Source organism: Fopius arisanus, unplaced genomic scaffold (assembly GCF_000806365.1).
Source record: "Fopius arisanus strain USDA-PBARC FA_bdor unplaced genomic scaffold, ASM80636v1 scaffold00053, whole genome shotgun sequence".
Classification (NCBI taxonomy): domain Eukaryota; kingdom Metazoa; phylum Arthropoda; class Insecta; order Hymenoptera; family Braconidae; genus Fopius; species Fopius arisanus.
The window spans coordinates 614,659-686,747 of record NW_011887792.1 but is presented as its reverse complement, the minus strand read 5'-3'; the positions used below and the strand labels follow the sequence as shown (position 1 = coordinate 686,747).

Here is a 72,089-nt window from a genome sequence, read left to right as displayed (position 1 = left end):
ACAGCGAGGAAATAATTATTGTGAGTCGACTGAAGTGATTAATTTTTCTCATATTTATGCGTGGGAAATGTCTTGAGACAATTCAAACGATTGGATATATTTTGTTCATAATTTTTCGACAATTATTTGCGTTTTTACGCTGATTTTTTTTTTCTCTCAACTGTTGCAGGTCTTATCGACCTAGGGATTATTTCCATGACAGCACAGCATCGCCTGGTGGTTCTCGTGGCACTAGTTATATCTACGATCGGCCAGAATCCTCGACCAAGCCAGACTCAACAGAACGCGACAAGCCAACGAGCTCACCGCAGACACAAGATAATAAAGTGTACAAGGATTAAAGAACACTTCAGTCAATTCAATAGACTCAGTGCATTTTTCGTGACTATTTTAAAGAAATCTCAATTTATTTTCTAGTTGTAATACCTATTTAAGATTTAGTGTTTTGTCGAATTTCTACGGTGCAATGACCTCAAGGAAACTAATGAGATTAAAAATAAAGTCTTGATAATTGAAATAATAGCGAGTGATTTTTCATCGAATGTTAAAAAATCGAGTGAAAACTTGACATTCGATCGAAATAAATTTCCACACGAATGAAAGGAATGGGGCTTTAACTCTGTACTGTGATTATCATGAATGAATGACCCAGTGGATAATTGAATAAATTCGGCAATTCAATATTTCAACAATTTCCAGCTGTTGTTATTTACTCCGGACTTTCGTGGGCATTTAATTAGCTCCCGGCATTTTCACAGAAGCAGAAAATGCGATAAACTCCGGTACCAAATTTACACAGCTCTCTCGGTACTTACTACTTTAATTTCAAAGTCCGACAGAGTTTTGTTCGGGTTTGGGAGCAGCTTGCCCCTGTCCCGCATTTACCACCCTCCGAGACATTGGAAATTAATCCCAACCCCTCCAACTCCTCGGCAATATGTCCCAGTGTTCGGCAGAGGCGTTTACCAAGTTTCTGCTCTTGTATAAAGTTCCGAGGAGATGAAACTAAATTCACACCGAAATTTATGTATCTAGCTGACTAGCTGAACAGCTATACTTATCATATACTTATCGAATCCCAACTCATGAGTTGCATTTCAAAATCATGTCAATGTCTCATGACTTGTTTATTTAATAGTTTACTTCAGGATTATTTATCGATGTATTTCCCTCCTTATTGATTCTCTCTCTTGTTTCGTTTTGTTGTTGAGGAGTGAGAGGATAAGAATGGTTTTTATCCAAAGAAATTGGATAATTGGAAGACATTTCAATGATTTTTGTTTTTTGGTGGACCTTAATCACACATTTATCTTAAAATTAAATAATGCAATTAATCGTCGATGAAATGACATTTAGACTTGACAATTCAACTTGAAAGTTCCATCGAATCCCGCCCCTCCAATAACTGCGATGCAATCAGAGTGGAAACTAGGAACCGATGGAAGAACTGGGAGTCTAAGTCGAGCAGTTGCGGAGTAGGCGAGGGTGTCTTCAAGAATCAAGATTTAAATTGAGTTTGGGTTTGATTGAGGCGTCCCAACGATCTACCTCTCTGCCCTGCATCCATCGTGGAACGAAATTAGCATTTAGATCGCCCAATTCTGAGGGAATACGGAGTTGTTTTATGATTCTGAGGAAAACCCCGGGCTTTTCGAGGCGAGAGAATGGAGAGAGTGGAATATATTGCATACGGGCCTTTGTCGCACTGCATTCCTCTGATTTCTATTGAGTTGCCAAGTTGGGATTTTTTTTGAAGAGCATTTCGATGGTGGAACTCATGGTTTACGATTCTCTTGGTCTTTCCCTGGCGTCTGACAATAATGGAATTGTACTACTTAACTTGAGGGTTTCAATGCGTTTTGTGAGGGAAAATAATAATAATACTCATAACAATAATAAATTGATACCACGGGTAAAAAAAATGATATTTTTCTGAAAAATTTTTCGGGAAATTTTTCTTTTTTAACAAATAAAAATTGGGAAATAAAACAATTGTTTTTTTGGGAAATGTTTTGAAAAATTTTGTAAAAATTTATTTCGGAATTTTTTTTAAATAATTTTCTAGAAATTCTTGCGAATATAATTTTTTCTTTTAATTATACTTCTGTTTTCTTACTTTCTTGATTTTTCAATATTCTCAAAAAAAACGCCATCTAAAATATAAAAAAAATTTCCTATTCAAAAATTTTTGAAAAATTTTTCAAAACCTTTCCCAAAAATAAAATTGTTTTGCTTTCAGATTTTTTTCATTTCATAAAAAAGAATTTCTGAAAAGTTTTCCCAAATTTTTTTAAAAATTTGGAAAAAAATATTCCAATTACAATTTTTTTTTACCCGGGACTGTTAAGAGTTGAGAGCGACTCCAGCCCCTAATTCATATGAATTATCATTTCAGTGAGAAAAATAAATAATTCAAAACTTCTAAAATCAATAAGACACACCCAAGACTCCCCCACGAAATGTGCAACGGAAACTTCATATTTCTCGTTCGAGTTCTCCAGAACGTGAAGTTTCATTCTCTCTCGCCTCGTATTCAGCCAGATGAACGAGTTTCACGGCTGAGGTACATGCGAGAGGGTATTGCAGTGAGAAAGGTACAAAGGAGGTGAGAGGAAGAGGGCTGATATTTCCCGAGGGTATTCCACTACCACCTTTTCCACCCCTCCCCCTACCACGGGGCAAAATGTTATCGGGGACGAATGTATGAGCTGTATGGCAGGTAAACGTTACGCCTTTTACTCCGGCCATTTCCCTTTGAGCCCACAGATTTCACCCGTCGACGTGTGCCTCAACATTTCCCCAATGTTTTCCCTAAAATTCCGTCTATTTCACCGATTCCTGCGCTTTTCCATGAAAATTCATAAATGAAAATTATTGATTCAGCTGATTATTTTCCCAATTCATTTTATCCGTGGGACAAATTAAAATTTTACTACTGTATTTATTTTTTTTTTATTAAAAATCGGTGTAAAATGAGTGAACGTTAGCCATTTGAATGATCTTCAGACAAATAGGAATTGAATGCTTTGTGTGTTGTGTAGATCGCAGACAATTTCCTTATCGTTTGGCTGTGGGGTGGCTCGGAGTGTATTTACCTTTACGACACAATGGCGACAGTAAAGGTGGTATTATATTCGTATTCGTGGTACAGTGGTTTTGGACGTGCCAAACTCCGTCGACCTACACCTCTTTAGCCACCCTGGTGAGCTCATCGTCGTAAAGTGTCATCCAATATCTGTACCGATAAACCTCGAACGCTTTAACTACATCCTCGGAATTATCGACAAACCCATTACGGTTTAATTACAAGTGTAATTACAACTTTCATAATTTTTACGTTAATAATTAAATATCTCATGGAAAATTCCTCATCACTCATGAATGAATAGAATAACATAAAGTCAAAATAGTTATTTATCCTCGTGATTCCTACGTTTCGAGAAATACCGACAACTGACGAAGCGAAAAGCATTTCTCTTGGTAAAAAGAAAATGGAAATTCCGTATTTTCCAATAACCTATCGATCACTGACAGCGTGTAGCACTCAATTCACGAGTGAAAATACGTCGAATGCTCATTGAATTGTAGTTCACCTCGAGGAAATAATCGTAACGACGAACCTTCAGGTAAATTATCCTCAGGAAGGGCAGTTAAAGAGTCGGCGACGACAGAAGCCAGTGAATTAGTTCAACTGTGGCCTGAGTTCAATGTCCTTTATTTTCCTGGAGGTATTCCGGTAACTCGGGCACGTATCGGCAGCAGTGCGACGCTATCGTCTCTAAAATGTATAAAACGGGGACCACTGGTCCAGGGAAATGCATTCAACGTTCTCACAATGAATCTTCCATGGAATGACACGAGGGGCAAACTATTACCGCGATTATTTTCACCGGTAAATTTTAAATCTACCGTCAATTTTCCACCGACTGAAAAATTCACCCCTGACGAAAAATATCTGGGAAAAAAAACTGTAATCGGAATATTTTTTTACAAATTGTACAAAAATTTCGGGAAAACTTTTCAGGGAATTTTTTTTATGAAACAAAAAAACCGGAAAACAAAACAATTTTTTTTTTGAGAAAGGATTTGAAAAATTTTTCAAAAATTTGAATAGGAAAATTTTTCTATAATTAGATGGCGTTTTTTCGAGAATATTGAAAAATTTTTAAAGTAAGGAAACAACAGTATAATTAAAAGAAAAAATGATAGTCGCAAAAATTTCTAGAAAATTATTTAAAAATTTTCCGAAACAAATTTTGGAAAAATTTTTCAAAACATTTTCCAGAAATCTTTTGAAAATTATAAAAAAATATTCCGATTACAATTTTTTTTTACCCGGATACTTTCTCCATCCAATAGTGTTGATACGATTGATATTAATATATTAGATTAACAGAGTGAAGAGAATATGAAGGGAATCGGCAAGTGCATCTGTATTTATCTACCTACCCTGGCTCTCGTTCCATCTACTTTATTCCTCAGAACGCAATAACATCTGCTTTTGAAAGGTTTCGAGATAAGACTGACGACGAGAGCTGAAGATATTGCGCTCAGGATCTTACTCAAAAGCCTTTCACTCCAGTTCATTCTATATGTCTATCCCAGTCTGTTACATCCCCTCTGTACTCTACCTTTCACTTCACCGCGGTAAATAGACAAAATGCTCCATGTCGCTATAAATTTTTCATGAATTACCCCTTCACCGCATTAACTCGAGCTCCAACTTACATTCGTCGAATCGTGGATTTTACCCAGTGACAACAATAATTTTAATTATATCATTATCATTCAAATAAATTTAATATGATAAAACTTTAAAATTACCTTTCAAATTTTCCCGGGTCATCTTCATGTAGGATTATTATGCCCAAACAAAAAAAATTAACACAGCACTAATTCTTAATTTTTACCAAACCCACATTAATTTTAATTGTAGTTCAATTAAATAATAAAGTAAATAGTTTATAAATGTAAAGGGGAAATGAAAAAATCTGGATCGTATCTCTTGAATGAAAATTCATAACACTGATTATTTCTTGTTGGAAAATTATTAATCGGCGATTGGAATTGCTCTTAACTATCGTTTTAATGATTCATTATATCTCGTGAACTATTCGAGAACCCCATTGCAGTCATTCCAGGAGGAAGTAGCACCTGCGTTTCGGCTTGACCGCAAAAGCCCCAGTACTGGTCTGAGTGCCCTCCCCCGTACAATAAACTGCTAAGGCAACTCCAACTACCCAAGCAACTCCAACCTTACCACCACCCATACCACTGAGGTATATCCGCGTCTTCTTGTTGTGCAACTATCGTTCCACCAAGTTTATACCCGTATGTCCCACCACCAAACCACCACGCGAGACTTACCAGTACCATTCCTCGCATAATTACGTGCAATTACGTACAAGTAAATCCATTCTATCACAAAAATAATTCGCTACCAATTTTTCTCCGCGAGTTTGGAATAAAATCTACAGACAGAAATGGAAACAAATGAAAAAACTCCTTGCTCTTTTAATATAGAGGCCCGGGTAAGGAAAATTGTAATCGGAATATTTTTTTCGAATTTTCCAAAAATTTCTGGAAAACTTTTTTTTCTGGAAAATTTTTTTATGAAACAAAAAAATCGGAGTACAAAACAATTTTTTTTTTTGGAAAGGTTTTGAAAAATTTATCAAAAATTTAAATAGGAAATTTCTTTATAATTTAGATGGTGTCTTTTTTGAGAATATTGAAAAGTTAAAAAGTAAGAAAACAACAGTATAATTTAAAAAAAAATTAAATTCTCAAATCTTTCTAGAAAATTATTTTAAAAAAATTCCGCAACAAATTTAAACAAATTTTAGAAATACAATTGTTTTGTTTTTTTCCCGTTTTTTTTTTGTTTCAAAAGAAAAATTCTTTGAAAAGTTTTCCAAAAATTTTTTGAAAATTAAAAAAAATATTCCGATTACAATTGTTTTTTACCCAGAGGGATAAGTTCTTTTTTTATCTGGAAATTTTGCTTGAGTTTGTCCACGAACTCGAAAGAAAATTGAACAAATTCTATTTCCGAAGATAGGAAAATGTCTGGTTATCCTGACAGACAGTTAAATGAGTGGAAAAAGGAAATGACACTGGAGGTGAGCGGCCCGTTGAATTTTGCAACGAGGTTGATACGTGTCACTTGTCTTCTGCGGGATTTACGGTAGGATGAGTGTGCTCGAGAAATTGGCTGGATTCTGGATATTGGAGTATCGGAGATGGTGCTATAGAGGTGGGCGTCACTCAGTTGAAACACGAGAGAAGTACCCGCCGGCGAACGATGAATCCAACAATCCTGAAATACCGCAAATAGAGAACAGTTTGTAGGAGTGAAGATTATCGGTGGCACTCTCTCGTCAATTACATGCCATCCGCTTGTCAAGTCCCTGAGGAAAATTCATCCCTAAATACTCTTCCCCACTATTTCCGTTGCACTATTTGTACGGAAAATGTATTATTGTTTTTCCATTGCCACCTTATCAGAAATGAGAAAATATATTCTGTTCCTGATTTGATGAGAATCGCGAAGCCATTGGAAACTAAATTGAAATCATACTCCAGAATCCGTTGAAGTACATCGACAATATTCATCATCGAGTATAATTGATATTCTGGGTATTCCACCAAGTGCAGTCGCCCCCAAAGAGATGTGAATTACTCGTTGAACTTTTGAGTGCAGTCAATTCTACCGAGAGCTATGAAAATTATGTATGAATGGTCACGGTGGGTACAGAAGCACCTGGGCTTCCTCCACCTTCACCCCTCGAGGAAAACGAATATCCACTGCTGTCACTGGGGATTCACCTCTGCCATCATCTCTTACAGGTGGAGACCAAGAAAACGAGGTTGTCTGAGGCAGTGGGCACCCGAGAGGATTCTCCAATAATTAAAAGGAGTTGCGAGAAAATATCAGCCGCGAGAAAATTTCAAGAGCCAGCGAAAGAGAATTTTTTATTTCTCAGTTGTGTAATTTTAGATCTTGAAGACGATGAAAGCTTGACAAATCGTATGTTTATGTCACAGTTGCGAGTTATTGCCATCAAATCGACGTACCGGAAACGATAGACTATTCTCTCATCATCCCCAATCCATAGGCAACAGGTATTTTGAATTTCAAGGGATGAGGGGTGGAAGCGCCCTCGTGAATTCCAGAGTTTCATCTGCTTGACTCGAATGGAAATTGACTAAACCAAAATGGAATACATGAGCATCCTTCAACGTATCAATGCTGCATTCCGATTCGCGGGTAATTGGGAGGGGGTGGGATGAGGAGGGGAATAAAAACCGATAATTGACCGTTCAATGGCTCATTTAAATTCGCGATTACTGGGGCTGTGGCGACATCAAAGGCTCGACTCACCGGAGGTAATGATTGGCTTCTGGTAATCAAGTATGAATATTTATGAGCTCGATTTTAGCCATTTTATTTTTGATTTACGTTTGATGGTGAACATTTCATCACATTGATGAACTCTTTTTTATTCAAAGGGAAATTTCCGAGGGAAATGACGGTGAATGATGATGAATAAAATGCATCAGTTTTTCGAATGAATCGGTATTGTGGCTGGAGTAATTGCGGTAAATGTTTATTTACGTTCGGCAGAGGAATTTCAAGAGTACGTAATGAATGTTTAGTTAATTTGTTATTAAAATTTACAGATATATCTCAATCGTGTAGTTTAATCGGAACCAGTGAAATCTTAATATTGAAATCTTAAACTCCTAGTGTGTGTCACCCTCGAACGGTAACAGTGATACATCCTCGACAAGTTGTCAAGAAGTTGTGAGTTTGTCCAGTGGACGTATATTTCCACCAATCAACGTCCGCAGGTTCGTCGAGTTTTCGCTTGCCACCCCCGCCAAGTCAACTTGGGCAATTTCCGGTGTGGAGTTTCAAAATGACGTAGTCACTTGAATGGAGTTTCGTCAGTTCTCGGGCTGAAATGGATGACGTGAGTCGCAGGTGAGAGACACAATGAATCCTGAAATTGACAGATAATATCCGACGGAAAGTTCAATTCCAGTTGACAAAAGTGGAATTTAGTGGAGAACACTGAGATATTCTAGATTATGAAAATTGATACTCACAAAAAAAATCGTTAATTATCATTTTAATTACTGCCTTTTTAATCTTCAATAAAAAAAAAATCTTCTGGTTTCGATGAATTACGGTCTCCACTAAATTCCACTTTTACTGAGAAATGGAAGGTGATGGAAAATGCTATTTGCCATTTTTTCGTGGAAACGGAGTAAATTCATGAATTTTTATGGGAAAACTCTGATGCATTCCCATCGATCGTGCAATAAACATTCCGTTGTACCCCAGAGGGCTGGATATATGACTGGGAATTTTTTATTCCCCGACACTGGACCAATTCCACTTTACGCATTTCGTCACTGGTGTTGTCATAAAATGAGAGCATCGCTTTACGATGCCATTAAATCCTCCAGAATGGGCGTTTTACACCATCGCGAATCCACCCACCGTCACCTAGCGAGATGAGCCGAAAACGAAACCATTATTCCTGAAATATACACGTATCAAAACAATCGTTAAGAAAATTATCCTATTTTTATTTCTCCACGCGACTAACGAAAATTATTTTCCACTCGATTTTTTCATTTTTGTTTTGATGGAACGATTAATTTTATTATTTTTTTTACGGTACGCTAACAAATGTTTTCAGAAGTAAAAAAAATCTAGTGGAATTAAAAATATAAATACAGCTCGTTAAAATTTTTCATCGCCAACTCATCAATTAACTTCGTCATAATTGAAGCTCTAATTGAAGTCTGTGTCAATTTTAACGAGTCTCAAATTACCCACGAAACTCCTGTCCGTGGTGTACTGTGCAATTCATTAAACAGTTTCCGGAATTTTCAATCGGGCTGGAATAATTGATCAATTGCAGGTGAAAATTGGAGTTTCCGTTCGGAAACTGAATATTGGAATAATGCAAGGTCCAGTGCGCGTGGAAAAATCGTGGATACCAAATATTTTATTTCTCCATTCTCACCTATTCACTCTGATAACAAATAAATAAATAAATAATATACAACCAACAAAGAGCAAATAAAATAATAAATATTTCCATCGCCATTCAACCAATTAGCTTCAACAAAATGCAGTACCAAGTGTTAATAATTATCTTTCCATTTTTCCTCTGCGCACAAATTCAAACTCCGATACCAGCGCGGCGCCATGAGAGGGCGCATGCGCTGTACATATGCATGTACAATGAAAAATATTGTTGCAAAAGTATATTCGGATGGAGTAAATAACCGTTGGATAATTAGCTAAAAAATATGGATAATTCGGGAAAATGAAAAAAAAATCAAAAAGTTATTGGTCGAATCGTATTGACCAGGCTGCGAATGCGGTCCCACTCCCGGGCGCGATCCCACTACTGCCCACCACGGAGACTTTTGGCTGCTGGGTTTCCCCTCTGGCCCGGTTCGCCTCTCCTTAGCTAACCTGGCCACCCTGGACTCCTCCAGGGTGGCCATATTGATGGTGAGCTTAGTGCGGACGCCCAGTCAACGTGGATCCCGCACCCTCAGTGACCCCCGACCTCAGATCCTCCACAACAACTAGCCTCCGAGTAGCCGGATTACAGGAGCCGCCAAACTCCCAGCTGACGACATATAATTCTCATCGTCTATATCAACGCAAACCATCAATCTACCAGAAATTTTTACCTACAGCATTAATTCAATTGATAGAATAAATTGAAAATTAATGATCATGTGAGTGCCGTTGCAAATAAAAAATTAATTATAACAATATATTCGGTATAGGCTTCATTCACTTTTTTATTTTGTAATGGAAGTACCGAACATTAAATGCAATTGACGTGCAATTGATATGTATATCATATGTCATTCTACAGTTTTTGGATTTTATTTATTTATTAGAATTTAAATGAGATGAATTAACATAAACGGTTTTGTCGATAAAGTCGAGATCTACCTTGGTGCGTGGGACTTGAAATGATTTTGATTTTTTCAATTACCAAAATGAGGTAGACTCGTTATGTGATGATTTGTTTTTTGTAAAACTCATGTAAAAAAGGGGGGGGGAAATAGTAGTGAATTTATAGTTTTATTACCACATGAAGATAAGAAGAATATCGCATGTACTTTCACGCGTGAACCATCGAGTCGAATAAAATGACCCGTTCGCAGACTCTCGTCACCAACTTTTCATTATCTCCCTCGTGCTCAATTTAATCCGTTAATTAAAATATCTATGGAAAGACCATTACACCTCGAACAATGGGCTCTGGAGTTGTGCAAAGCACTGGATGACGATAAAAATTGATAAAGGCTCTATTTTCGAATTCAAACAGTGCGGTATGAAATTTATTTACAAAGTTCTCGGTTTTTCATTGTAGTGGGAGAATAAAGAGGACGTAAAAGAGGAACTGACGGACATGAAGTGCGAAGGAATTTATTTCTCCCTTTATTCGCCACACGGGAATAAAAATTCAGTCCAAAGGAACTCGATGTGTAGTTAAAAAAATAAGGTATAGACCTTTGTTTTAGTCCATCGCGGGGGATGAAAAAAATTCTGGAGACATTTTTTTTTAATGCTTTATAACAGGAACATAATTCTCGTATTTTATCACTAACGGAGAGAATGAGTAACGCGAACCTCCGTGGATCAAGAGGTTATAGAGCCATTTATATAGCTTAGGATGGAACGAGCATGTGGGGTATAGAGTGGCTGAAGTGCTGAAAGGTTTCACTGTTAATAATCCTAGGGAAAATTTATGAAGGCCTATTGAATACCCGGTAAATCTTATCACCAATCGTGTTCGCGATTCCACCTAAAATAGGATAATATATTGTAACGTATTTTCAATCTCTCAATATTGGAAATGGTATAGTTAAATTAATTAAAACAGTTAATAAATTCTAATCACTATTTCTTTATTAAAATATGAAGAATACCGTCTGAACTCTATTAATATTTCCAAGAGAGTAAAGACTAGAGACTAGCCACGAAGACTATAAGAAAATTCGTCACCAATGAAAGAATCCTACAATTGTTTCTTGTAAAACCATTGTTTATGTTTATACAAACTCTGAGGTGACTCCGTATCATAAATCAGTTCAATATATTTCTATGAATTTTAACTTGATATTCTAACACTCACCGAATAAAATAAAATCTCATTGATTATGAAAAAATGTTAATTATTTTAACAACAATTAAAAGTAATTCCAGATTACCTAGATTATTCTCTAGAAATTGCAATAATTATAGTTAAATCGTCGGGATACCACGTTAAATTGGAAAATCATGAAAATTAAATACTGCAATTGGTCCGAAGAGGATTCAATATACTCTATTAACAAACGGCATTCTTCCTAATTCGTAGCGAGTAAAAAAAATCGATGATTAAAGCCATCGTTATAGAATTAATAATCAACGAGGGCATATGTAGTGAATCGCAGTTATTTTAATTATCCCGAACTAATAGCCAGCCGAATTACCACTGAAATACCCAGTGATGCAGGTATTCATTGTGGACTGGGAATTCCGAGGGTATGGGCTGGACACTGGTGGCATAAATTAGCGGATGCTATTTGCCGACTGGAGGCACCAGGATCGTTAATGCCCTACCACCGATGGAATAACTTGTCCCATACCGAATCGTCAATAATTCATAATCGCGAAATCGTGGATTCCGTTTGTGCCACCGGTGGGACTGTCCATTGTTCCTTGAATTCGGACCATTTAATGGTCGTTTCCTCGAACGAGAAGGATCATCGAAGGGTTCATCGGTGTAATCAATCAACGATCAATGAAGCTCAATAGCCCAGAGTCTTTACGACTATTGCCGATACTCACGAGAACGATTTTTCATTCTAAAAATTGTTATGGTCCATGAGGAATAATTCGCATCCAAGGGACTTCAGTGGTTACATTTTTTTTTTATTAAAAAATATAAGTCCCTTTTGTTCACTGCGATAATGCGAGGAGGGGGTGACGTACATGGCAGATAATTGGTGGGGCATTTTCGCGGTAAAACGAACGGTAACATCAATCAATGTCACAAGCAGCAGCCAACGCATATAAACCCATCCTCTCAACGGCCTCTCACCCATCCCCCATGTGTTGTACCGGTGTCCCTTTTGCTCTGATACTATCCGAGGGTTTTGTCTGCACCATGTGCACCTCTAATTAGTGATAATGGCGAAATACCGATTGCCAAGTATTCCCGGTTCATTCGAATTTTACGGCTTTCGGCGCCCAATTTTTCCTGTTTTTTTCCCTCTTTTTTACTCCGGCTTTGATTTTCAACCCGCGTATCTCATTAGTTTAATTGGATTTGACTCGTCCCACACCGATTTCATCCGGTGAAAATCGAACATCCAATTGTGCTACCAAATTACATTGCTATGAGTGTTTTTCATTGATCGGAATAATTGTTGTTGTAAAAATTTTAATATCATTTTTATTCTCCTCATCGCATTTTTACGAAGTGGAAATTAAATTCACTCTCGCGGGGAAAAATTGGGGCATGAGTGCCGCCACTTAACGGATAATCACGGAATTATTTAATCGGTTGGAACGATGGATCAGTCGGTAATGAAGGGATTTAGCTAATGAGGCGAGTGGAGAATTTTTTTTTAAATCTTTGTAGACGGAAATGGTTTTAATAGAGAAATTCGCGGTTATTCCCCTTTTAGTCACTCCCGAATTCTATTTTATTCCCAATTCTATCTGTCATTCTCTGCTATCCCACGACGAAAATCCAATATTAAAACATTCCCTCTGAAATCCACTTACCGCTTGAATATTCCATTCCTCCAATTTCCTGACTCTCCACAAGTGAATTTTTAACTCGATCCCCCGAAATTTCAAAATTTGCATATAACCTCGAGGTGCATTCAGAATAAAAAACGCAATTTCGCTGAATTTTCGTATGTATTTTTCTCTATCCCATCGGAGGGTGGAAATTTGCTTGGTTGAGATCAACGTATACCCAGGATGGCACAAATTGAAGGGCAATTTGGTCTGCTGAAAGGACAGTAGGTTGCGAAATGCTGGGGTAACAAGATTAATCCAATTTTCCTCCTAGTACAGAATTCTACGTGGCTTTACATTCACCCGCTGATGAAAATTCGATAATTCCAATCTACCGCCGGTCCATTGATGTAATATCACTTCGGGTCAGTCATCTAGTGGCCAGAAATCCATTGTCACTGTTCTTTTGACCCCAAAAATCAGAGGTAAATAAATTTCACCGCAGAAGAAACACACCTCGTAAAACAACTTTTTTCCTCAAGACGTAAGTATCGGCAATAAAATAAAATCCATGGCTACAAAATCGTGGTTACAAAATAGCTTATTATTTCTCTCTTTACACAACAACAAAATCCACACTCAAGGACCTTTAATGCACCTTTCGGATTGGAAAAATATAATATCCTTCTGTAGAGCTCTATGAATGCCAGCCACTCTCGACGCAGATCTCCTCAACTCATTTTTGAAGATGTGTCTCAAACCTCTTCCCACTGTATACTGGAAGAAACAATAAAAATGGAAATTTTATTACGCAATAAAGTGTCAAAAAATACAATGTTAATATTCATTGTTTATGACGATATCCGCGGTTTTATGACCGCACATTCCTTTAGAGATTCTCGGAAAACGCGGGTTTCAGGAGGAATGACGTAGCGACACGTGTCACAACGACAATGATTTCCTTTCAACGACATTTATCGGGGTAACAGCTGTCGTATCATAAAGAAGAGCATTCAATAGCGTCTGCAAGGGAGGGCTCTTTGTGCGGTCAGCAAGTCGCGGGGATCAGGCCCATCTTTCAACCCAAAACATTATTAAATTTTGTCCATTAACTTGCTTCCCAATAAAAATCATTGGCGCATTAATCTCCGGTTAATGCATAATTATTTGTGGTCTTGTACATGATTTCTAGTAATATTTCTAGGGATTTTCTGATGGTCTGAGCAACTTCCGGTAGATTTTCCTTGGCATGAATTTCTCGGGGGATTATTTGAGCTATGAACTGATGTTGTAAACAAAATAAAGTGGCAAGAGCACCGTAAATCATACAAGTGGTTGCGCGTTACAATCCCCTAGCTACCGCCAGACCCCACACCACCTGGAGCCTCTCCTGGAGCCCCACCTCAAGCCCCAGATTCGTCAACAGAGAAGACTGAGAGATTCACGAAGAGGGTCTTGGGGGCTTTTGTACGACGACTCTCGCGGGGACACGTGCGGATAAGAATAGACACAAGGGTCACAGTCTTTTGGGATGGTACGTTTACCTTTGGAGAAGTAACCGTTGAGCGTACAACCCCAAGTTACAGAATAGAAATAAAAAAAAAAAAAGAAACACCGCTCGTACGTAACGGACGTGCATTTAATTTTTCCTCCGCTCGGGCAAATCTCTTTGGCTAACGTCTACGCTTTTTGCGTCGTGCATTGTTGGCAGCTACTGACGCGGGGGATTAGGCGTCTTCCAGGGGATGAATGAACGATCCGGCATTTGGGGGAGGAAAAAAAAATGAGGGAAGAAATAGACAAGCTGGATTTTTATACCCAAGTCTCACTCTACTAAACTCCAGTGATTTATTTTCGATTGTACTGATTCCTTGGGCGTCGAAAATCATAATGAAGAAAGAAGGGATATTGTTTATTATTCAGATTGTGAGAATAATTGTTCCTCGATACCCGTGGAAAAATATTAATAAAATGTACTCACGTGAAAGAGAGCAGAAGTTCGTCGGGAGTAGATTGTGACGTTGAGGATGGTCCGATCGTGATACAGATGGAAACGAATCTCCACTCGTTGTCTGATCAGCTGATCCTCGGACTCCAGTGCTAGGAACTTTGGGGGATTGTAATCCGTCACCATCAAGTGTATCTTGGCTGTTTCACCTCGGGAAGAGGAAAAAAATATAAACTGATGAAGACGGTATTGCGATCTGGATCAGAGAAACGTTCCGAGTGTTTTACCGAGTAGTGGAAGCTTCCAGAAGGCTCGATAAAATTTACCGACCCCAAGAACCCGGGAATCCGCTTCTTTCAGCCGTGAAAAACTGGGGAAAAGCTGAGCGTAAAGAGAAAGACGAAATCAAATCGAGAGATTATCTGGATAGAATAATTATCAGTGGACGAATGCATTCATTTTTATTCATTTCACTATTTCCTCCCGCCGCTTTTCCCATTTCCCATTTTTCTTCGTGGGATTCAATTAAATTTATATAATGCCCGGGTAAAAAAAAATTGTAATCGGAATATTTGTTTTTAATTTCCAAAAGATTTCTGGAAAACTTTTCGGAAACTTTTTCTTTTGAAACAAAAAAAAATCGGGAAATAAAACAATTGTATTTTTAAGAAATGTTTTGAAAAAATTTTCAAAAATTTATTTCGAAAATTTTATTTATAATTTTCTAGAAATTTTTGCGATTATAATTTTTTCCTTTTAATTATACTGTTGTTTTTTTACTTTTTCGATTGTTCAATATTCTCGAAAAAAACGCCATCTAAATTATAAAAAAATGTTCCTATTCAAATTTTTGAAAAACTTTTCAAAACCTTTCCCAAAAATAAAATAATTTTGTTTTCCGTTTTTTTCTCGTTTCATAAAAAAAAATTCTCTGAAAAGTTTTCCCGAAATTTTTTGAAAATGTGTAAAAAATATTCCGATTACAATTTTTTTCACTCGTGTTGCAAAAGACTTTTCTTAAACGTAATTACATTGACATTTATTTGAAATCGACATTGTGGGCTGTTCAGTGAATTGAAAAATTAGCGTGTGGCCGAGAAATCGAGTCGTTTGACATGGTAATCACCTCGTAAAGTGCATCGCGACGAACATTAAAGGGCTTTGGTAATTGGTAATTTCGGAAAGCTTCCGGTGATGTGAGCGATCAACCCAACGGATCATGAATGACGGCATGTACCCGTATATAGAGCATGTACCGAGTCTAAACCCGCATTGTGCCTGCGAAACACTTCGATCGCCGGTTCAATGAGACTATTGAGATATTCCCAGGATACCCACCCCCATGGTCATCCCGATAACAATTCCCCTTCGAAATGCAAAAATACACAGGAATAAATATTCAGAAAAAATTCTGAAACAATTTACATCCCCGAAATTGAAATTCGTTCCTAATGATAAATCGAACGCTGTACAATTTCGGCTCCGAATCGAATTCGAGTTTTAATCATTTTTATTCATAAATGGGGAAATGGGGATAGAAGAATGGAACGAAATATTGACAAGAGCCGTGTTCAATTTGTCAGTGGTCTCGCATCCGAAATCCCTCGTAAACCCCTGTGCAATGGATTGCCGACAGTGGATGTCGTCGATGCAATAAAATAAACGCTATAATGTTATCATTGGACATTGAGCTGAAACTGCGGACCATTTCAAACTCCAAATGTTGTATTTCACTGTTTCAACGATCGACTAATTGCCTCAAAGCCCATGAACCGTTTGTTTAAGGGAGAAAATAGCAGGTGGGATCAAAGTCTCTTTCAAATGATAACCCATTCCACTCACCCGGGTAAAAAAAAATTGTAATCGGAATATTTTTTCCAAATTTTCAAAAAATTTCTGGGAAACTTGTCAGAAAATGTTTCCTTTGAAACAAAAAAAAAAAATTGGAAAACAAAGCAATTGTATTTTTTGGAAATGTTTTGGAAAATTTTTTTATAATTTTCTAGAAATTTTTGCGAATACAATTTTTTCTTTTAATTATACTGTTGTTTTCTTACTTTTTTGATTTTTCAATATTCTCAAAAAAACGCCATCTAACTTATAAAAAAAATTTTCCTATTCAAATTTGTGAAAAATTTTTCAAAACCGTTCCAAAAAATAAAATTGTTTTGTTTTCCGAAAAGGTGATTTTTTTGAAAGGTTTTCCCGAAATTTTTTTTTTAATTTGAAAAAAATATTTCGCTTACAATTTTTTTCCCCCGGGCGAGTACAAAAACAATTATTTACTCAGTCGAAAATATTGGATATCAAAATCCCAACGGACATGTCACATATTCATATATACAATTTCCTCGTATGGTTATTTACCGCGGATTCCCCTCTGGGAGAGAATATAAGAAATTTCCCGGTTATCCTATTTTTTTTGTTAATAAATGCTTGGACCAGATTTCTCGTATTATGTAACAAATAAGAGAATGGGGGAATAAGAGACTAACCTTCTCCAAGATATGCGTTTGTACGAAGAAATTGAAGAAGACCCTGGGTCTGGCATCGATTCTCTGCCGATGGGTGACTGCAAACTCCTCGGGATTCACTTCCAGATGGTATACCTCATAAATTCCGTAGGATACCAATAATACTGTCAATAAATACAAGTACGCCGAGGATATGGCAGCACCACGTGAATGCATCATTCAAGAGCATCACCGAAGTCCCAACGAAATAAATAAATAAAAAAGAACGACTGTCAATTTATCGAACTCTTGAATTTACCAGTGACTGAAAAACGAATGATTTGTACGAACTACATCGGACGAGGGTAAGAAACCCCACAAACCTCGAGATCCCATTACCCACTGCACTGATACGAATTTATAGTTCAATTTATTCTGACGTTTAGTTAGCGCTGAAGTATATTAAACTGAAAGAATTTTCAATGATATAATAATTGGAATTAGTTTTGGGAATAAAAAAATACTCGGACATGAAAAATGTGGGGTCAGTGGAAATTTTATAATTTCCTCTTGTCAGGCTGGGTAAAAAAATGTAATCGGAATATTTTTTCCAAATTTTCAAAAAATTTTGGGAAAACTTTCCAGAGAATTTTTTTTATGAAACAAAAAAAAACCGGAAAGCCAAACAATTTTATTTTTGGGAAAGGTTTTGGAAAATTGTTCAAAAATTTGAATAGGAAAGTTTTTTTTATAATTTAGACGGCGTTTTTTTGAGAATATTGAAAAATCAAAAAAGGAAGAAAACAATAGTATAATTAAAAGAGAAAATTATAATCGCAAAAATTTCTAAAAAATTATAAAAAAAATTCTCTGAAAAATTTTCCCGAAATTTTTTGAAAATTTGGAAAAAATATACCTTCTACAATTTTTTTTTACACGGGAGTGCAGTCACTCAGTAAAAAAAAAATCAGACAAATCAGTTTATGAATATAAAATTATTAAAATGGTCTTTGACCGACACCGAAACTTCCGGTGACTGGATTTCACATGTAAATGAGAGCAAAACTTCCGTGGAAATGGTGGAACCCCAATGCTGCTTGAATTTTGATATTTTTGTCCAGAAACTCTCACGTGAGCTTCCGGTTACGGAGTCCCGTGACAATTTCAACTCTCGCTCTCGCTCAAGCCGTCCATGACGATTTCAAATAGCACCATCAGCCCAACTATGTAAATAAGCATTGAACGCGTTCCGGATTCAATGAATTATTCAGCGAGCCGTGCGAGTCTGATATCCGGACGCAAAACCGTTTCTCTGGGTTATAACCCGCACCCATTTTCCCATGACACAGTGTATCCCTCTTCATTTTCATGCGCACCAATGACCATTCACAGATACTACCATTGTTTTTCCATCATGAACTTTAATACATTTTCGAGAGGGTGAAATCCCCTCGTGTCGAAAAAAACAATTTGTACTTCTATTTGTCACCAGAAATCTCTTGTATTTAAACAAATGGAAAATAGATTTCAATTTAATTTATTTAACAGGGAATATTTCATGTATTTTTTAGTCTCAGGTATATTTATTATGCCGAAGTGATTTTCTTCATCGTATCCTCACCCCTTTTTTTATTCCAATGAACAGCGAGATCAACAACTCCAGTAGTTTCGAAGAAGTCAACGACGACGACATTGGAGGTGGCATTCCACTGCTCGTGGTACCATTCGCAAACTTTCGGGGAGAATTCCTCGGTCCAGGCTTTGAAACTGAAGGGAGGAGAGGACTCCGCAGAATTCGAGGAGTCTTGAGGGACCACCGTTTGCCAGCCAGGAATCAACTCAACAACATCAACACTAGGAATTTTCCTATTGGCCCTATCAAATTCAATATAGCAACACAATAAATGAAAATAACAAACTAATGAATTTTTCTATTATCAAAAATAAAATATTGAGATAATTATAATTACCAGTTCTTCCGCTTCTGCGGATCCGCGAAAAAGACATGGAGATCATCAGATCTCTGACAGTTGCACCAGAACGGTTGAACTCCAGTTCCGAAAGTTGGATCCACTGGCCCCCCGTAATTATACGAAATGATAAGTCTCTTCTCTGCTTTCCAGATTTTGCCCAAAGGTGTTGACCACCCGTGGGAAGTCGTGTTGAAAGAGAAGAGATCGTCCGCGAGTTCATGCTTGATGAATTCCATGAATCTTGCGTGATCTTCGTCACTCTGGAATTCACTGGAGAAATCACTCAAAGAGAGAATGACTATCTCATTAGTTCGATTCAAGAAACCCTTTATTTCAGAGAAGACTGCGTCCATGGGCAGCATCTCCAATAAGGAGTACTCCATGAAAAAGGACTGGCATTGATCTTCGATCCTTTTGCAAGACGGTTGCACGTCGATGTAACGAATTCCCAAGGTCAATTGATCTTCTATCGACAGATCCTATGACAGTGCAATACATGAATTATCTTGAATATTTCTACTCCCATTCTGATTCCGTTCTCAAAAGGAACAAACCTGACAAAGATTCCATATCCCGTGGGTCTCGGGTCGATCGTATGCACCGGATTGATGGGTTCCTGGTATCACAAGTTGTGGCAAGGAGAGATATTTCAGGATAGATTTATTATCGTGCATCCAGTTGGCGCGATCTATCACAGGACTAGAGTATATCAACTCTCCATTACGAAGAATCGTTGCAGTGATATCACCTGCAACGTGAGTCATCTTATTGACATCACAAGATGAATTTCTAGCGCTAAACATCTCATCCCCCCTCAAGTATAAATTACTTGGGATAACAATAATCGATTCATTTTTTGTTTACTGTCTCAATAATTGATTTCCCACTCTTACTCCAGTGATTGAATTCTTGTTTGAAATCCACTTACTGAAGCTTTCCGGCGAGACTCGAAGGTCGGTCCTCAGGAAACCCCTGGGGTCTCCGATAATTTTCTCGAAGATCTGGTGTTCGTCAGCGACTCTCAGAACATCACCAGGAGCACAATCTGGGCAATGGTAATACACTCCTATCTGAAATATTTTTGGAACTTATTACATGTCAAAAAATATTAATTATAGTAATTGATTATTTACCTTTCGTGTCGTTTCATCTTCTTCCGCCGGTGACAGCGTCAGGATTACGAGGGTCTCATCCTCGGAGGATGACAAGTCCAGGAGATTCAGATGTAGAACCAACAGCAGGAGTAGACGACACATTTCCGGGGTGACGTTTAACTACTCCATTCATGGATTCCAATTGTATTGCACTGTTATGTCAGCATTTATCGACCTAGTGTTCGTTTCTACTGAGCGAATGGGTAATCAGCTCATGTGTCACCAACATGATGATAATTGGCGGTAATCATCGATGTTTACGGCGGTGATAACGGTGATAGTGTCCACGTTTATTCCCTCTTTATTTTTTCAATGAGTAATCGATTTTTTCACTTACAGATCATTCCACGCGTTTATTCCGCGATATATTTTTTGGATTTGGAACAGTTTTTTGCGTGGGACTCGCAAAAGGTCTTTGTTTATCCACCCCCTCTGATTTTATTCTATCGATATCGAGAATCGACTCGCAGACATTAGTAGAAATATTTTACATCCTGTGGAATAATATTTTGTTAGGTAGAGGACGAGTTGATTTACCGGTACGTGAGATTCACGGTGAGAGGGATGAGGGATGTGGGGATGGGAAGCCAGAGGGATGCATGAAACGACGTGAATTCGTGATGACGGGAGGCAGTGAAAATTCGGAGCTTCAGAAATAATTTTAAGGCTTGAAATGTGAGCAAGATGTGACCATCACTGCGGGATAAATTATTCTCGTGAAGATTTGATTTGCGTAATTCGTTGGTTGAACAAAAATCGTTCATTTATTATTAATTAAATAAATGGGAATTAATATTTTCTCATTTTCAACTCTCAAGCGCAAAATCACATGAAATTTATTCACGTCGAGTAAATTTTTCGTGTTCTCACGGAATGGTCGCACTTATCTCAAGTACCAGATGAAGAGCTCATGAAGGACTCGTGAAGGGCTCATGGTGGTCATCAGTTCCTGATGATTCGCCACGCGACTCAGTACCTCTACGAGACTCCAATACCATAATACACCCCCATGTGTCGTTGCAGTGATGGTACGTTAGTTGTGGGGTGTCCACAACACCCCTGTTAAACTCTGACTTCCGCAAATGTGGCCCCCATGGGGTGCGTGGGAGTCGCGTGTGTCCACCCCTACCGGCATCACATTAAATATGTGGATTCATTTTACCGAGCATTCGTTATGGTCGTTAATTTGCACGGATATTTGTTTCACCCGGTTTTTCATCCCCTTCAAATATTAGTATCGAAAAAAATATTTAATTACAGATAATTATCTCTAACTAATTATCTTCTGTCTAAAAATATTCGGAACAGAATCATCTAGGGCAAAAAGACTCTATTTAATTCGCTGAGATAATAATTTTTTATCAAGGCATAAACAATGTTGCAGTCATTGGTCGGATTTTTCCTGGGCTAAACTTTTCTGTAATTTTCAATTTTCCCGCTTGTCTGAATTTAGGAGGGTGTATTAATTAATCCAGGTAACGACGAAGTCCTCATAACAAAATACATTCCAACTGTTATCCTTATTAAAACTTTTTGACGGGAATAATAACAAGGGCCGATGAACTTGTGCCCAGGGTGAAAACATAATTATCCACCCCGAATTCACCCGCTACTGACATGAATATTTATTTCAGTTCCTATCCGCGAAATAGGGGTAATGAAATTCCCGGAGAGGTGAAGAGAATCCGGCGTTTTACTCTGGTTGAGATAGAAAAAATAAAGGGGAAAAAATAAAAGCGGGAAACCGAAAACAAATAAAATCAGTTTTCGACAAATATTCAAATTCAAATCGTGAGCAAACAACAAACAACAGGGGTGCAAATGCCGATATAGGGTGCCAACAGTTTTGGTTGAGAGGGCGGAGGTATTTTGTGAACGAGTGGGAAAGAATCAACGAGGGTTTCACGGGGTGGAACGAACGAGGGTGCACACGTTATCCGGGGGTTGAACAAAAAAAAAATCGTGAAAAAAAATTTGAATCTTCGAAGAGTGATTGACATTCACTCGTAATTCAATTGAAGGCTAGTGTTTTGAAACACGAGTTTGACTTTTTGGAAATATTTTTCTTCTCTTCATGATTGCTGTGAAAGAATTCTCTAGGCAGGAACAATGATTAATCGTCTCGGCACTCGAAACTAGGTGTGTTAGTTAACTATCATTGTTTCGTGTTGTATTGGGAGAATTTGGAAAACATAGGTAGCATACCTGCTCTCCACACCCGAACCCATTGTATTTCAGAATGCCGGGAGAATGCAGCCCCCAAGAGAAGAGATGCACTTGTTCAACCAATTCATACCCCTCCGGTGGTTCTCAAAATTTCCCAAGACTGCGTTAAGCTGAAATAATTATCCTCAAGTAATAATTATTTTCAATCAACTGAGAAATTCATTATTGGCAGTTAATTGACGCGAAAAACCTCAGGGGGGAGAAATATTCAGTAAAAATTACTGAACTGCATATTGAATTTTCAAAATGAGTAAGAGAAACTCATACAATCAAAAAATTCGATGACTTTCACCGGGAAATTTTGATAAATCCTAAACAGTGTATGTGTACCGGAATTTTCAGTCAGAGATTTTGAAACAGGGAGGGGGAGCCCCGAGAATTTAGACTTCTGAAACCGTGAGAATTTCAGGCAGATGCAGGAAAGTACTGGTGTACAAGAAAATCAAGGGATGAGGGTAGGGGGAGCCGGTCCAAGGGTGAAATCCAGTACACCGGGAGCTCAATTCCCTCACAAGGAAATCTCCACCCCAATGTTCAATTAATGACGTAAGAAACAGAACAATAAGTGCAAAAGGTGTTTAACGGTCCTTTGACGTTTTCATCATCGCGCCGACAATGCATTAATAATAAATAATTGAATCAATTAACTTTTTCGCCCGTTGTCCCTCATTTTTTGGAGTTATCAGAACCGATGACGTAAACCTTTCGGTAAACCAGCATGTAGGCTTCTGTTATTAGAGAATTATCTCCCCCAAGGTACGTCAACTACCCGCATAGTTATGCCCCTCGACGAACTCAACACTTTTTTTATCTACTCACTGTTTCACCCCAAAAGTGATTCACTTCAATTTCATGGTTATCTAGAAATCAATTGGACCAGGAGCGCCGTCAGCACTAGTTAAAGCTAAAATTTATTGAGCGAATCGATAAGAGTCGAGGAATATTTTCCAATTTGACAAGAAAATATAGAAAGTATGTACTGAATAAAAGCTACTTGAATTGATCAACGAGTTTAATTAAAATCCTTGCTAAACAATCTTTTTCTTCGAGATATAACTGTCTGAACTGGAGTATAATTCAACTATAACTCATCCCGGGTGAATGTTTATGCTGAAGGACTGCCTGACAAGAATGGGAGTAATAATAACCTGCAGTAAAGAGAAATGTTTATAGCATCTTTAAATCCCTTCTTCGTTTATCTCTTTGTGCCCCTCGAAAGAGTTGAACCGTTAATCCTGTCAAGTCCAGGTGCAAGATCATCCCCAAGACGATATGCAACTAGAAAAAAAAAACATATTCCCGGACTCTTTTTGATTCACGCAATTTCCATGATCCACACCGGTACACGTCGTAAAAAAAGAGAACTGAAAGCCGATATGCATAAGAAACTCGTCTCAACGGTTTTCATAACCCTCGAAAGGGTTGTAAAATCCTTGCGGCTGAAATTTGTGGGGACAAACCAGCGGGACTGGATCGTACACCAGCTTTATCGATTTTTCAAACAATTTCAACATGAAAAATATAGTAGACATAATAAATAAGACAAAAATACCCCATAAATGCGAAATATAATATATATAATTAATCATCACACGAATTGCCAATTAAAAATTTTAGGTTCTCCATAATTCTAATTTCTGGTGATATAAACTCGTGGAGATGTTGAACGAATGAAACTTTTTCTATATTTCATTTTTAAAAAGGTTGAATAAACATTGACAAGCGGAGGGCGCAGTCGAGCCCGGGAAATCTCTCGTTGGAGAGATTTTTTTTTATGGTAAACTGTAAAAGTCAGTATCGAATCATAAATCATATCCGTCACCTGAGGCTACTGCGTCGTATACAACCCCCTTCACTCCATTTCAGATTTTATGGGAAATGCGACAAAGCGACATAACAAAGAAAACTTGTCGGTTATTGTTCTTTAATGGTTTTTCAAAAACGTACAGATTAGTTTTGGAGGGGTGATAGGCTCGCCTGGTTTGTCCAAAGAATTTATTTTAGGGGCTTTTCCCGAGAATTTCGGCTGAGGTAGAGTCGTAAAAATAATTGAGATTCCTTTGAGGGAGTTGGAATGGGCCTTTCTTTCCCTCAAATACAGTACCGAAGAAATACTAGCCTATTTACAAAAAAAAAACTACAAGTACCGACGAAACAACAGAATTCTGTCCGAAAATCTGGCGGCAATATCTGTCAGATAATTTTCGAAGCAAAGAGAAATGAAAAAAATTGTTAATGTTAATATCAAGAGTAGAAGAATAGAATAGGGATGATTGTTCGTAGATTATTGTTCCAAATTTCCAAGCGGTAGGAAAATAAATCGGTGCTTGACCCCGAGATGACATGGATGGAAATCACATATACGAGCACCTGGTGAGGATTCCCATACCCGAGGTAACGTGCGAACCGAATTCTCCCTAATTCCGTTGCACAACGTACCCCGAGGAACAGGTAACGTACATAAGCCACTGTCTTGTCTTTTTTTTTCGGCTGCCCCACCCCTGAGGCGTCTTACCGAGGGGGAGAGTACGTCGTCATTGTGCGAGATATTTTCCCAGGACCTCCCCTAGAGTGGAGGGGCCCGTGGTGGGGCCCGGGATGGAGTATATAAGGTCGGGGTGTTGCTGAGTTAGGGCACAGAAGCGAACAGTTCTCTGTCGAGCCGCAATAGCGGATTCGGCGATCCCGCCGGCCGGTCCGGCCCGGATCGCCAACATCATCATCACGTGTTTACATCACTCCGGCCACAATCGCACAGTTACGAAAATCATCCAGCAGTGATACGAAAGTTCGCCGATAAAATCGTCGACTTCTCCTGGAAGTGACGTTTCAGTTACGGGTATATAGTGTTTGGTTTCTGTCGCTACACCGAGGGACTTGACACATTAAGTGAGTATTTTTCGGCCTCATATCCCTCGGCAAATGGTTTTGGTGCTTCGATAGACTACTCGAAATTGACGGGAACCATCAGTCTTGATCGATTTTTTTTTTTAAAGTATTGAAATCCGGGTCACGATTTTTCTGGGCTCGTACTGGAGTTATATTGGAAATTTTGAAGACTTTGTGGGGCTGCGTTGTTCGTTATTTTTAATCAAATAGTGGATGAAATTAATCGGTCAATTTAGGGATTATTAAATTGATTAAATCACGCTATTAATGGGTTGAGGAACAAATTTTTCACTCATGCTGGGAATATATCGGAATTATTTCAGCCGTTCTCTCGAAATTAACGGGATCTGTCGATCGTTATCGATCAGATAATTTATCTGAAAAATCAAATCGGGGTCATTATTTTTGGGACTCATTATGGGCTAATGTCGAGGACTTCATCTCTCACAACTCCAATTCCAATTTCAATCTAATTAGTCATAATTATTTAGCGAAAGAAATAAATATTCAATTAATCGCTTCATTCGTCAATAATAAAATTGATTTTGGGCTCATTCGACCTATTTTAATCCCGATTTTTTAAACGAAATATCGAAGGAAATAATTGTGCTAGTAATGGATCGGTTTACTGAAAATAAAATTCAATGACTATTTTTTGAGGGCACTTTGGAATATGGTGGAAATAGTTTATATTTTATGCCGCCTCAATGCAATTTTTCATATCGAAATAGCGGGATATCTTCTCGGTCATCGATTTCAACTGCTTCGATACATTTTTCGATGTTCCAAACTGGTATGACGTTACGAATCGTACGGCTTATATTACCATTTCATTTGTTGAATGAACGAAATGTCGGAATAGATAACACTCACAACAACCTCGATGGACCTTCAAAAGAATCGAGTTTCAAATTAAGGGATAAAATTTACACCCCCGAGTGCATGGAGATATAAATTTGTTAATGGAATTTCCGGTCAAAGGGATTTATATGATGTGAGGACGCAGAGGTACGCGAAATTTTCTGAAATGAAATTATCTCCGCGGCAATTCGAAATTGAAAATTACTGCAACCCAGATATCGTGGCCCGATTATCGAAATTTATTGAAATTTAGGTTTTGATAATTTTTTTTTTTTTTCGGATCTACTCTATCCAGGCACTAAAATCCAGTTTGAATTTTTTGTTGAAATTGTTGTATCCTCACGCTATTTCTAGAAAGTAGTTTTGTATTTCGTTTTCTGTTTGCACTACTAGAAGAAATTCCATAGTAGAAATTTCTTGACTCACTGCATCGTGAAATAAACAAAAGATTTCGTTGTTTTGATGAGTAAACCGCGAGCGCAAGGCGCCGATTTAAAAATACTATTCCAGAAACGAAATATAAATTGAAGTAAACATTTATCTAGATGATAAATCAATCAGAATGCTTCAGTAATTATTGACATTGTTCGTATTGTTGACGTTAATAGACTGATTTGAAATTATATATTTTGATACTAACCGGTGTGTAACAAAAGTTGATTTTGCATTGTGCAAAGAGTAGTCCACACACATTGTTAAAAATTTTGTGAATTTTCAGTAACAGTTGCCCCTGAATCTTCAATGTTGACAATTTAAATAAAAAATAACGTCAAATCCTCCAAGAAAGTTTCCACTGATTACGAAAGCTCAACACTATTTTAAATTTTATTACTCGTTATGTCGCATGGACTGAAAAATTGAAGTTACATAATACATAATTGAATATTCACGTTAACTGATTCTTCAGGAACAAAATGCAGATAAATTTCCTGGAAATGTGTCGGTGTGAAGAATTTCACATTTTTAAAACGAAATTTGAGTTAAGATTTTTGAATAGTGCATTAATTTGCACTGAGAATTGAAATCTGGCAACCGATACAGATAAACAGAGACAGAATTATGTATGTCGTTTGCTCGTTTGTTTCATACGCAATTATGTATGTGCACGGTTAAATTGCAGCAGCAGACGTAATGCGGGAAAGATCCCAAATAATTGCAATCACCCGTAAAATTTAAAGGAACAGCAACAAAAATTTTTATTTTTATTTTATTGGCTGGAATGTTTTATTTCATTGACAATAGATCAATCTGGTTTACCGAGAAATTAATCCCCAAAAATAGTAACACAAATTTCTTTTATCAACGCACATTTTCATTTTGATACACCAAAATATGGGATCTTTCCACAATTTGCGACTGATTTTTAAATTATCGTTTGGTTTTATCCACACGCACGTGTTTTAGTTACATTTCCACCTGTACAAAATTCTCCCTATCACTCGCTCCGCGAAATTCAATTTTTTTTTCTCCAAATGAACAGGTATCAATAAAAAAAAATTCTTCAAAATCCAAAAGCAAGTAACTGAAAATCAAATTCCAAATTCCATTTGCACGCCCCCCAAAACTGATAATTCCGAGATAAACGTCGTTTTTAACCATTTAAAAAAATAGAGATGCTGAAAATTGTTGTTCAAAATTGATTTTGAAAAATGATAAAGTCCCCTCTCGTAATAGTCGCTGAAAAAAAAAATGCCATCACATCCGAGGAATTGAAAAAAATGATGATCATGATAATAGGATGCACCACCAATTTTGTGTTTGAAAGCCGGAATACCCGTGAACTTGACTCTCCCCTCGTCATTTCCGTTAGATAATCAGCTTTTTAGAGGGGCACTGTAACAAGTGCCTTCGTTCATGTCGAGTACCCATACACAGGAAATGGCAACCCCCTAGCTACCATTCACCATGAAAGAAGGGGTGACAACCCCTCGTTGACGCCGAGTCAGTCAACCAGTCGTAAACTGACAAATGCAACAAGTTCCGAATCTGGTTCTAATCCACAAACAGTACAAGCGACTATACGACTATACGATATCAATTAAATATTATCATTAAAAGATTTTAGAAGAAAGAACGGAATAAATATTCAAAATATTCACACAAATTCCGCAATTCAATAATGAGAAAATCGATGAAATGCCCGCAATTGCAATTTTGATAACAATCCTGACAAAAATATTAATTGACAATTTCAAGTACCATTGCTGTATTTTAATGAGGATAAATTAGCGAAGGCAAATTAATGAGCAACCCAATAATATATTTGGATATTAAATTTTAATCCGAAATTCCTGCTCTAACCGGGAACAGAATAATAATTCAATAACCATTTGATAAATGATTATTATCGGCTTAGTACCGCAGTTCTATCATTTGAAATGTATTAATTTTTCATTCATGAAATTCATAAATCAATTTTTCGAAATGATTATCCAAATGTTCGGTAACTAGAACAGTTTTGAAATTCAGAGATTAAGCTAGAATGGAGTCCGTGATTTTTTGATGCAAATATTGATAACCGGAGAATAATTCATGATTTTTTAGAACACGGTCTCAATTTTAATCTGGAAAACCTCCGATACCTGCGCAGCTACTACCCACCTCCACCAGGCGACATTCACCGTGACATACAGCGAATATAAAAATTTTGGTAAAAGATGATCCAAAAAAAAAGTAAAAAACGAAAAGAACTTGGCAAAAAATTAACAAAATCCGCATAAAAATAATGACAAAAGGATTCACTGAAAGATACTTCACGTACACTTCCTCCAAAATCCAAAACAGTCAAGCAAAAAGAAAAGATAAGAAAAGATAAGAAAAGATAAGAAAAGATAAGAAAAGATAATCACTTCTGTTGCATTGATAATCTGAAATTGGTAATATAAAATAAATTTCACTACGAAAAGAAAAATGAAAATGAATCCAATTAAACCGGAGACAAGCGCGACAAATCAAAGTAACATCAGACCCAAAGCAGAAAGACTCAAAGTAAGATGAAATAACAATCCAAATTACCGCAAGGTATAAAAAAGAAAACCACAAGAAGGCAGGAAGTGCCTCCCACCATCTGACCCCCAACAGTGGCCGGAGGGCCTTCTGGCTTTTTCGACTCCTCTCGTTCCACCAAATAAAAAGAAAAAAAAAATAAGAAAAAAGAAAGAAATCCAGCGACAAAAGGTATTGGGATCGGTCCATGGGAGTCGTTGCTTTACTCCCCTTCCAATTTGGCCTTCTCCTTTGGACTATTTCCCTTTTATACACACAAAGACGACGTGGCATACGACGTTGCAAGCAATTTCAGTTGACCCCGCTGGTAATTCAAACTACCAAAGAACAAGACCCTTTACTCCACGGGTACTTCAAGTTAGATGTGGCCTTCACATTGCATCCGCTGTTGTAAGGTTGACCCCAGATGTAATTCAAGCCGGACCCCAAAGCAATGAGAAAAGCCAAAACCGTACAATAGTACGCGTCACATTTCGCTACTCGACTTCCTCCTCGATCTTGTAATACTCATTATTCCCAAGTGCTTCCCTCGAATTTTCACTGAGTTGTAATGTGTTTTGAATCGTATTATTTTTCACTTTATTTGTCCTCTCACGAATTCAATCTACACCCCATTAGTAGTGCTTCGTAGCTAACGCTCACACCCTTTTCAGGTCCCTTCATCATTCGACTCCAGCAGCACAAATGGGTGGAGATGAGGGAGAAAGGAAAATCACTAGCAGCTGCTAGGGCACCCTCAATGCTCCAACGACTGGAGACACTCATGTTCCAGATTAATCAATCCTTCTACGAGACTGCGGAAATTAAGGGCATTTTTGGATAAATCAAGACTGATTTGGGGAGTTGGGGAGAATTTGGGAGATGATTGTTGGGGCTGAGGATTGGTCGGTCAACCAATGTCTTCACCCGGCATCAAGTACCCTGGACTTCAAACAAGCGGATGGAAATAATCACTGATTTAATCGAGGGCCATATCCTCGGCTGCAGGGAGGAGGGCCCAATTGTCATTATTAATCGCCCATTCAATTGTTTATTCAATGTGGACATTGTATGAGGCTCCAACTTATTTTCAACAGACACAATATCAGGGATTCAATGTATCAGAAATCAAATGGTCTCAGTCAACAAACAACTGCCTCAGGGAATGTTTCCTATGAGAATATTTAATCCGCCGGTATCCAGGAAAATCAATAGCCCAGGAAGGACTAATGGCACGATATTTCCTGCTGAAGTTGACGAGATATCAGGAACAGAGGCGGAGGATATCCCGAGCAACATCACCAGCAATAGATTTCTCATAATTCGGTAATGCAAATCATCCGAACAATTTGTTCATAGTACAAAATTATGTGCCGCGAGCAGCGAAATTACTTTATTCTTTCAATTCATTTTTATTTTCATTCACTTTTTTGTTTTATTTTTTTTTTGTTACTTTTTTTTTTATTTTCATTTTTTGAGTCGCCTGCTCGGAGTCGTGGATTACAATTACCGGCAATGGAAGAGTGTAACCGACCTTGATTTGAAAAAATAGAAAATGAAAAACAGATTTATTTTTCCATTCAATTTTTTCGGCCAGTTTCATCCAGCCACTCCGAGCCAGGATATGCTCAGTCGAAAGTTCCTGTTTTCTTTGTTTTTTTTTAGTTTCATTATTTTTTTTATCGAAAACAAAAGAATAAACAAAAAATTAAAAAAAAAAATGTAATATACTAGTGTAAGGAGTACTTGGAGCAAAAAAAATCAACAATTCATGAGTTAAAACAAATAGGCGTGTAAATTTTCGATCAGTACCGCGAAATTATGTCGGTTGTTGGTTAATTTATACTGTTTATTGAGTAATTAATTTTAACGAAAATCATTGTTATGTAGTTTGAGTAGGAAAAGGGCAGGGGGTGGGTACGCTCGAGTTTCGAGACACGTGAAAGAGAATTTTTTGAGAGAAATGATGTCAGCGTGTAGAAAACTTACGCGATTGCTTTTTCTCCCTGGAGAAAGAGTTTTCCCCACATTTTCACAATATTTCTCGTTTGTCTCGAGATTCGAGCACATCTCACTGTTCCCGATTATTATTTTTCTGTTATTTTTTGAAATTTTTCTTTCGTTCAATCCGTTCATTCGTAAAATGGCCTGTTACTTCTCGTTTTATTTTTTTATCCTGCGAGCGAGATTGAACAGAAACTGCTGTAAATTTTCATAAAAATCAGATGGATTTGATGCAAGAAATAAAAAGTATACATTTAGCGGGAATTTTGCTGCTGGCAGCAAGGCATCATGTCCGAGAAAGAACAAATAGGCAAAATCAGTTGTTAATTTTCATCACTCAGATAAAAATTTCAAATTCATCTGCAGCTGTTTCCATTCGAGTCTCGCATTGCAAATCTCGTTTAGGTTTTCGTTAAAATTTGATCAAACTATTGATCAATAGAATGTGGATGACAAGCCCCGGTGAATTAGTGCACTAATCGCATTTCAACGATTCTTAAATCAAATAACAAATGTTGATTGTGCTTTTAGTTTTTCACGGTGATAAATTCACCATCAACATAACAAACAGGAAATTCTAAACCCCTGGATCATGATAGAGATAAAATCATTGTTCCGTTACACATGTGGATAATTTCAGACAACGAAAGAGTCCGTAGCAACAATTATTTTTCATCTAAAAATCATTGTTTACCAAATTGAAAATGTCAGGTTGATGGTGAATTTTTTCATACGTGGATTTTAGCTTATCCGATAGGTTAACGCGTGTTCCGTTTTCGTTTCGTGTGTCAAAAATCGCCCGTACGGGCTTTTGTTCCGCGTTTTTCGTGTTTTATTTTGTTCGTGTGTTGCTTTGTAGAATTCGCGTATCAGTAATCCGTGTGCGTATTTTCTTTTATTTCTATTATGTTGCGTTTCGCGTTAGTTTTTGAATAAGCATTCAAAAGAATCCGCAGTTTTCCATTCTCATTAGCTATAGTAAATAGATTATAATTCATAAGACCGGTCTTGATAGGGTAATCGCGTAGATTAGGGAAATGTGGAAAGTTTTCGTCGAAGTTTTACGTTAACATTACTTCTTTGTTCTCGCCTTAACAAGTTGTTAATTGTTTTATTAAGTTTCCATTAGTGCGTTCATACCGTTAAAAATCATTCACTGACGTTTTTCAAACTGCGATATTGTTCTATTTTTTTAATCGCCAGTATTCTGTTACGGTATTGTGTTTTATCCGTCATTGTTTATTTTTTTTTTCGGTTGTTTAACAATGACCAATTTTTTATGAATCATTTTTTTGTATGTTTAATTATGATTGACTCGTTGAAATTAAAATGGGTTCGAGTGCGGGTTTTGTTTCGTGTTTCAATTAATTCGTACGTGTTTCCATTTGTCATTGTTTTGATCGTTACGTTTCTGTTTGGCCCCTTGTAAATGGCAACTCCCGTTTCTGTTCATGTTGGCAATGTGTTTTCATTATCGATACTATTTCTATTTAACCAATTTTTTCATTTTACCGGATGCAATTCCATCAGTTGAACAATCTCGTTATTCTCATTATTTACTGATAGGAATTTTTCTTTAATTGTTCAATTCCATTGGCGCTAATGTTTCGTTGCAGTTATTCGTTTCGTTAATTCAATTGTTACAGGTTGTGTTTTCCTTTTTCTCTAGAGTTAATGTTTTTCGTTTTATTTTCAGCACTCGTTTATAGTTAAGTTTGATTGTTTAATGGTGAAATTGTTATGGAATCACTGCCATATGATCTGAGAAATCATTGGAATTCAGGGCAGATCGCTGAGGATCGGATCGTTCAAAATCGATAACGAAAAATCATGTGAAATTACGAATTAGGGGGATAATATGGCATTGTTATATCGTTATTATTGATTTGAAATGAAAAAATTGGAAGGTAAAATGGTTGAGTTTTGATGCGTCAACCAAGTTGTTTACGTTCACGGTGTCGTACTAACTCAATCATTTTATTACAGTTACTTGTTGAGGCAATTTCTGTTTATCGTTTGTGTTACACTATTGCCACTGTTACCTCAGCAAACAGATGTTGGAGCTCATGTTTATCAAAACACTGCCGCTCGATTAAGTTAGCGATTATTAATTGTTACACGAAGGACTAGCCTGCGCAGAATTGTAGAAATTCATGGCAAACACCAAGATAAATATTTTTCATTGACAATTTAACAAAATTCTGGCGAAGATACTGTTTGGCCATAACTTCTAATAGAGTTTGAGTATTAAAAGCTGCAGTGGAATCTGTTCATGTTGCGTTCCAACTGCTTTTGACACTCAGAATAAAAAATATCGGAAATAATGATTTGACGTTATGAATTACTGTGTAAACTTAAGATATTTTTGTACGGCTTCACTGTATGTGCCTTTTAGAGTAAAACTTCATGATGTACTTTCCACGTTTGTTAGAATTTTAAGGGAATTGTGTTAGGATTTCGTTTAGGTAGGATAATTAGTGGAAATAAGACTAGAATTTAACAAGCTATTTTACTCTGAGTGAACATCGCGTGTATATGTTGTGAAAGAAAAATAAAAAATACATTTTAAATAATAAAATTCCTGTTTCTTCGAGGACCCGTTCAATTTAAAAAATACCTGCACTGATAATCATAAAAACTCAATAAAAATTCAATTGAAAGTGTTTAAAATTTAAAAATAAATGACGCATCATTCCAGGTAATTCAGAGTTGACTGCTCTGATGTACTCAAGGCTAAGTAGAGACCGGTAATGCAATATCAAAATCGATAACTTCCCAGTCATGAAACATGGTCATTTACCTGGTGCCTCTCCTGCACCGGCAAATGGTAAAAACGACTCTCACGTGAGACTACATCTACCTCAGTCGCGCAATTCAAAAATTCCTTTTCCATCGAATGATTTCCCAGCATTTCCCAGAATTTCCCATCGATTCCGAGGGTACACTATCGAAATAAAAAAAATTACTTTCTAATGGTATCAATAAAAAATTTGCACCCCAGAATATTTTCAATCTGTCAGAAATCACGTGATTAAAAGTTGATTAAAATATTTTTGAAGAGTAATTTATTTTCGAGTGAATGCACATGCGTGTGGCATTCGTCTGGCATTTCGTTCTCAAGGAAAAGACTTTGATGAAAGCCACGCAAGTGCGACACAACCGGTAGATAAACTCTATCTTTACGACCTTGATCTTGAGATATGAGGGGCCATTATATTCATTACCCCGTGATGTACACGCGATACACGAGATTGAATGATGTATCCGGTTAAGTGGTCGTGCTAATGCCATATCAATATCAGGTATGACGCATTAAGTAATTCCACTCCTTCCATTATCGCAAATATTAAAATCAGACAGTACGAACATTTTCCGATACCGTTAGTTGTAATTGTCATGGGGTTATGGACATTGAGGGGAATTTTTTATTCACGAGGTAATGTATTATTTCATTCCATGCATTAGGGAAATTACGAAACGTCTGCGTATAAAGTATGGAAAATGTCGATACCTTACGCAGAAATGCAGACACTCCACGAGAGAAGAATTTATGATAGATATTTTCTTAATCTTTCTCTTGATAAAAATTAATAATTAATTAGAATGTGTGACATAAATTTTCCATGTCGTGTGATTAAATTTATAGCGGGTATACGGATGAGGTATTTAAAGAATAATCGGTATTTTCTCCGTGTCCGTGAAAAATTGATTCGATTAGAGACTGAATGCAATCTTATGCAAATGGGAAACAGTGATGCGTGGCTAATCGCTCGTTTGTATGATGCGCGATTTATCGGGGAGTCGCGAATCAAGTCCGCGACCTAGACTCGCCTAGACCTTCGTACCTCAAGCAATGCAGTCACACATTCGTGAACTAGGTGAACCGGCGACTATAAATTTAAAAAAAAAAAACAGCCGATCTGAGTGCGCGTGCCAACCAACTAAAGTTCATTGTGTCAGCGAAACCGGTAAGTAGAAACTATCCGGTTCTGCCCAAGCCGAACTATTCCCTGGAATATGCCGAGTGCGATTTGTCATTCGAGCGTGAGATTGCCATTAAGTTTTTTTTCTTATCCCCCAGTTTGATTTATACCGTGAAAATTTACAGCTAAGTTTTCTTTCAAATACTTCTGATATTGGAATTAAGATAAGGGATCGTAATTTCGGATCTGTGACAATGTGCCAATTTGGTGAGTTTCAGAGGTGCTGGAGGATAAAATTCAATGATTTCCACCTCTGAGGTTCCAGATTTCAATATTTCAAACAATTTTCACAGGAAATTAAAAAAAAATTTTTTTAATCTGTACATATTTGACAAATAAATTTTTTCCTATCCACTTTTTGCATCGGCCTTCTTCCAACGACCTTGGCAATTAAAACTAGTATTTAACTCCCCTCCTCAGCTTTCTTATCCAACTATTCAAGTTTAGTATTCCATAATGTGAATTAATCACGAACACGTTTTCCTCCCGTAAAAACCCGACGTAACAAAATGTCAGACGAGTCTCCAGAAACAACCATTTATCATTCTGACAGTAACAGTCATGTTCCCTCAATGTGAATTCCCCGATTCACCGCAATTACCCCGAGATTTTCGACTCCGATATCCGTTAATTGAAACCTATGCCCGATATAATAACCCCGCCATGTCCAATGAGAGAGAAATCACTTTTCTCGGTCAACCTAATGCACAGGGACATGAACAAAAAAAAAAAAAGCCAAACCCGCCATTTTATCGATAAGCGGCTGCTCGCCGATTGTGAATACGAAAAATAAAATTAAACTCTGCACCCACGAGTGTCCCACATATTCAGTGCAGATAACGATAAAAAATGTTGCCATTCTCCGCACACTCGAGGAAATAACCCCCCAAAAAAATAATGCTCAATTACTTTCCTAATTTTACGGGAATATAAAAAAAACTCCGGCAATTTGCCCCTCGGATAATTTCCCTAAACCAACACCACCAATTCCTCGTGGGCGGGAAAAAGGAAAAAAAAATAAAATCTGCCAACTTTGCGGTTTATCCCCCGCAGATGATCACCAGACGTAAGTGAAAATTCATAGCATAATTAGAGGCTGAATGGTAGCTGAAAGTGGTACCCAGAAATGCGGCACACCGCACACTGCATGAATTCCAAAATAATCAGCCGACGTTTATTCTCCCCCCTGCCCCACCACCCTAACAGAAGATTTCTTCAAGGGAAATTTGCGTTAAACCACAGTTGGGTGTACTAGCAGTGGGGAAAACCTCGAAGCCTTCTTCCCATCTCCTTTTCCCCCGATCGAACCTAAATTAACGACCCTGTGGATTGTAAGGACAGAGTTATCGTAGTCGTAAATCAGTGGAGAAGTTCGCCCCCGGAGCGTTTTAATTTCCGTTAATAATTTAGCCACCCCCGACTCCCACCCATCTTTTCCTATTTTCCACCCCTTTTAACCGCCATCTACTTTTCGGTGTCTTCCCACCACACTTGGAGGCTATCCTTGAAGCCAAATGGGGTCCGTTTCTCTATCGGGGAAGAAAAAAAAACCAGGAATCGGCTTAACCGCAACGGCGTCCCCGTCCTCGTCATAAAACTTTGAGCGATACTTTCCTCGAGAAAAATAGGAGGGAGAGATATTTAATACAGCGTGAGAAACTGCTGTGGCCTGAAAGAATTATTCCACGGAGAAAGTGCATGGCGGTATTATGTAAGAATTATTTTTCTTTTGAAGATTGCTCGGACAATCGATAGGCCTTTGTAAGCTCGGTACAAATAACTAGTTCTTCGCGATATTGAGGTGCTTCTCTGCGGCGAAGTATAATTGAAAAGATTTCTAGTAAATGAAAAAAAAAAAACATGAAAAGAATTACGTGGAGTTTAAAAGTTTTGATTCAAGATTTTCTAATTTCGCAAGTTGTGATTTTTATTAGTTCAAATTTGGGACTTCAGAGTTGCAACTTAAATATTACAAACTTTGGAAACAAATATATTTTCCGGTTTGATAAGTGAAAAAATAGGGAAAGTTGAGAGAACCGGTGAATATGCGCGGCATCCGCTGTAGCATTTTGAATTAAACGTAACGAGCTACCGTCGTTTAGTTTAATCGAGTCGAATGTCCAACCACTCCTACAACTGCCCATAGACGTAGTTCCCCTCCCGGGCGAGTAATTACGTCGTTGGAGTACCAATCAGTGTAACACGAGCAAACGGAGTGGCTGAAGTGCGGAAGACAAGAAAGAGGAGGAAAGGGGGCTGTTTGTCAGGGGTGGGAAAATTTCTCGAGAGCGTTGTTCCTCAATTTATTTAATAGCAGAAGCGACTTTGCATTCACAATAGGATTTATCCATCTTTCTCGGTGAGTCGTTGATTAATGGCACGATGGGGGTGGGCGGTGGATTTTAATTGAATTTATGGACTTATATTAGGATTATGTTTGACGGAATGTAAATTAGATTTATGGATTTGCGGACGTGGAATTTTGTAATCCGCTGAATTCCACTGGGACGAAGAATTTGGAACGAAGAGTTATCGATGAATATGACATCTCAATTGAATCTTCCGGAATGGGAAATATCAGAATATCGAATAACACATTTTCTCTCTCAAGATAATCTCATTGTGGACTCGATTTTCTCGGGTTGCTTGATGCAATAGAAAAGTAGTCTGTGGAAAAAATTTAATCAGATGTCTCCAAGACGTGCGGAAATACTTTTTTTCCATTTCCCGATGGAATGCAATTTTTAATTCTCTCCTTCCGGATGACTCCAAGTGAGTGAATGGACATGCCAGTGTATTTATGGTTGCGATATTTATTTCTATTCAGCACCATTGGTGGAAGTTTATTTGAATCGACAGAGAGGAGATAGTTGAAGATTTATTCAAATTGAATCTCAAAGAGGTGCATTGGAGAATACCGAATATATCTTTCACGCTCGGAATTTTCATATTTACGCTCAACTCTCGGTTTCCGGGTTTTGTTTTTTTTTTGCTTCCTGGAGTGATGCGTCTGATTGAATTTATTGATTTACACTGTTCGAGACGAGAGCGTGTTGATGGAGTTGATTGAGGCGTTAATAAAAACAAGGGGAAACATTGATTTAAATGAAATTCAATTTTGTTTAGGTATTCGCTTTTCCTCGGTCATCAGAGCATCGCGTGATTATTTTATTTATTGTTTCATATATTTACGGAGAATTTTAAATAGCCGACAGGCAGTTTTGAATTATCTTGTGGTGGAAAATTCGGTGAATGGATAACGAGCCTCGTTTATTCGGAATGAGCTATTGATTTGGCTTCGATATTGGCTCTGTACTTTGTAATATAACATGCGGAGTAATACTTTTCCATTAAGTACCCTCTCCTTTTGTACTCGGGTAAACCTCGGTAAATCCTCAAAGTTAATGGGTTTACTGGCATAAATTGCTACAGCTCAAACATGAAGTTTGAGATAATGAGTGTAGTCTGGGGTAGTAGAAATTTAGGTGAATGGAAAGGACTATGTGAGTAGCCTAATTGGATGCTGCGTCACAACGTGTGTGGTAGATTATGGGGTTGAGTAAAATTAGAGCTCACCCTGTGTTTTCGGCATCCTGTGGCACTGCAAGCCGCTCAATTTTTCGAAGAACGAATAAATATTGGTTTTCTCACTCTAACTTGTCATCAAGGGCCCAGCGATGGATGCAGGATCTCTGGAGTAGTGAGTTTTTCCTAAAATCGAATTTGTCTTGTAAGCAATAATTTAAATCAAATATATTTATCCACAAAAAAATGAATTTTTACATTATTTCGAAAATTTACTGTGATTTCAAAAGCCAATTCAATTTTATACAATAAGTGATCAAATTTACTGCTGTAAATTAAATTGTCGTGGCTTGTTGCAACACCACAGCAATAGCTGAAAATAGTTTACCAATAAATCTCAACTTACCGGACAATTCGAAATAATCAGGTATTGGTTTCCACCCTCAATAGTAGTGAGTATTCCATTTATTCCCTACGATCGTTCTCCTTAGATAGGCAGTGATTAGACACTTGAATAATTATTCAACACTAATTGGGACGCGCCAATCACACGCCACTGACACATCGATGTCTCATAAAAGAGATAATTGCAACTTGAGACGCGCACAAACGAAAACACAAAATTATGAATTCTTTTTTCTGTCTTTCATGCCGAGATTTGAGATCAGTGATGGATAATTTGATGAAAAGTGTTTCCTGGTTAGTTTGATTACTTATGACCGGACTTGTCCATTCATCCAGTCTGATGGAACGCCACTTTAGAAATATATTTCCGGAGATTTCATCTCTTAATTAACCCCAGAATTACTAATTCGAATATTCGATGCCTTCAATGGATTTTAGAATGGATTTTATCAATGTATATATGGCAGTAATTCTTGTCAAAGTGATATGGAATCCGATTTGAAATCGAAGAGGAAAAAAGGTTATGAAAAATCAATTTGCAAATGAAATTCAAATGAATTCTCGAGTTTTCATGGTAGCAGACTAGAAATAGTTCAGGAAAAATAATTCCGTCTATTCACACCAAATAATTCGGTAAACAAACACAGAAAAGGACAAAATATAAATACCACCGATCACAATGCTTCCAACAGCCAAAACAAATTATCCCTCCCAGACGCCCTCTTCTGGGGTCATGCCGGCGAGCAATTCCGATTAAAAAAGGCGGGATTTCTCAGTGAGGTCCGGTGTCCGTCGATGGGGAGACAGGTCATTGAAAACAAAATAAAAACAGTTATCGGTGGACAGATAAGACAGAGTAAAGTGGCAGTTTGGTGTAAGAAGAGAGAGGAAGTTTATGGCGAGTGTCAGCGACGAGGAAGACGAGGACGTCGCACGACGTAGCACGTCGACGTCGGAACTACACAGGGCGCCACTTGTGGGTACGCGGGGCGCGGGGGTAAATTAGAGTTCAGTACAACGCGGGACGCGGACGAGTGTGGAAGTACGTTGAAAATTCCTCGTCAATATTCGTGAGTGATAATAACGTGATGTTGTGTTGTTGTCTTATTCAATGCCCGAGTGCGATGCGATTATTCATTGTTATTGTGGACAAATGAAAAAGATAGACAGAGGGGAACGAGTTTGTATTTGGTTCATCGACAATTCAATTGGAAATATTTCATTGTTGGAAGTATACACAAGTGATACGTAAATAAGTGGTGGGGGAGAATGAGTGCCAGGGAAGTGACTCTTGAAGGAGGTTCACCCTGGGGTTTTCGTATGCACGGCGGTCATGACTTGCACCAACCCCTTCGCATCTCTAGGGTGAGTGACTGTCTTTTGTTTTTATTGGTCCTTTGTTTCACGGTCGACTAATGCTTTCATCAAGTTTTCGTTTCTCTATTGAATATATTTTCCTGTAGGAATAAAAGAGGATTAGAAAGAACTAGATATGTAGGAGACAGAATTTTATCGGTGTGCGTAATGTTTTAGAACGTCGTGAGCATTTGGAGGGGAGGGTTGCGGGTTTGACCTTGAAACATCTGACTGACGATTCCGGGGGATTATGGGGGAAATAGATACTGAAAATTTAGATCGGGTATTGTCTTCAGAGTCGGGTAGTTTTCTTTTTGATTTTATATCTGCTTTTGGCGATGGGAATGGAGTACAAACGTTGGGATAGGTCGCTGGGCTTTGGCCTTGAAACAACAAAACAAATGAGTCTCGCCGACGTTGGGGGATCATTTTGTCTTTGATTTTCGATATATGACATGGTTTTCCAAATTTCGGGTTTCTCTCATAATATCCAGAAATAAACCCCAAGCTCCCATTTGTTTTTTTCTTACGAAAAATCGAAGCTACGCCAAATCGCAAGAATACAGAAATTCAATCACTTCGAAAAATTTTCTGTTGTAACCCTCGGAATTAAAAAAAAGAAACTGGTAGTTTCATGAGAAATTCCCGCAAAAAATCATCCGTTTCTCCATTAATTTGAAAAAAAAAGCAAAAAGTGGTTCTGATTCACGGGAAATTTACTTAATTAAATTGAGATTCGGTCCTACCCCACATAATGGGGTATTATATAGATTGATTTATCAGAATGTCCACATGACGGATCAAATGGATTGTACAAACCCACTTAACGAATGAATGACAATCAACAATGAATAGACGATTAATAATCAAAGTGAGGTGGAACATAACATGTTTCGTGGGTTGGTGAGGGATTGGCAAGGGGTTGGAAAGGGGTTGGTGGAGATATGGTAGGAGAGTTGACCCGTTGGCAGCGTATGAGGTGACACTATCGATACAAACGATCCGTCAAACGATATGATCGATGAGACGTGTTGTGTTTGTAACCCACCTTGTAGCTAATGGGTATAGGCTAGTGTGAGAAGACGCCCTTCTACACACATGAATGTCGGGGGGATGACATTCGGCTGGTGGTTGGCACTTGCTCGGTTACCACTGCCTCAACCTCACGATATGCTAACGCCCTCGATCGTTACGATGACGTTTTCCACACCGAGATTACGCACGCCTCTTCTCTAATATAACCTCAACTCCGTGTGTATGTTACAGTTATGCTAACGAGGGGGTTAAAGATGATAGGGTGGTTTTTTTCCCCTCCCCAGATTTTCCCATGTATGCAATATCGCGGTTACCGCAACGAGAGAAATATTCTGGGAGAATTATTCAGCTCACTATTCGTTTACTTGAAAAATTCAGAGTCATTAAAAATTGGGAGAAATTTATTTCGTAATTGCCAATTTGATGGTTAATATGATAATTAGTAGAGGTTTTTCGATCAGGGGACCATCCGAAATTCTATAAATTAGAGATAAATACTCGGTATGGAAAATCATTCTATTGGTGTAATTGTCGGTAATATTTCATGCAATATTAATGTTACGGTTTTACTCGGTAGTAATAATTAAAAAGGATTCCCGTTAATCAAGTGATTATCAGTTGGCTTGCCGATATTCTTCAATGAGGATTAACAGAGAGTCAATAATTACATATCAAATAGGAATAAATATTATAGAACGAATTATTGATGTCAATCCATATAAAAACAAAATATATAGAACATACACTTTTTATATTTTTCAACATTGAACTAGCCAATTTAATATATTTACAAACATTTTTCCCACGCGTGGGAGTAATTAACGAGTTAGATAATCTTTTTAGAAAGAAATTGGTTTCCAAGAATTTACATTCATTCATCCTCGCTTGACAATCAGGTAAATGGATTTCGAGTGAACTTTAATTCGCGTAAAACATTTACAATATCTGCCTCCGTAAACAATTGCACACCTCACTTTTTCCATTATTTCAACGTTGTACAGTTGCTCAAGGTTGCCGTGTCGTAACTCAGCTCTTTAATTACGTCGTTTGACTGCGGCTTCTTCTCCGACGTTTTTTTTAGTGAAGACGGTCATGGTCAGGCTCATTTTATTTTCTCGTGTCATTGAGCGATTCAATCTTAATTAGCCCGGGGATTAGGTGCTTGTACTTGAACCTTATCCACTCCCATCCGGAAATATATGTAAACAAATCGTCAAGGCCGAACGACTATCGTATCATTTCGTCATTCACAAGTATTTACTCTGTAAAATATTCAAGCTGGTGTCTTCAATTCATTACATAACATACGCGGACTTATATGTGATAGAATATCAATCAGGAAAATATATCTCAAGGCATCGATGAACTATATTTCTTCAAGTATATCACATATATATTTCATCTATATGATTCATAATCGCTATAATATTATTTGCGATTTATAATATTCACATAAAATAACTTGAACGGTTAAATGCATTTTCAAGGCGTTAAATCAAATTTCTTGAGCGCAATTCGCGTTAAAATATTTCTGTCCGGGGAGTTAAAGAAATTCGTTATCAGTCGCCTCGTGATTATCTACTTCACCTGAATATACTGACACACAACCAACGAGACAATCACTGAGATAGCCCCACCACGAGTTGTCCTCACAGGGTCACGGGGTACATACATATCATACCAAAACATACAAAGAGATACAGCAGTGGCAGTAGCCGCTGGTGGTAGTGCAACCGAAAAGCTAATTACTTTGTACGTCGCCGAGGAATGGTACCGCTCATACAAACAGCTGTACCTACCTCCCCCATCCTCCTCCATTCACCCCCGCCCTCTCCACCCTTCACCCTTCAGCGACTCAATCGATATGATATATCAACGATAAATACCCTACCCCCTTTTACGTGAATAAATAACAACCACCCACCACCCACTTCTGAATCCATTCGTAACTTTTATGACATTTTTGTTTATTAACTTTTTTATGACAAAAAAACAGAGAATTAATAGTTATTGGGGTATTAACTGCAGATGACGAGAGGTAATATCTTTTATCTACTGTCATCAAATGTTATTTTAATAACCACGCGAGTAGCTACAACGGGAAAATAGGTAGTATTGTTTGTTTGCATGAAATATGATATATTTCGCGCAGATGGTACGAATATATGGGGTATGGATAATATTTTTTTAATCGAATGCGAACAGAAGGAAGTTAACGTAACATAACGTAACGGGCGCCAAGTAACATCATCAGCAATATGTTTCGTAGTAATTCCCCGGATTAAGCAATCCCTTCCTAGCATATTTATCCATTTGAGAACATGTCTTTCGTACTCCATATGATACTCAGGAAAAAAATAAAAAGAGAGGATAACCCGATAGCAATGAAATTTAATAATCGCCGGGAGGCAGACACAAACTCGGTATATCCCCCGCATCTCTATACAGCTTTATAAAAGACCGTTCGGTACACACGGTTAGATGAGTTTTTCAGTGGCATTCTACCTCCTTCCTCCATTTTTTTTCCACTCTTTTTTTTTTCGTGTATAGACTACCTGTGTTGCCATTTATTGCCGAGCTCAGGGGCAATTTCGACGAGTTCACCCGTCGCTAACTTTTCGCTCAGTCTCACCCGCACCCCACGGTCTCGTGAGTTTTTTTCTCGTTGAGTCTAGTTTGCCGAGCTCATCCCAGCATTCACCCAACTATGGCAATCCTCGGCTGTCACTGGGCTAAAGACCTCACCAGTACAAAGAGGGGCTTTCACGCAACACGATTTATCACGTGAATGCCTGCCACTGTATAACCGACATTGACCCCCTCGTCACCCCCCCTCTCACATTTGCTGTTGGTATTGCCGACAAGGAGATAGTTTTCTTTCGGGATGTATAGAATATGCACTGGTCATTCCCATTTGCACAGTCAAGACCTTTTGCACACTCATCGAACATTCATTTCTCGTATTAATATCAGCGGAATCAATGAGAGAATAACTTTTTGCAAAAACAAACAAGGATTTGAAGATTTCAAATTGTTCGGTCAGTTGTTAGTTCAATGGCTCATCAAAAAATAATCCATCCTTTTACGAACCTTTTCTTTGTTCTCATGCTTTGTTAGCTTTTCGATCAATCGGTGGTATTTATCTCGATTCTCCGAGTTACTTTAAGTCTTTTGATGAAAGATCGAGAGGAAATGACAGATCGATTATTTCTGGGGTGAAGGGCTTTTATTTGTGGATGATATCGATAGATTTGGGGGTTGGGGTTGGGGGGGGGGGAGGAAGGAGGGGAATTTATGAGGGGTGGGACGAAGGTTTCGATAACAGAAGGGAGAATTTTTTATGGTGCCTTGGGAGTGTATCAAAGATAAGAAAGAGCTAACTTAACTCTTCACGATTTTTTGATAGATAAATTTTTAAATTCTCATATTTTCTCTCTACAGCACTCGCGTGCAATCAATCATGGAGAATATAAATTTAATGGTAACTACAGTCAATCACTTGCAAACAGGAAGCAATTAATTATAGAATTCATAAAATCGAAATATAAAGGGTATTCTCCATTCCTCATCGATTTCTTTTGGAGTGAAATGGGATAATGAAACAAATATCCGATGAATCGTATCGTTTCTCCGGGAATGATGAGAAAAAAACCATAAAAGTTCTTTTTTTTAGGAGAAAAACTTTTATTAACTTCTCAGATATCGATTTACGGTTCAATTGACTTCGGAGTGACCGATATTTCCTCGAACTCGAGTTTTTCATTCTATTTTTATTAGTTTTTGGTGAATAGCCGAAGGAATAAATGTAACAACGCGCGTTTCTATTGTACTGAATTCAAAAATAATTGGTTATGGAGTTGAAAATCCAAGTTTGTTAACAATTCCGGGGGAATTTCAATTACTCGTGCATTGGATATAGAATTATTGAATTTTCGTGATGCAGCGACTGCGAATGGGGAATTGAATATATTGAAATGTAATATTCGTTTGAGGGCCTGTGAAAAACTATTGCACATTGCATTGTGGTGAATTGAATCAGTTTTTATTTCTGTTGAATGAGTTGGAGAGAGGGTGAAAAAATTTGGTGATGGAGATAACAATGGGTATTTCTATTATGCCGTCATCAGAATAACGGCTGAGCGAACGAGTTTGCGGAAAGTTTTGTTTACGATGGCTGTGAAATTTCGATTGCTCAGATGTACACACAATGGCCGAACTAGTCGAGTTGTTTCAATGTTAAACTATATTAGGTATGCTACTGCCAACGTAAATAAATTGAAAGTTTAATTTGTTGCAAACTCCAGGGGATTTTGAATTGACTCGGCTATTTCGGTGCAATTAAGTAATAGAAACCCGTGTTTCGGCGAGTGATTGCGAGTTTAACCCTGTAACCTGCAAAATTTTCCAATATGCATTACTGTTGAAAATTACAACGAAAATTAGGTACTTTGTATTGGGAATTTCTCTCCGTGTATTTGTATTTTTTAAAAATAGTCCTGATAGGTGACAACAACCGTGCATTAAATTCACCGAATTTTTTGTCTCTCAATTAATTAATCAATTTTCCATAACGTCTCTCGTTTCAATTATCGCCCGTCAGATTTCATTTTTCCGTTGACATCATCGGTATTTAATTCAGAACCGTCGGCTGGTGACATACGGCGAAGAAAATAGATATATAAATGTGGCAATGTTCACTGGTATCATTCCAGTTCATCGAATCCGATCCGGATGGAATCGCGTGGATGCTCCATACATGGGGAAAAAAGTAGATGGGCGGGTGGGTGGTGGGGTTCTCCACCCTATCTGAACTATTTCGTTGAGAAATCGATATTTGCTCATGGCTATTATTTCACACGAGTCGAATGCACTCTGCCACCAGGTTTTCTGTATTTAATGGGCATACCTATTCCAACGACCCAATTTTTTTTTAATATCAAATAATATATGGGAATAGATCGGATTTTTAATACAAGAGTGTGATTTCAATCTTCACACGTTGCACCGAATTTTCGAGGTTTTTTTTCTCTCTCTGTGCCCGGGAAATAGTAATTAGAGGAGAATAATACATTTTTTATTATTATTTTTCAATTGTTGCAGTCTATTTTTTAATACGGATAATTTTCGATTTTTAGTCGGTGGGAAAAAGTTAATTGGAGTAATAAATTTGATTTTTAATACACTTTGAATTTTTTGGACGTGGTAAAATTAACTGGAGAAGAACAATTGATTTAAAATTATTCCAAATATCGAATATCCCTTTCACATATTTCGCTAAGAGAATTCAATATATTCGCACATTTTTTTTACTCGTATGAGCACAACCAGTTGAATTTGAAATATAATTAAATATTTATACCTCTGAGTCTCATTTCGTCATGTACGTTAATCATTCTAGTATGAAATAAATAAAATCAGTAACTAGCCGTTGATTGGCAAATCTCGGTAAAATATTGTATAATTCTCAAAAACAAATATTGAACATTCGACCTGATTAAATTTCAAAATTGTTACCAAGTAAATATAGATACAGATTATTGTACAAACTAGAAATTCCCAACTGTTTACACAGTGCAAATCATAATGCCCCCAGCTGAATGGAGAGAGATGGATTCATGGAATTCAGTTTCGGGGTGGATATAACTATCCGTGGGTTGTCTATAACAAACTCTAGGCAAATGGGATCCAAAGAGTGAGATTCGGGGATGGTTGGGGGATAACCGCAGAGAGGAGACATTGATAAACCCATACCGACTGGTATATCTATCAGGATCACATGCACTTGCGAGTGGATTTGGAATTGTATTAACCACCAAGTACACGAAACCTCCGAATGTGTAAACTGGTTGTGACGGGTTTTGACGGAATATTGTTTCAACGGCAAGTGCGGGTCCTCGTGGATATACCGGTAGATATAGAGGATAAATATTGACGGATTAATTGGGATTAGACTCTTGGTGATCATTCAAAAATCCAGCGCTAGTCAGACAACTGTTTTATTTTTTTTATTTACCAGAGTGAAAGACGCGTCGTGTAATTATAAAAATTACAGTACTTCACCCCAACTCTTAAAACCCTCAAAATTGGAAATCCGTTGGATAAAAATCAAGACAATACGTTAAACTGGAGTGAAAATACCTTCAGTCAAGGTTAATACCCCCGATAATACTATTTCTCACCCCCCATGAATCGCATAAAAGCTTTCATTCCCTTTCTCTCAGTATCACAAAGGCTTCCGGTGTATTTCGATCAGGCAAATCAATTCAAGTCGCACGCAATGCCCGCGGGGAAGAAAGCTCAAAGAAATAAATGAAAAGAATGGAGGGAGAAGGGAAAAACAAAAATCGAGGGGGTGAGAGGTGGTGGTGAAAAAAAAAATGCATAAAGAAAGAATGATGGGATGTCTTTCAGCCGTGAAAGCCGGAGAGCGACGTCGAGCCACTGGCTAAAATCGATCCATGCATATGGAGTGAAAAATAAAATGAAAAAAAAAAAAAAGAAAACTGAGGGGATGGAAAAAATTACAAAAAACGAGAGGAAAAAATGCAGTCTGGGGGGTGGGGGTGAGGATCGATGTTCGGGGTCTATCGCATCATCTTTGTCGTTGAGTTAAAACATATTTCCTTGTGTGTTGGGTGAAAAAAGAAAATGTTGCATGCGAGGTGAGCATTATAAATGTTCGGTTAATACTTTTTGCGGTTGATGCTTATTTTTGTCTTTTTCTCTCTTTTTTTTGGACTATTTTTCAACTTTCTCGGCATTTTTTTTCTCGTGTTCCTTATACGTGAATCATGATCGCGTGAGATTGGTTTAAAAGCTGAGTATTTATGCTGCATTATTCACTATTAAACACCTTGAGATGTTTTTAATTGTGAGTGGTTACAAAATGGAAAATTCCCGGTTGAGGGCATGATTGGGTAGTGGTCATTTGCTTGAATTATTCGGGGATTAATCCCGGGAAATCATTCATATTCTCTTTGTAGACTTAGAAGATCATCGGGACGTGGTTATGGTTTTGTGGAGTGGAGTTGATTGATTTTTGTCTCTTGATGATTTTTTAATGAGAATTAATTCTACTGGAGGGAGAACATTTTTCGGTGTTCGAAGAACATTTTTTACTGCACTAAACAGTATTTTTATTCAACGTATTCAATGAATCGAATATTTTTCATGCGTTATTGAGGGTAAATTGTCTATCTCCCCAGCTTTCACGGAGGCGTATACGATTGGATTTTTTTGCGGTAGCGAAATGGTTTTTTTGACAATCGCGAGGCCATTTGGTACGTGATATCGGGGGCCAGAGTTGGCCGTCATCCCCCCACAATCCCGGTGTTATCGTGATCTTAACGATTCTTTTTTACGATCCCTGACGACACGAAACGCGACGCGCGAAAATGGATAAAAGAGGTGGGAGGGAAAGAGGAGTGGAAAATTATGGAGTGGGAGGGGGAGGGAGGGGGGGGGGGTAAAAACGTGGGCTTACATAATCCATTGTTACGGTGGTGCTCGGGATTGGTAATCACTCGATCACATATTCACAAATAAGGTGAACATTGCTTGTCCGCATAACTATGCAAATATGCTATCGACTTTTTTTCCGGGGATTTATCTCGTTTTTCTTGGGTTTTTCCGGGGCTTTGGGGTTTAATCAAAATTTGTGGCGGATTATCATAATGGTAGTGACACGCGAAATGAAATTTCTCGAGATTTTCAGTTGAAAATTAGATTTTTTTTAATTAAAAAAATGAAATGGAATGAATTACTCGGTTATTTTAATACGCTCGGGGAAATTTGGTGGGAGTTTATGACCACTGGGAAGTTATTTAAGTGAATATTTATTCTGGGGAATTCGATGTAAAGAGAAGGAAAATTCAAGTGTTGCTGAATTTTTTGGGGAAATTTTCGATGGGCATTAAAATTTTTACCGAAATTCCCAGCGATTTTACTGGGAATCTCTGTACATTTAAGTTTAATAGAAGTAGAATTTTTCATACGCCAGTTTATAAATTTCGAATGCTCAAATAATGCGTAAGAGTAGAACGAATGGAAAGCCGCAGTTTAATTTGACAACTCGTAGTTTGAAACAATTAAAAACCTCAATTACACCACTAATTTTCCCCAGTAAAAACGTAGAAAGTTCGTTACCTGTTTTTATTCAAATTCAAAGTCGTAAATAGAGTGTAATTGTTCCGAGAATCACATCCTATCATCAAACTCTTCACAATCGGCGAGATGAAAAAAATTTTCAAGTTGATGATTGCGGAGAAGGGGTGAGCGGATTTTCCAGTTGGCTCCTCCCCTTTTTTCATGATAAAATATCCAACTCTTTGCGAAAACGAGCCGATATAAAATCCTTGATAGCAGTTTCACTTCTCTTTCTATATACCCCTTTCCCTTCCATGTATAATGCATGAGTTTTCAACGACTTGATCAGGCAAAAATGGAATAAGAGAATGGGCAAAAAAGGGGTTAAAAGAAAAATGTAGAATTGTGAAAAAAAAAAGATTAGAAGAAAGGAGCACGGTTGAATCGAGTGCTTTTATCCAGATGTTGCGCACAAGCGAATATACATCAAAAAGCCGGAAGGCACAAAACGATGCAACCGTGGATGTAGTGCACCGGACCCACCGTATCTTTGCACTTTTTTACTGTTATTTATGGGCAGGGGGGAGGGGGTGGTATATGAAAAAAAAAGACTGTAAAAATGGGAGGATTTATATTGGGGTTTCGGAGTGATGAAAATTTGGGAGAGGCAGTTTGTAATTTTTTCCACTGTTTCTACTCTACTAATTTTTCACTGTGTAATTTGTTTTAGTTTTTTTTTTTTCTCGTCAAAAATGAAAGCTTTGTAAACGGCAAATCCCGCGATTCTTCAATTTCTCGGGGGAATTATTTTGAAACTGGGTGTGCCACTGACGAATAAGAATACATTCCGGAATTTATTGCAGGCTGTTTTGATTAGTTGATGGTTGATGTATTAAAATGGTTCTGAACGAAATGGAAGAAATTGAGATGCTCTTGGAATTTTTTCACCTCGTCTTATGGCGATGGTTAATTATACGATATTACGCGGTAAATGGGGGTATTCGCATGCTCGAGGGATACACAAGAAAAATTCCGGAAAATACTCTACTCATTGAAGTGGAAAAGTCTCTATAGTCCTTTTTCTTCTCTCTATTATTTTTTTCTTTTTGCCACTGTCAATTTACGGAAAGTAACGAATTACCGTTTTTTAATTCTATTTTCACGAAGAGAAGGTGTAGCGTTGTGCAATCCGCTTAGCGTTTTCACTAGAATACTCGGCTGATGACGGCCCTCTGTACACGTAATAACCAGGGGAAAGCAGAAATAAACGGGGTTGAGAGACGGAAGGATGTTGGGGTTATAAAACATGATGGTTGCAATGTGAAACAAGGAATGCTGTATCAATATTATCCAGAATATTTTGACTGGTTGCATCATTCATCTATTCCCTCGAGCCAAAATTCTCGGTCTCATTTAATTGAGCCAGTGGGAATTATTTCCAGATCTACCAGAAATAATCTATCGCATTCCAACAGAAATGCATAAATATTTCAAGTCATCCGGTTTTGAGGAAAAATATATGGCTTCACTCATTTTAAGTTTGTTCAATAAAAATAGGGAATTTTGTTGAGTTTCTGTGAATTATCATATTTCTGAGTTCTTCATCGAAATAAGTTATATTATGGCAGAATAGTTTCTCCGTTGACAATAATTGGTCAACGATCTATGGAATTTCAATTTTTTTCCTATGAGTGCAGGTGGAAGTCCGCTGACGGTGTGGACTTGGTATTTCTGTAGAAATCGTCCAATTTGTATGACTCGATTGTCCTGAATATCCTGGTATTCTTGGATTTATTCAGCGTAGCTTCTCCCCGTTTTCCTCCCACACGTCTCGATTTCTTTACACTGAGAAAAAAAAAACTTGACAAAGAAGATTCACTTGATACGAGAGAACATTCTTCCGCCAATTCTAAAAACCAATTAGATTTCGGAATAAGTTATTCTGCTGTCACAGCGAGAAAAGAAAGTCCTTCAATAATAGAAGAGGATATAATTTCTAGTCCCGGGAAAACTTGGAAATTCTCACGAGATAAGAAAATCTCATTCCGTTCAATGACTTTTTTACTCACCCTTTGAGGAGGAAATAATTTATCAGGAGATTCTACGATCTCTAAAATTGACAAGTGGCTTTATTTTTGGATTAGGTATAATCTTGATATCATAACAAAAATAGCCGCACTATTTTCTATCTATTTTGTCATCAAGTCGGAGGAAATATCGGCCCTATTTCCGATCTACTATTCCATATTCCAAATTCCAGACCGCGTTTCACAGCTGCCACTAACAAATTCAAAGTGAAATATCCCATCACATTTCCCCTAATTTAATCAGAATGAAGATCGAGATTGAAGTGGTTGTGATTCACTGATTGAAATGAAAAAAAAATGAAAAAAAAATGAAAATTTATGAATGACGCGATGAATTCACTCCAACAAGAGACGAGTAGACTAATTAACTTTAATTGAGCCCTTTCAGCTCGACAAACGAGTAATTCCCCGTGAAATACATCTAAATTGTTTGTCAGCTGATTAATTAAATCGTGTGACACGGGCCGAGTGCTTATTTGATGTTCGATGAGACTGGTTGGAGTAGAGCTCACGATTATCTCCAATTATTCAACGATCAATCACGCCCACGCGCCAGAGACAGCGTTTTTCCACACATTTTTCTTCCTTCAATCCCCTCCCTCAACCGCCACCCCATCACCGCCCTTTTCTATTCACCCCTTTCATTTTTTTTTTTCCACCCCCTCCATTTTTGTTCGCAGCGTTATGTCCCCCCGATGAAGCGCGTTCTCTCACCCTCACGCTCCATTGCGGAAATTCACCCGGGGGGATGGGCAATGGATATGTCCCCGGTATATGGGACCGTGTAGTCAAACCATTGACCAGTCGAGGCACAAACCCCAACTCTCTTTACTACTCATACCCCCTGACCCCGATTAGGATCGATCGGGGGAGATATGAAAGTATACAATGTGTTGGTTGCGTGCTACCCCATGTCACTGAGTGCCATACTATCCTTTTCTGTCTTTCATCGGCAAATCAACTGCTTCATGCCGACATGTTAACTTGTGAAGATTGTGTTCAGTCCCGCTAAAAGTTATTCCTTCCATTTTTTAAAATCTTTGCCAATAACTTTAATTCTCACTAGTATAGAAAATCGATTAATCTCAGAAACTATTAATTTTCCGATGAAAGACCAGAAGACCGTTTTCATCTGAAATTTCTCGACTTACAAAAAAGCTCCTTTACCATTTCCACCTGAACTCAGTATTCTTCGAGATAAATCGATAATTATCGTAGAAGGAAAATGCCTCTTCTTCTTCTCGCTGCATCCATTGTATTCTCCCGAAATAGCCCGTAATTTACAAATTTTCATTTGTAAATATCGCGAGTAAGTAATATTCAAGCTGGTGATTTAAAGTCGGAACGTAAAACCAGGAATATCAGTCGTCCCCGATGACAGTAAAAAAAAAACATTCACTTACGCGTTATCACTCCCTGGGATTTTAAAGTTCTACAAATGTTAAATAGAAAGTAACGGGACACGTCTACGACACCCTTACGGCTCATTGATAACCGCTATATCGTACAAATGTAGGTCGTATATAGTTATAGAACCCCAAGAGTTTGTAGCCGTTATGCAAGCTCGTGACGACATTACAAAGCCCCTCTGCATGTTACCTTTAATGAGCTCCAACTTTGGGAATAATCGTCCAGTGTTATCGTAGAGCTTCTAACAGGGGGGTAAATCCTTGTCTCGTTGGGCTATAGTCCTGCCCACAGAAATGGCCTTTTACCATAGAGACTACCACTAATTTTGCACGAGGATGATACACTGTCCTCTGATGAAGGACCTTTTTACCTCGTTCAAAATAATTACATGGATTACAGTCTTAATCGTTTATGTCCATCTGCGTTATTGATTTATCGAAAAATTTTATCCACTCCCACCGCAATTTTTAATCAGACGATTTATTAGAGTATTTTGGATTCAATTAAGTTATCTCAGTTATCGGTTGTCTGACTCGTTAATTATACCGGTCTTTCGAGAAATCATCGGTTTTTTTTTTGGCTCGTATGAGAATTAATACTTTACCTCTGAATTTATTTATTGAATAATTAAATCCACTGGGTAATGGATTATCAATTATTCAGAGAATTTAGTGGAAAAATTTGGGATTTTTTAAAGGATTTTCGCCGGTGAGAGAAAAATTCATAAGATTTATTGTTTTCGCTGTGGATTTCATTGTTTTTATTAGTTAATGGAAAATCTAGGGGCAATATGTATTTTCTTAGTTCCGTGAAAATTGAATAATGGAAATATGTAATACCCTGGGATTCAATATTGTTCGTTCCCTGTTCTAACGTCAATAATACCCGGCTGACGTTGCGAATATCCCTGATTACCATCAGCTGTCTCCCAAGATGCTCCCCAACTTCAGTCATGAAAAGCCGGGATTTATCCAAGAATATTGGGAACGTTCATTAGCTTAGATTATTGTCAACGGTCAGCTTATACCACCTGCCAATTTCCTATTCACGGTTTTATGGGGGTGCCGAGTCGTATTAATTAATTCTCAGCGCTGAACAATGAGTCATAAACTGATCATTAAATATTCTCATATCCAAATTCGTGTCTTGTCTCTCAGTTTTCATTAAGAAATAAACAGTTGCCAAATTAATTATCTCACAGTAGTTAAAATCACTATTTAATGGGAACACTCAGGTTATTGAATTTTGAAGGAAATTTAAAGAATAGGCTCTCGATTTTAATAGGTGTAGGGATCTTCTCCTTGGAAGTAATCCATAGACTCCAGGGAGGATTCGGCTGACGGTCTGGTCTTGAGATCTCTGTAGAAATCGTCCAATTTGTATGGCCTGATTGTCCTGGATATCCTGGCCCTCTTGGATTTCTTCACCGCAGCTTTTCGCCCAGTCTTTCTTTTACCGTTTCTTCCTTTGCCAACACGTCTTGATTTTCTCGGTTTAGCTGATTTACTTGTTCTCCTTTGCTCGACAGCAACCTCGCTGCCCTCATCGTCAGTTGGTAATTTTGGACGAGTACCTCGTTTTTTATCCTCAATAGTTTTGTCATCAGTCTGGAGGAAATATCGGCCGCGTTTACGATCCACTATTCCAAATTCTAGGCCGCGTTTTAGAGCTGCTACCACCTAATTAGATATAATCGAAATAAAATCAGTGATTAATCATATTAAAATATATTCCATGCATGATTTATTTGAATAGATTCTCACGAAAGGCGAAAAATATTTTCTCTTCAACTGGATTTTTAATATTATTATTATCTGATAAAAATACCACGAATTTTCGGAACGTCGCCATTGATTTCGTACCACATTTCGCCTAGTTTAATTACCAGCGGAATAGGGAGTGGCGTAAAGAGGGGAAATAATTATCGGGAGAATATCGTTAATTGTCCAATTATCTCGAGAATCGATCAGTTCAAGAATAAAATTTTAAATCCACGTCCAAAAATATGAATTTATCCATGTGGAAAAAAAATTGTAACTAACAAGTGAATAATTCAGTTGAAAAAATGAATAAAATTCGGTTGATATTGAGAGTTTATTTGGATGTGAAAACAAATTGGTGGAACGGAATTACAAAAATTCACAGGTGTTTTCCTGCTAGAATATTTATCCCTACGGCAAAGGGTAAAAAAAAAATTCATAGTCCCAACTATTACTATTACCCAGAGAAAATAAACAAATATGAAAATCCTTTTTTAAACAATTTCGGTTTTTGTCGGTGCAGTCAGTGTGGAATTGGAGCTAAATTAAATTTATTTTAATCAATCGATTAGGCACAATTTGGGTAATAAAACATAATCGTCACCTCTCGCTTTGGCGCTGGCTTGTCACAGTACGTAGAGATATAGCCCATGATATTTCCAACGGTACATCCATTTTCATCTCGCAATTTTCGCATTGCTGACACAACAAGATTGACGTTTCTCGCTGAGCGGAGAGTTTTCTTTCCATTACGCTGAGTTATTGGCATTTTTTAACGGGATTGTCAGGTGTTTTATTGGAATTAACTATATCAGTTACTCAGACGATCTGATTTATCGGTTAAACTCGGAATTTTAGTAGACAATTTCCTAATCAAGAGTGCCACATCTAGGGAGACGTAATGGATGAATTAACAAATGCCATTCAACTTGAAGTTGACTCTATTTATTTTCAGTTTGATAATTTTTACTCAATTTTTTCCTCGCGAGTCGATCCTCCATTTTCACGAAAAAAAAATAAAAATTAATAATAAAATAAACTGGCAAGAATCCATGAGCGAAGAGTACTGAAATCTCACATCAGTAATATCTCCGTAAAAATATCAGATTTACCATCTCACGTCTTTCCCGAACTCAGCGTCTAGATCCTCGAATGCCATCCCAAAGCCTTGATATCAGTAAATTCCAGTCGAATACCCATAGCTTCGAGTATTTCGCTCACGGTTAGAGCACACTCCTGTACCTCGAATATCCACGGGGATTACGTCCGGTTTAGAACGTGATCATGAGACAATGGGGCATAGAGATAATACGAAACTACTGTACCGGCGTCGTACCCTCCCCTGGCGATGGCTAGACCATCGTCATGCGTTTTCGATTAGGTGAGAGAAATTTTGGTGTTTGTCAGCCCGAGGACTGTGGGTGGGGATCATTATCGCGTCTTGTGCTGTCCCTTTCATTATTACTTGCGAATGGGTCGAGGGTAATTGAGGGGTTTAATGTTGCAACCTCTCATCATGGTCATTTGACTTGATGTCTATCACATCCCAATGAATAGCAAATTTATTAACAATAAAAACGAATTCCATTCATACATCTTCAAAAAATTATCAAATTTATCTATTCGTATTTCTTTTTGATTCGTATTGGTTTGGATAAGTTTTGTTTTGAAACATTACTTGCGGGAATTATTCTCATACAGTCGGTTGGGAAACAAAAAGAACGAGAATTGCACCACCGGAATACTTTTGATATTCAGATTTACACGCACTATCCTCCAATGAGCACTCGAAACCTCATATTCCACCTCCAATCCCAATGAATAACAAATTTATTAACAATAAAAACGAATTCCATTCATCCATCTTCAAAAAATTATCAAATTTATCTATTCGTATTTCTTTTTGATTCGTATTGGTTTGGATAAGTTTTGTTTTTTGAAACATTAATTGCGGGAATTATTCTCATACAGTCGGTTGGGAAACAAAAAGAACGAGAATTGCACCACCGGAATACTTTTCATATTCAGATTTACACGCACTATCCTCCAATGAGCACTCGAAACCTCATATTCCACCTCCAATCCCAATGAATAACGAATTTATTAACAATAAAAACGAATTCCATTCATACATCTTCAAAAAATTATTAAATTTCTCTATTCGTATTTCTTTTTGATTCGTATTGGTTTGGATAAGTTTTGTTTTGAAGCATTAATTGCGGGAGTTATTCTCATACAGTTGGTTGGGAAACAAAAAGAACGAGAATTACACCACCGGAATACTTTTGATATTCAGATTTACACGCACTATCCCCCATTGAGCCCTCGAAACCTCATATTCCACCCCCAACCCCTTCATGAGCGTCACATTTACGTTATGCTCATGGGGTATGCCATGAGCGTGGTTTCGCTGTGGAATTTTCGTATCGTAGTGGTTTCATATGGCGTTGAAATTTCAATATGGAATTTCATGACATGACTGGTTGGATATTCCCCCCGACTACTCCCTCTTTTGATCCTACCCAGTAGTTAGAAGCACTGCCAAGTACTCGGGTGGTATGAGTGCCCGCATAATTAACAGTGTTAACGCTCCATCAACGTTATAACCTTCACTATTAGAGGGTGAGGCTTGCAGACGAAGGGATGAAAAACGAAAAATCCCACAGCATTGAAAAATATTTCCCTTTTTTCATTTAGGTGATTTAGATTTTTCAAGGTGATATCCACTAAATTATTTTGTCGTTCACTCTGAATTGAGAGAATTAATTAATGAATTGGCTGTACCTCTTTTAGATGTTCACGGAAAATAAGAAAATGGGGAATATTTATTCAGAGATTGAAACTTGGTGAAAATGTTTCAATTTTCTTAATTAGTTTGAAAAGTTTAACGATGGACTGAGCATGTTGGGCACGTGTAGTTGGAAGCACACCCGTAGAATAATTTTATGCTAGACGTGGGGATCCAAACTTTGACTCCTGGATAACGATGGCATTCTCAAACGTCTTGTCCAATTTTTTCCCCGTCATCGTTACCTTCTATTTTTCCAATGGCCATGGTACCAACGGATGACAGAGTGAGTGGATGAAAGATGGATTAGGCTACCTTATCGCTCGCTGCATGAGAAACTTCATCTCACTTTTTTTTTTCTTCGTTGCACTTTTCAATTTTCTTATTTATTCATCTTCGTCTCCTTCACCGTCATTTTCCATTATCCCAGGGTTTCCATGTTTATACCGAAAGTTTATCAAACAGGACGCTCTATCATCCGGCGACAAATATTGGAATTGCCGTAATTTTAGGCGGAAATTGGTTTCTAAATTGGGCGGAGGGAGACCGATTTAGGAGTTAATTAAATTTTTCATCGTGTACTTATGAATTTTTTGATTATTCATGTAGAAAAGTGCGCGCGCGTATCTATAGTTACTGGGCGTGTATTCATCTTTTTTTTTTCACTTGTGCCGTAATAGATTACTTCCTATATGCGGGTGGTATTTAATTAATCTAATAACACCGGGTATTGATGCAGTTTGCGTAACTAAAACCCGTATTATTTTTGGAGGCCGCCCAACTAATCGAGTTATCGGTACTCGTCGTGTGGGCGCGGGTAGATCTTCATTAATACGAGTCTAATTATCAATGGGCCAGTGGCATAACCCAGCAGACAATCGACATTTTCACGCATCATCGGTGCCCAGGGATCGCTATACCATTCTCGAATCTACCCAACGATTTTCCCTGATTATATATTCCGCCTGTTTGCATTTATGTTATGCCACTGTGTTTTGGTATTTCAAAATTCAGTGGTGATTCCCGGACAAATTTTAGGGAGATTAACGAATTAGTCAAATGAATTTACCATCAGGATCAAACTAGGGTACGACTGTATTACGCGTGTTAATGGGAAAAATTTTTTTAATGGAATTATTATTAAAATTATGCAATTATATTTACAATTACTCGACTCGTGATATTCAGTAAAAATAACGGAATAATTCATGTGGCCGTGAAGAAGACATCGTTATTATTTCCGCTTGATGTCAGAATTACAGATGTGAATAACCGCCTTTAAATTTCTCCACTTCATCCCAGTGGCGCGGTAAAAAGGAAAGAATTTCATAAAAAATTCATAAAAATTTTCCATTCCCTCTAAAATCCGGAAAAATATTTAACATCACTTTTGCCACGGGACTACCCTTGATCTAAAAATTCCTGTGGCTCCGGTGAGCCAACTAAAGAAAAAAAGAAAAATAGAATCGTTTCTTTTTTCATTATATATATTTTTTTCAAGTACACCAGTACTCTCAATGATCTTGGTTTCTCGGGCTCGTTCGCCTCGTTACGTGCGTCCACTTTGAAGCCAAACGCAGTAAAGGGGAAACAAGGATGAAAAGGGGGTGAAAAGGGGGTGAAAAGGGGAGGAATAGGGGGAGGAGGTGGAAATAGTGGGGAGGTGGACTCGGGAGAAAGAGCCTTTATTAAATTCCGTCTGCGTTTGGGTCCAGAAGCTCTTTCATGGTCACAGCGCGTACTCACTTCGTGTACGAGTTGGACAATTGCCAGTGAGTGTTGGGCGTCTCTTGCGACGCCTTCGCCCCCCCCCCCTTTTTTTTTCATGGACTAGAACGGGTGAGGGAAAATTGTGAAGCCTGTAAAATCAACCCCCGCCACCTGCCAATGGCGATGACAACCGAGAAACTCAATCGAGTGTATTTAATGGTCTGGGTGTTGCAATTGTTCTGTAGAGTCGAATTCACTCGATTTTTACGGAATTCCGAGAGACTATTCCACCCCAAATCAAATTGAAACACCTCGTTTTTAATTTAATGATAGTTGCGTATAGTTTTACCTCATGGAGTTATTAAATTCTCGTCCGCTCAACTTTTACGGTGGGAAAAATTACAAATTTAATATCACGACTTCTCTCGTTTTTATTTCAATGGCTCAATGTTCCTTTTATTTACAATGATGAATAATGGGTTTTGGGATTGTTATTAAAATTCAGACGAATTTTTATTGAAGATGCACTCGAATTTTTCGGGAGGATAATTTATTTTTTATTCGTGGTTTTGAATGGATTTAGTATTGAATGAAAAATGTGGGGTGAAGAGATTTTGATTTTTGAGTTTATTTTTCAACTTGTGGATTAATAAATTTTTGTCTATTTTTTATTTAGTTTTTATGGTTGTAAGGAGAAGGTTGGGTCGAAACCACGGCTTTAATCGTCCACTGGGGACTATCCACATTGGAATTCCACAGGGATTTAACCCCCCGGTAAACTCGCGGTATGTGGCCTTTTTCCACCTGTGGGGGTTTTGAGTTATATTTCCCATACTTCCATTCTTTTTTAACCGTCGGATTGATTCGCTCGGGGAATCACGTGTGCATTCATTGTTCCCCCCACAGTGTACCCCCCGTCGCGAATATTGGGTGTGACGTGAATATTGGGCTCTGGGTTGAATAAAAAATCGTCGAAAAATCGTGTGGGGTTGAGTGAAAAAAAATATTCAAAGATAGCGATCTTCGTGGTGTACGTGTTTATCTGTGTGACAGTGTATTGGTAGGGGTGGTACGAATATTCGGGGCATTTGATCACGATTGATTGGTCGACAGGACAGTACGGTATACCTCACTCATTGATTGAGTCAGTGGTACCATGAGAGGAGAGGATTTCATTTTTTATTCGCTCTTTTTTTTTTTTTTAGTCGTGCGGGTGATCTCTATTCTTCCGCGGATTTATCGATCTTTGATTTTTCATTTGGTCGTTCGTACGATTTTACTATCATATCGGAACGCGAATTGATACAAGATAAAGGGACAAATTAAATCGGATGAGAAAACAATTGTTACCCCGAAGTTAATCTCACCCCAATTTATTCCCATCTAGTGAATAAAGCCCTCGGGCCTTCCGTTTAAAGTCGAGAGACCAAAACTTAACGCAGTAAATATACGATAAGGATAGGGTCACGTTGCGCCGTAGAGTGGAAAACGATAGAAATCGATATGTATACACTGGGAGAAACCGTTTTCGATGGCAATTTATGACTAGTACCGTCAAAGGTAATATCGACTACACAAACACGTATACTGTATTGTGGGGTAATTCACCGTTTCATGGTTATTGCTCGTATTCATTCGTGTCTGGGTTCTAGTGAACTGCCTACGGAAAAGGGCCATCCGCCGAATAAAGATGGAAAAATTTCCGTCTCAATTTTCCAAAATGACACTTGAAGCTTCAAGTGATCGAACTTCAAACTAATATCGCACCCAAAGAATCGATACGTTACTTCCGATTAATATCATTACATCATTACATAAATTTGATTAATGTAATTCACAATTAATTCCATCTCTCCGACATTCCCCCTGTAATTTGCATCTTCAGTAATTCTCAGAATTCCAGTACCCAAATTACCTGAGGAATTATTTCAAAGTGCATTTTTTCTCATGGCAATTTATGGTTGTAAAAAAATTCCAGGCTTTTTTTTTTTTCCTTGAAAAACTTCAAGAGTTACTTTCCAACGGAAAGGTCTCTATAGTTCATTGGTCATTCTGTCGTTGAGAGTGACTCATTGGTGCTGCATTCCCATACTCAAGTGTGTTAACCTCTCCCTCTAGTCTCTCTACTCTCAAATGATCACTTATACGCCCGCATGTTGTAACAAACCCGTGGCTTCTCGTTGCGGTTCTCTCACTCTTCCCAAGTCGTTGAGAACCGAATGGGGCACTGGACCCTCGTTCCCCTCATTCTAAACCTCAAGATCCCCTTCGCCACCCCCCCCTTCTCCGCCTTCTGCCTACCCCCTTCATCGTCTCCTCATCTCCCCTCCATTCGCCCCCTCTCTCTTTCACCCTCTTTCCACCCCCCCTTGTACCCCTCTCACGAGATGAGAGTGGGTGAGAGGATGTTGGGACAGAGAGGGATAGTGCATTTTACGTATTCCAGTGCTCTAGGAGTAGACGAACCAGGAGAGTAACTTTTAGTTTTAGTACCAGGGGGTTTTTACATAAAACGAAATGAGGGTATTACTATATATATTTTTTTTCTAAGAGCTGGAGCATACGAGAAATTAAAAATTCACTTTGGAGCTGAGGGATATGATAACGGAGGTAGCGGGTACATGTTTATTTATTTATATATTTCATAATTAAATTATGCGGAGATAATTATTTTTATGGGTACGTGATTTTTTAGTTGGAATTGGTAACGCATGAATTGGGGAACTAGGTGAATTTTGAGGGAATGGTATTTAAACCGTAATTAGGTGAAAATTCACTGGGAAAATTTCCTCTTAAAACTCTGGGGAAACTACTCACGATAAATAGCTCACCGACCACAATTCACCATTGCAAATGTTTCGACCCTCGTCTATCATTCCTATTACCCCTGGATTCACAAACCAAAAATCCTCAATTTCGAGAGAGTTGATTGAGTCATCAAAGGGAACAAGTGTTATCCTCGTTATCTCTGTGGCAAGTCCCACATATTTTCGACAGAATGGAGATTCGAATATTTTGGGATAGAGGAGCAGATTGTTTTTGTTGTTGAGGTGAACATTGAGAATTGCATTCTATCTCCACGATTTAATTATCTCAGACTCTTGTTGAACAATAATTTTGTATTTTACTTTTTATTACCCCATTGAAGCCCCAGCTTTGTCTGTACATTTATTATTCTACGGCCCTGTAACGGTCCCACACGCCTTTCGGTATTATTCTCCTCCCTAGACTCGAGGCGCCATGAAGAATCGCTTTCTCAAGTCAGTGGCAGCGATCTCTCGGTTGCGATCGCTCGATTCACTCTCTCCTCTACCCACGACCGAGGAAGATCCTCTGAGATAACCAGAAATTATTTAAAAAAAAAAACCATCCCCGAGTTGTCAATGTGAATTCTATTCCACACGTGTTCAATGTATGGGATATTGTCCGTTCATTCCGATAATCGCGAGGAAATAGTCAATAAATCGTTACGTCACGGTCTTCGAAAGCGACAACAAACCGAAACCAAAACAAACCCAGAACCGGTATTTCATTGAGCCCTTTAAATTTTCATTCTTCATAGTAATTTTTCGGATATTGAGGAACTGGATGATTCACCATTTCATTGTTTACATGAGTAGGGGAATTTGTAAAAGTGTCAGGTGTGTTTCGGTGATTGTGTATGCAAAGGAGTGAATCAGATAACAACAGACTGTCGAACCGACGACACCACAAGTATTTTCTCAGTTAACGAGTGACAGTGTATTTTACTGTGAACAGTTATTTTCCATACCCGGATGTTGATAACAATGAGAAATTGCTTTCTTATCGGTACCGGTAAATCGAGTGTCAATGACTAGTTCGTGAGTTTTTTTCTCGATTATCGCGATAAAAATAGGAATTGGTGTTGGAATAGGTGTTATTTCGAAGCTCTTGAGTGATCCGACAAAAGACTTCACAATCTCGTTCTCCCCGAGTGATTATCGATATATTCTCGATAGACTGTAATTGATCAATCACAGTTTGATAAAAACCTCCCAGTGTCGAATGTGAAAATCACCTATACGAGGGAAAGCCAAGTCCAATTAATAATTACCTCGTTAAAACAAACAAAATGTGGACAATTAATTAACAAGAGCATGGAGCTGTGAGAAATTTCACAGGCAATCACCTCCATTGATCGGTGAAAATCACATTCATAGGTTTGAATCTGTGGGAGGGGGAGTGGACTAACCAGTGGAATTCTATTTTTATAATGGAGAATTCAGGGAATACGTAAGAGGATTTTCACGGGGATTTTGAAAAAGCGTTTGTGAAAAATCGAGGAATAGGGACAGTGTCTGGGGGCTCTAAATGTACACAGTTGTGAGTGCACGATGGTTCACACGAGTTACGCCCAGTGGGCCTGCTTACCAAGTACCTACAGGAAGAAAGTATGTACCCCAGGTGTTCCGACATGTTATTTCTTTTTTTTCTTCGATTTACCGGGTTTTTCTTCCTGTTAATTCTTTTTTTTTTTCTTTTTTTTTCTTATCCTTTACCACTGGTTTTTAATGGACCGCAGGTGGACCGAGCGCTGGAAAATAGATTTTTTTTTTTTTGCAGCTTTTTCTCGCTCTTGTTTAATTTCTCTCTCGGTAATTTCTTGTCCGTTCTTTCTTCTTGATTGGTTCAGGGAGTTCTTTTTTGCTGTTTCTCCGGGTGAGAATGGGGCGAGGGTTTGAAGGGCGTTGATTGCATAATGGGGTGAGTCGCGAAATTTAACAACAAATTCGCACGGAGTTCTGGGGTGGCTTTTTTTTTTCTCTGTGGAACATCGATTGAGGGATAATTGTTAGCAATTGAGGGACTCATTTTTAGCGATTTTTTTGAAGAAATTATGCGGCGGAATTCCGGTACTCTCATGTAATTTTCCCCCGGATTTGTTCACCGTGTAGGACACATTTTTTTTTTCCTAAAAGAAAACGGGAGAATTGCACGTGAAAGGAAATGTGGGAGAGGGAGGCACATATCGATAGTTTTCCCACCGTGAGAGAGCACTTTGATAATCCGACAGCTGTGAAATATCGCTGTACCCAAGGCTCAGCACGATTCTAGATGATTACTCAGCAATTGTACACATTAACTCCAAGATTATCAGAAATTGATATTATTAGTTTATCGCGTGGGTTTCCAAATTGCCATCAATCCGGCTTCTGCCCCCACACCCATAAACAGAGAAAACCCTCTTTAAAAAAAAAAACTGCACTCGGAAAAACTTGAAGCCCCGCGGGAAATCCCCCTCGTACACCGAAAAAAAAAAAATCTACTTGTCTTTCAGTTGGAAACTCAATTTCCCCAAAACTCCAACAGCCATTGCAAAGTAAAATTCAATAAATCTCCCCTAGATATAAAACATTTCAATTTACACTTCAATATTAACACAAGTATCAATTCCGCGGGTACGACGAGTGGTAATAGACAAATTTTAAAATACTCTGGGCTTCCATTAACTGCTAAGCCCATCGCATTTTCTTCTCTCTCCATTAATTCCATCCAATTTTTTTTTCACCCCTGATTACCTCGAGCGTATTTCCTTATAACGAGTTACGAGCGCGTTGAGAATCCTCGATAATCCAGAAAGAGAGGGAGAGGATGAGCTCGAGAGGCTAGAATACCCGGGGTGCACGATTCTTGCATGATTGCGGCAAATACGTCTGATTCCTCTTTCCACTCGTTTGGCTTATTATATTCTATCTGGTGATTTCGTTTGCGTTTATTCAAACGCAAATTCCACACGAAAATTTCATACATTGCGAAAATGCTTCAAATAATTTCAAGTACTGTGAAAAAGGATTACTTATCAAAAGTATTGGACAGATATTGAACGTACAACTATTTCGGGGAAAAATTTCACGAAATATGTAGAAAAGTTGGTAAAATTTATCATTGAAATCCCCGTACCACGCGAAATGCAATGAGAATAGAAATAAATTAAATGGAATCGTATGAAATTAATTCAAAAATCCACTTTGCAATAATTTCCCCACAAAAATCCAGTGTATGAAAAAAAAAAAAATTATCACTATTTTCATTTGCATTCTACTCTCTTCCATTTACGTAATTCCATGAAAAAAAAAATTTACATAAAATCATAAATTGTTCAATTAAAAAAATTCTGTTTCATTTCACAACGGACACAAATGAAACACATGGGTATTAAATTGAAAAAAAAAAACCGTTACAATCATCTCGGCAACAAAATTGGTCGGTCAAGTGAAAACAAAAAAGGTAGAAACGTCTGGATATCCCATTTAAATTATTTCTATTTTTTATCTTCCTCCATCAACTCGGTTTTATTCCCCTCGAAAAAACATTTCAATATATGACAGGTGAATATATCCTCGGAAAATCTGTCATGAGAGGGAGTGAGTGTCGGTACGCAACAATCTGCCCGTAGACGGCCACCACCTCAATTACCGTTTCGTCCCATCCCGTGGTCCTATCACCCTTTGCCCTTCCATCCCCCACAGGGCAAAAGGGGTCTCTCTCCCCTCTTCTCCACAGACCATTGCCCTTCCCCCTCTCTTTTCACATACGCTCATAAATGCCCGGGGTATATATTCGTGACAATCGTGTGTGCCCGGGGAATTGATTTACTACGTTAAACGTTTGCGTCACACTCTACGAACGACACACATGCATCTATTATCTCACTCTGACCGCTTATACACGACGAGCAAATAAAGTTGAATGACGATTAAATATGAAGGTAATTCGGGGTATTAACGGACGAGGGTAACTGGTCGTTATTTATTTCGATGGTCTATTTTCGGGATGGAAAGTGCTCTTCAAAACGGTGACATCAATATCTCCATCTACTGTTCGAAATTTCTTTTTGTTCTTAATTTCTGAGAGCGCATCGATTTTTTATTTTATCAATGATAATTAATCCCATTTGATCGTACAAAAATTCAGGCGATTTTGTGACTGGGATGTCATAAAAATTTCAACAGGTCTTGATTGCCTAATTAAATACATGAGATTGCATTTTACTCTCGAGCGCATCTGCAGTGCGCAACACTTGCACGTGACTAGTAGGCGCCTCCCCCAGCGCAGAAACCCACTGCAACTTCCGTTCGCCTTTCCGTTGCACGAAATTTTGATAATACCCCCCCAACCGGGACAGTTTCAAATATTTTCCGACCTAATGAATCAACAATAGTTTCTTGTACCCTTATCACTAACAGTTTCAAGTTTCTTCTCTGTTACAAGAAGCCATTCGTGGTGGGGTGGGGGTGATGGTGGGGGTTGGGGCCGGAGGGTGGGGGTTAAGGGTGGGGTGCGATTTAAGTGAGGACAGTAACTCGAGTGCACTAGTTGGCACGCCGCAAGCACGGTACCAGGGGGTTCGGTACCCGATGTAATAATTGTAATCTCACCGTGCGTACGCGCACCGTGGCTTGTTCGTGCCACAGGGGCCACGACTGGAATTAATTAGCGATGATTGCGACCCACCGTTGCACACCAACGACAGTACACCCAGTGCTTTCGTCAAGTGGTGGACGTTGGCGGTAAGGGGGTGGTTCTGAGAGTTAATTCCAAATGGTAACCTACCGATATGTTTCCGAGTCATGTCGCGTGTCACGCCTATGTCGCTCGATGAATACACTCACCCATTCGACTAATATCTCGGGGTAATTCTATTTCGAGGTCCTTGAGCCATTTTGTGGATGAGGTGGTCTGCCATGGGGTGAGCCATTTTTTTTTTATTGCTTTGGGGTCATACAAATAAGGACGGGCTCCCAGTGGGGTGGACGGTTATTGATGGTGACGAGCAATAATTCGGGTAATTGGAATAATTTTCGAATCGTGGATTTTCAGAGAATATGTCATGTGGGGGCGGTCGAGGGATATGATTGGGGGTAGTTACGGCTGGCATAATGAAGATTAATCATTTTTTAAAAACATTATTCCTCCCAGTTTTGCATCCACTGGAAAATAGAATCGAGATTAAAATCAATCCGGTGTTAATTTGAGTTAGTATTTTATATTAAATGAAAAATGAATATTCGGTTAACGGAATGGAATGAACTAGAATAATTGATTCGAAATTTAATCCAAGCCTGAAACTACCCAGTTAGCTTATAATTCTTGCAATGAGATTATCGAAAGCCCTCAATGACGTACGGCCTGTGATATATTTTTTATTTGTCAGTGTTTTAGTATGTAAAGATTAGATTAGACTAATGCACACCGCATAACCGCTCCCCAATATCCACATGTGCTCCACCCTATTCCTCAACTCATACATCATTCCAGTTGAATATCGTATACACATAAATATAACGCGATAATCTCGGCTGCTCGACAATGTGCGTGTGCCGAGTTTCCATACGTTGATTTTAGTACCATTACGGTGGATATCCTTGTGACATGAATATTTGTGATTTAATGCGACGGATTGGATAGTGATAAGAGCTTTCATTCCAATCGTTCGTGATGGCATAATATCTTGAATGTAAACAAAAATAATTGGGTTTTAAATTGCCGATTTAATCCGCGATTCTTTATTTATTCAACGTAACTCGTGATCCATGAAAGGAACAATTACTTTTCTATAATTTAAAATTAGTCTAGATGGACTGGAGATGGTTTGCATATTATAGAAGAATTAGGTTCTTTATTTAATTATATAATTTGAGGTCGCGCGAGGAGGTGGAATTTTCGGATATTCCTTTATGGAATTATGACTGAATTAGAGAGAGAACCGAGAGGTCGGAATTGATTATTAAATGAACGATAGAGAGTGTCTGGTATTTTCAGAGCAATTCCGCTATTAATTAATATCTCTTAACGTCCTTTCTCGTCGAGAAGTCAATTTAAGAAGAGATTGTATTATTACGTGCCGGAACAATCAATTATAATTTATAGTTAGGGTCTCCCAATGAATCACTTGACTTTGTAATTAGCCGTTTGTTGAGATCGAGGTAATAAGATTTTTACTCATCGAGGTATCCAAATAGTGGCGTGTTATGGGTCAAGAATTCATTTACGTGATGCAGTGAAAGAGGGACTACTGCATCGCCTTGGGTGCTAACTGCCAAAGCAAAGCGATTCGTTGCACGTTCACACTGTGTTGAGGCTCAAACCCGTGATGGAATTTTGATCGTAATCCACGAGTCACGCGACTTTGCCGCGGCCCCTTGTCGAACAACTCAGCTTTTCTAACGTGATTTGCACACGTGACGATAATTTCAACGTATTCATCATTTTATTATTCATCATTTCTTTTTTAATACCTCAGTACCTTTGTTGTGGCTCGACTGGTCTTTATTGTTTAATGCTGTTAGTTTGGGATAGTGTACGTGATTGAATCGAATGAATCAAATTGCCGGGCTGTACTCTCGATCGATTATTCAGGGATTTACTGGTGGTTATGCAGGTCTCTGTGCAGATTTTGTATTTTCTGATCAGTCGGATTTTCCGATCATTGGAGTTCATTGCTGGAATTATACAGCTAATTTATCGCTTATTGCGGTTCGTTAATTTTGGAGATTGGAGATTTTTTCATTCGAAATTATGAGTTGGAAATCTTGAGGTGTCTTCTTTCGATTTTCTTCTTTCATCTTGATAATTAATTCTCATCCATTGGGATAAATTCATGAGAGAATATAGGGTAGTGAAAAATTAGGCGTATTCAAATTTTAGAACAAGTTTTAGGGTTTGGTAATTATTCCTCGGGTTTTAGAAGAATTTATGAATTTTCCCATGATTATTAAATGTTAGGGGATATTTTAATGTCATTTGCTGATTCTTCTAGTCTTTCTTTAAGTGATGACGAATTTTTGGCATGTGTTATGCGACGTTTCTCGTTGCATCTCGGCCACACGAGAGGTTCTAATATTGTCCTAGGCCAGTCGTCTAGTTGGTGCGTTGAATCGATAAACTTGCCAGAGTCAAAATACTCGAAATCAGTGGATAGATTTTTTTTTTATTATTCTATTTGTTTTTTCGGGCTCATCAAATTTTTTCGCTTTCATCGGGTGGAATTTTCATCGATCAATTTTATGGGAGGCCCAGTCGTTGGGGGAAAATAAAAGGGAAAAGTGAGTGGGCAAGTTTTAGTTGGTGGGTGGTGAGGGTGAGGTGGTTATATCCACGTGAATTTTGGTGTTCGTGACTCTCCGTTGAGGATAAAAAATACCAAAGTTTGATGGAATTTTTTGCGGGACAAAACGGTGGGGGAGTGGGTGCGGAAAGGACATCGCTCATCGGAATGGCATTTTTACTGGACATGAAATTCCACGCTACTGGTGAGTTTGGATATATCTCGGTTACGAAAGAATTGGGTAGTTGCGAGGGGTGAGTTTAAAATACGACCCTTTTTTTTTCGGGGGATGGAAATCGGTGTTGAATTATTTTTCATGCTGTTGTTTCGGAACAATCCGCTAGTGATTAGGAATTGATGACTTTTTCAATCCAAAAAAATCTTCATAATTTATTTATCAACGAGAAATGCATTGAAAAAGAAAGATAATAATAACAGTAAATGATGGAACAATTTTTCAAGGAAAAGCGAGTTGGAGGGGTTGTGTATCAGAGGGTTCACCAGCCCTCTCGTTTATTTACCCCCTGGGGGGTAAAGCGAAAGGTGTGATTAGTTCACCCCAGGCGTTCTTGAGTATTTGTACGATGAACATTTTCATTCGCTCCGTATCCAAGTACACAACTACACACAGGGCGCATAACTCGCCTCGTTCTCTCACCGACAATTTAAATTCACCCTCTCTCACTTGCACAACCCCTAGTGTCGTCTAACGCCAACGGGGCTTTATATGCAGGGCAACAGAGTGCGTTCTCTCACGGCTCCCTGGTCCACGCGAATGTGCCATTTGTAATTTTACCCCCGAGTCACCTGTCCCCAACCCTCGACCAACCGCCGCCCAACCCTGCGCCAACCCCGCGCCAACGCCTCGTCGCACTCTGTCCTCCTCTGGATAATGTTTACGAGCCGGTAGTGAAAATCCGGTGAGAAATTATGGGCTTAGTTTTATGTTAACGTGGGACTATGGATTAATGCTTTCTAGGAGCTATTTTGGTTGAAAAAATTGCACGTGATTTATATTTTCAAATATTATATGCTAAATTGGTCGTGAGAATTAATTTTATTGCGCCTGATTCGTCTAATGATCCTCTACTTTTTCATTGTTAAATGTTGTGCGGAATATCTTGGAATAGAAAGAGAATAGAGATATTTTCATAATTAATTTCTTTCGAGTTCTCATCTCTTTCTACAAAAATTAATTAAACAACAATAAGAATTTAATTCTTATATCTCATTCGAAAAATTGATAATTTCGTAATATTTCTTTCTGGGCTATACTTTCATTGAATATTCAATACGCTAAATGATTTAAGAGTGCGGAAACGCCGATAAATATCATAATTCATTCAGCATAAATTATTTTTCACTCGAAACTTGAAGAGTCATTTTCTAACAGTGCGTTAATTGTCCTCTGTTGAGTGAAAATCGATGGGTGAACGGTTGAAAATGTCCGGTGAAAGTGGCAAGGATTGGGCGAGTGTTATTCTTTGAAAAAAAAATGAGAGGGAGAGAGAAAGAGAAAAGAGTAAAAAATAGAAAAGCCAGATGAGTTTATTTTAGTAATCGGTGTGTGGCCTCGGTAGCTCCACTTGACTCGTGCGAAGTTCAACGCTAATTTCGTTTGGTGGCGGTGGTTGTTGGAGTGATGTCGATCAGTTGTGCTCTAACTCATTTTCCATTGCACTTGATGTTGAGACACGAAAGTGGAAAGAGTCAGTGAGTTGTCGTGGGGTTACGTGTGACAGAGGGAGATACTATTTTCGGACGATTAACTTCCAGCACTTGGAATTCCAACGCTCCAACAACTTCAAGGGAAGGGGGGACAATTTTATTGCCCCCATTCATCAATTTTCGATTTATTCTGGTCACGTAAGTTCACGTCGAACGTTTCACCAATTTTTACCGATGGGAGGGGATGGACATTTTTAGAAGATTATTTCGATAGCGGATAGATATTAAATTTCTCATCACACATTCAGGGGAATTCATCCAGCTCTATGATTAATACCCATTTGCTTAAGAATTTTGCATTTCGTAAATTTCCACCGCGAGAATAATAAATTGAAACTCATTAACCCGTTAATTCCGTGAAAAATCGCCGAGAAAATTGTTTTCATTACTACTCCGGTCAACTAATGACCGGTGAGTTAGTTTCAAACTTTTAACAAACCCCCGTGTATTCTTACCGAGACTCTGAGAAATGTCTCTTTTAATTTTTAAAATAGACAAAATTTATGTTTTTCTTGGGTGGGATAAAGTACGGATATAAAGACTCTTGGGAGTGAAGTAAGAAAACCAAGAAAAATTGATACCACGAGATGCTCGTACCACATTCGTTCGGATCTTCAGGGTAGATAGGGGAGTGAGTTGTAGAAGAGAGGGTTGTATGTACTCAGATTCCATGTTTTAGGAGTTGTATACAATATATCCTCCGGCATCGACAGTATAAAGCCCCGGCATGAATCCCCATATACAATATATATATATATATACGACTGTTAAAAAGACTTGGGTATGAAAACATGGGAAACAGATAAACAAAATAACTTGGGTGACTCATATTAAATTCAAGAGAAACGGAAGAGAATGAGATATTTTTATGAAT

General features: G+C 38.1%; 4 protein-coding genes across 10 annotated transcripts in view; 1 reads left to right on the top strand and 3 right to left on the bottom strand.

Moving 5' to 3' along the window:
- LOC105268099 (putative DNA helicase INO80) overlaps positions 1–517 on the top strand; it is an 11,515-nt gene extending 10,998 nt beyond the window's left edge. For both annotated transcript variants that reach the window (XM_011307386.1, XM_011307385.1), the window contains one exon: positions 170–517. In XM_011307386.1, the coding sequence (XP_011305688.1) occupies positions 170–341 (172 nt within the window). In that variant the 3' untranslated portion in view covers positions 342–517. The remainder of the gene's footprint in view (positions 1–169) is intronic.
- A 12,847-nt stretch (positions 518–13,364) lies between these two features.
- On the bottom strand, positions 13,365–17,582 carry LOC105268094 (uncharacterized). 2 transcript variants are annotated; one of them, XM_011307373.1, is made up of 4 exons: positions 17,225–17,582; positions 15,017–15,110; positions 14,763–14,929; positions 13,365–13,558 (listed from the first exon to the last, which is right to left on the bottom strand). In XM_011307373.1, the coding sequence occupies exons 1-4, from the start codon at positions 17,420–17,422 to the stop codon at positions 13,421–13,423; spliced, it is 597 nt and encodes a 198-aa protein (XP_011305675.1). In that variant the 5' UTR covers positions 17,423–17,582; the 3' UTR covers positions 13,365–13,420. The 2 variants fall into 2 exon arrangements, with proteins under 2 accessions (XP_011305675.1, XP_011305672.1); XM_011307370.1 differs by having other exon boundaries at positions 14,763–14,938; positions 17,225–17,581.
- Positions 17,583–18,659: 1,077 nt separating this feature from the next.
- Positions 18,660–40,455, bottom strand: LOC105268095 (uncharacterized). 5 transcript variants are annotated; one of them, XM_011307374.1, is made up of 8 exons: positions 39,189–40,455; positions 38,834–38,968; positions 22,515–22,645; positions 20,289–20,803; positions 20,084–20,225; positions 19,710–19,903; positions 19,153–19,634; positions 18,660–19,057 (listed from the first exon to the last, which is right to left on the bottom strand). In XM_011307374.1, exons 4-8 carry the CDS (start codon positions 20,409–20,411, stop codon positions 18,769–18,771), a joined length of 1,230 nt encoding a protein of 409 aa, XP_011305676.1. In that variant the 5' UTR covers positions 20,412–20,803; positions 22,515–22,645; positions 38,834–38,968; positions 39,189–40,455; the 3' UTR covers positions 18,660–18,768. The 5 variants fall into 5 exon arrangements, with proteins under 5 accessions (XP_011305676.1, XP_011305677.1, XP_011305678.1 ...); XM_011307375.1 differs by lacking the exon at positions 22,515–22,645; XM_011307376.1 differs by lacking the exons at positions 38,834–38,968; positions 39,189–40,455 and adding an exon at positions 28,887–29,898.
- A 13,895-nt stretch (positions 40,456–54,350) lies between these two features.
- Positions 54,351–55,836, bottom strand: LOC105268096 (uncharacterized). The gene is made up of 2 exons (XM_011307379.1): positions 55,525–55,836; positions 54,351–54,839 (listed from the first exon to the last, which is right to left on the bottom strand). Exons 1-2 carry the CDS (start codon positions 55,687–55,689, stop codon positions 54,438–54,440), a joined length of 567 nt encoding a protein of 188 aa, XP_011305681.1. The 5' UTR covers positions 55,690–55,836; the 3' UTR covers positions 54,351–54,437.
- Between the last annotated feature and the right edge of the window lie 16,253 nt (positions 55,837–72,089).

Coding starts and splice junctions, on each gene's coding strand:
- LOC105268094 (XM_011307370.1), bottom strand. CDS start 17,422: ATGATGCATTCACGTGGTGCTGCCATATCCTCGGCGTACTTGTATTTA. Junction 14,939..15,016: donor CTGGAAGCTTCCACTACTCG/GTAAAACACTCG, acceptor CCTCTTCCCGAG/GTGAAACAGCCAAGATACAC. Junction 13,559..14,762: donor GAACTTCTGCTCTCTTTCAC/GTGAGTACATTT, acceptor TGTTTCTTCCAG/TATACAGTGGGAAGAGGTTT.
- LOC105268095 (XM_011307374.1), bottom strand. CDS start 20,411: ATGTGTCGTCTACTCCTGCTGTTGGTTCTACATCTGAATCTCCTGGAC. Junction 19,904..20,083: donor AGTCTCGCCGGAAAGCTTCA/GTAAGTGGATTT, acceptor CTCACGTTGCAG/GTGATATCACTGCAACGATT. Junction 19,058..19,152: donor CCGCAGAAGCGGAAGAACTG/GTAATTATAATT, acceptor TGAATTTGATAG/GGCCAATAGGAAAATTCCTA.
- LOC105268096 (XM_011307379.1), bottom strand. CDS start 55,689: ATGCCAATAACTCAGCGTAATGGAAAGAAAACTCTCCGCTCAGCGAGA. Junction 54,840..55,524: donor AGCCAGCGCCAAAGCGAGAG/GTGACGATTATG, acceptor ATATCTAATTAG/GTGGTAGCAGCTCTAAAACG.